At 53.0% G+C, this 55780-nt stretch overlaps 2 protein-coding genes across 2 annotated transcripts; both read left to right on the top strand.

The window, feature by feature from the left end:
* The first annotated feature begins 12954 nt into the window (after window positions 1-12954).
* DOC2B (double C2 domain beta) lies at window positions 12955-48463 on the top strand. The gene is made up of 9 exons (XM_054394504.1): window positions 12955-13285; window positions 25169-25248; window positions 31693-31767; window positions 34838-34947; window positions 44529-44655; window positions 44835-44992; window positions 47046-47127; window positions 47322-47418; window positions 48327-48463. The coding sequence occupies exons 1-9, from the start codon at window positions 12955-12957 to the stop codon at window positions 48461-48463; spliced, it is 1197 nt and encodes a 398-aa protein (XP_054250479.1).
* Window positions 48464-52284: 3821 nt separating this feature from the next.
* Window positions 52285-55061, top strand: LOC128977062 (pinopsin). The gene is made up of 5 exons (XM_054394531.1): window positions 52285-52639; window positions 53213-53395; window positions 53671-53816; window positions 54027-54266; window positions 54921-55061. The coding sequence occupies exons 1-5, from the start codon at window positions 52285-52287 to the stop codon at window positions 55059-55061; spliced, it is 1065 nt and encodes a 354-aa protein (XP_054250506.1).
* Window positions 55062-55780: the final 719 nt, after the last annotated feature.

Raw genomic sequence — 55780 nt, 5'->3', positions numbered from 1 at the left:
AGGAGACTTGCCAGATTTTCCTGTTTTAAGAGCAGGTGACTTAATGTTCTGCTTAAATTTCCACCTTGTGATTGTTTTCTCTGTACTTGCTGGAGTTGCTTTGTTGTCAGCAGCATGAGGAATTAGCTGTTGTCACTGGGCTAATCAGATGCCACTGCACCGAGGAGGAGCTGCCCACACCACCCTGCCTCAGCCCTCCGCGGTCATGGACGTCTTTGCATCTCAGGGCAGAGGGATTGCAGAGCTATTTCAGCAGAGCATTGTGTGGTGGAGTTAATGTGTTTAATCATGTTTTTCAGTTCCTCTCCTCCTGGAGCGCAGAGGTCACTCATCACATGGACGTTCTAAAAAAGAAGGGCTCTTCTCCATGCTCTGCTGGGAGATGGCTGGGGAGGGAGGACAAGCTCCGTTCCCTGCAGAGGATTTTGGCCGAGATGCAAACCCAGCTCCTCTCCAAGGGGTTGATCCATGAGGGCTGCCCCATGTCGGGTGGCAGTGAGCTACTCACCTTTCTCTGCACTGCTTCCAGTGCTGCTTCAAGCCAGGACCCCTGGTGTGAGGTGCTGAGGCTCATGGAGCCACATGTTTTTGTCTTATGTAAGGGCCGATCCCCAGGGCTGATCTGTCCTGTGTGCCCCATCTTGCACAGCTCTGCTGTGGGCTTGGGGGATTTGTGTGATGAATAGAACATCTCTGTGAGGATTTGGGTTAGGGAGTTACTGAGCCTTTGTTTCTCTGTCACCCCTGTGTATTGCAGCATGCTTTTTAACTTTTTAACACCTATCCTATGTGCGAGTTATTGAATGCTTGGCCTGGACATGCCTGGGAATTGCAGGTGAGATGTCCAGAGGTGCTGCTGTCTTCCAGGCATTGCTTTGCTGGCTTTGCATCCTGTCCATGCTCATTCTGGCAGCCTCTATCTCGTGCTGTTTAGCAGCTCACTGTTAGTGACCTGTCACTGTGGGAGATGGTGGGATTAGGATGATGGAGTGCTTGGAGAGGATAAGCAATAACGCTGCTACAGCAGCGCAGCCCAAACAATGCCTTCCCCTTTCATGTTTTCTTTTTCTGTCGGTTTGCCATTCAAGTCTAATAAGATCAGTGCAGATAATTTGTGTATTCATACAAAACATCATTTTCCCTCCTGAGCTTTACCAGCTGCACTGCAGTCGGGAAGGCAAATACGCACTTATTTTTTTGCGTGGTTATGAATGGGTGCATCTGTTCCTCGAAGATAGGGAAAGGAGGGTGAAAGGACTGGAAAGGAGGAAATCAGATGCAGTCCATTTCCTTGCCTCTGTGGAGAGGGGAAGCATACAGGAGTCAGAGTTTTGCAGCACAGGCTCAGTCCCACACTGATGTGTTTAGGATGTGGGTGAAACACCAGTGTGTGGGAGAGGCAGAGAAAGGGATTTTGTTCCACGGGGCAGCAGCCTGTGGCTGCACAGCCAAACCTACAGCAGGGCAGGGATGCCCAGGGGAGCCCAGGAGCTGCAAGCCACTGTACAATGATAGCCAGAGGTGGGCATAGGGCAGCTCCTCTGTGGCTGTGAGAGCAGAGCTGCCTGCTCCAGATGCTGGCTCTGCTCTCATGGTGCTGCCTTGCCTTGGTTCTGCATGGGGCTTGTCTGGGAGTATCTGGAGTTGAGCTGGGCTGGGATTGCTTCTCTGTAGCTGGAAATCACCAACTTCTTGCTCCCTGGGCTCTTTCCCTTCCTGTGCTAGGGGATGCATCTCTCAACCTTTATCTCTGCATCCTCCAGGCTCTTCCTTGACAGCTCTTTTTGGAGGTCTAACATTCCCAGTTAAGGCAGGAGGAGGCACAGGTTAGAGGTTGCACATCAGTGCCTAATTTATTGGTTTGTCTTTCTTCTGTCCATTCTCTTTTCTGACAGAGACCCACTAGAGAGGAGAGGGGAGGAAGGAGAAAGGGTTTAATTTTCTCCTGTTATCTGGTGTCTCCAGCTGGGAGTCATACTGACAGCGCTGAGCTGATCAAACACTTGAGCAGCCTTGATTCAGTGTCCCATCTACATGGTCATAAATAATGTAAGTGCTCTGCCCCTGCCTGAGCCCATATCCTGGTAGCAATGCACCAGCACATTCCCTCCTCCTGTTGCCGTCGTGTTGGGCTGCTGCTTTCATTGCTTGTGACACGGAGTCATTAGGCATTAGCAGCTGGCATTGGCACATAATGACACAATCATGTGCAAATGTGTTCTTCCTCCAAGCAGGACTTTTTTCAGCTAGAGATTCTGATTCTTTCCTTTCCATTGAGGTGGAGGCCCTCTGATGCCTTTGCCAGGTTTGTTTTTATTTCTCATACACTTTGTTAGTCCGAAAGGTTCCAGATATGGGAACTGAGCACCGCTTTGGAGTCAAATACAATACACTGAAAAAAAGGATAAACGTTTGCCAAAGCCACTGGGATCCTCTCAACTGCCTTCCAGCCAAGGGTCTTGACGTGGATTTTACAAGTCAAAGTCAAAGTGTCCCCATTTAATAACCTGAGTGGTGAAAGCAGAGATATGCTAAATGCCAGGCTTTGAAGCTGTCAGGGCACGGCGTGACTGAGAGCAAGGCTCTCCTAGGGTTGGATCCCTGCAGGTGAGCAGCTTCTTAATGCTTCTTCTTTTCTTTCTAGTTTCTTTAGCTGCAGGAATTGGCAAGAAACCAAACAGATGTGGGTTGGTTTGGGTGAACAGACCCTGAAAACACCAGAGGAGATCATCTGAGAAATGCTTTGATTTCCGTGGCCGCAGCATTACCTGCACCAGCTCAGGGAGAGGTGTCTGCTCTGGCTCACTGCATCCCAGCAGACTTCCCACCCAGCTCCCCATGGGAGTTGCTGCTCTCATTGCAGTTGATTGGTTCAGGCATGTTTAATCCCAAGGGCACTTCAGGGTTTAGCTCAGCATCTTGCAGGCCAGCACTCGGAAATAAGTCAGTGTAATTTGCAAAGCTTTCCATGGTGGCTAGGCTTGTGGTAACTCCAACTCTTGATGGAAATGGTTTGGACACTGGTGAGCTAGTCCTTTGGTCTGTTTTCATATCAGCATTGGGAAGGAGGACAGTAGCAATTTCTGGGGCTGGAGATGCTTGGGCAGTGAGCACCTCTTGGTCCCTCCTGACTCATAATTGCAGGGCCTGCAAAGGGCTGTGCTGACTCCCCGAGCAGCTCTGCATCAGTCAGATGCAGCTGCCTGACTGAATGCCTCTCACCCCATAATTTTGTGGGTGGGCTGCAGGACTCTGCTGAGATATTCCTGTGCTACTTCAGTGCTGGAGCATCTTCTGCTAAGGAGATCAGGAGGGGAAACATCTCCTTTCTTACAGCTCTATAAATCTGATGTTGCTACCATATTGTTGAAATGTGGTTTTGAAGGGTTTTATGCCTTTCACTGGTCTATGGTTGTAGAGTCCATATTTCTGTGTTGAGAAATCAGGAATCAAGTAATTGAATCTCTCTCCCCCTTCCTGTAAAATTGAGTAATTGAATCAAAGATCATATGGCTGAAAAAAATAACCAACAACAACAAAACAAACAAAAATCAAATATTTTGTTCTGGGTTTCTCTTTATTGGCCTCTTAAATCCTGAAGCCTTCTTTGCAGCCTTCTGGGAGTGTTTTATGGAGCTCTTTTCACAGCTGTGAGTAGGGTGGACTTAACTAAGCTGGTGAAATGAGGAACAGCTCAGGGAACTGGGGTTGTTCAGCCTTCAGAAGAGGAGACTGAGGGGAGAACTCTACAACTACCACCAAGAAGGTTGGAGCGAGGTGGGGGTCCATCTCTTTCTGATATGTAAGTGATAAAGACAAGAGCAAACAGCCTCAAGTTTTGCCAGGGAAGGTTCAGGTTGGATAGTAGGAAAAATTTCATCACAGAAAAGGTTCTCAGGCTGCCCAAGAGGTGGTGGAGTCACCATCTCTGGAGGTGTTCGAAAGACATGGGTGTGGTGCTTAGAGACATGGTTTAGTTGTAGTAGCTTAGCAGCACTGGTGGGACTGGGAGCTCTGGGTGAGCGGTTGGACTTGATCTCAAAGGTCTCTTCCAATCTCAAGTTTTGTGATTCTATGATTCTGACTGCCCCTTACCCTCAGAGCTGGGCTCTGGGGAGGTAACAAGAATCCATGGGACTGGAAAGGGGACAGTTTTAGCCTAGGTGACCCTGATGCTGAAGCTGAGAGTATGCTGCATTATGACAAGGAGCATACCTGTCCCAGCTGAGGTGTAACCTGTGCGAGTAAGACCTTGAGGAGCAAAAAGGTTGCTGTTGTGTTGGCATCTGAGTGGCCTGGGAATGTGCCTGACAGCAAGAGATGGTCCTTGGGGTTGAACTGCCAATGGCCAGGACTGGTAACCCAGAAGGCTGCTGAGGATGCAGTTGGATGAGCTTCACTGGGATGCAAGTGGATGTAAGTTCATGTAATCATATGTCTGGGTGCAGGTAGTGGCTTGTGCCCAAATTATGCCAATGTTCTAATCCAATAATGCTAATGTCATGATTATCCAGCAGCACACTGTTCATTAATATGGTTCCCTGGCTCTTACAGCCATCACTGCCAACATGAATATGCTGAGGCAAAGCCTTGCAGTGTCTCTGGCAAGTGGAGCTGATGCCAGGGAGGGAAGAGAACGCATGGGTGGTGGTGGGACCAGGAAGGACTATTCGTGTGCCTGATGAGGCCCAGGGGTGCTACATGTCCTGAAGACTGCCCTCCATGTGCCTGGCCAAGCAGGCTGGGAGCAGATTTCACAGTCCTCAGAATGTAGAGCATTTCTTAATATCCTTTGCTGTGATCAGATGAACAGGACTCGCAGGGCCATCTAGTGACTCCTCTGGCTGTTAATGACCTGGGAGGTGCCTCCTCCTTAGATGGGGATATTTTTGTTGCTTGTATTTTGAACCACACTCTTCAACCTGTCCACCTCTCCCTCCATCTCCCCTTTTTTTTGGCTGTGGGTTGTCCCTTGCTCTGCAGTTTTCTTTTCCCTGGTTCACTGCAGAGTTGGAAAATGCTTGGGCTTCCCCCAAGGTGGAATGGAAATTTGTTCTGCGCTGCTTTGGGGTGGGTGACATACGGTCAGCTGGCTAAATAGCCTGTGGATTGAGAGGAGAGGGATCTTCTGGGCTGGCTATGCCTTCCTCCATGCTGCCAGTAAAGCTGCTCTCTGGGCAGGAATCTGCTTGTCTCAGCTGTGGCCTCAATTTCTTTGCTGCTAACCCGCAGGTGCTGGTCTAGCCTCTTGCCGGGGCACTGCAGGGTTTCCTTGTTGCCGGCTGCTCCTGCAGCTCCGTGCCGCCTGGCAGCCACGAGGAGCTGAGGGCTGCCTGCCCCAGGGAAGGGATCAGCACATCACCCTGCTGCCTTCCCAGCCGGCAGGATTGCTCCCCCAGGTACCTCCTGTGGCTATATCCATAGGGTTTTTTTTGCAGACTAAAACAAAAGCAGGTTTGTCTCTCTGGTGCAAACATGAGCAGCCCTGCCCAGTTTGGGGAAGCTGGGGCTGTTTGCCCCCTCAGCAGTCTGACCCCATAGTAGAGATGGATTTGCCCCTTCTCCTTGCACTACTCCAGGTCCTTTCTTTTTTCTTTTTTTTTTTTTTAATTTGCCTTGCTTTTTGCAGTGTTGACATGACATTGGGATTTGTGGAAGTGACCAAGAAAATGCACTGGCAGCCCCAGTGACTGATTCCCTCCCAACTCACTGAGACTGGCTGAGCCTCATGATCCGGGGATGGACAGGACAACTCCCAGCCGTGCCAGCAGCATTTGGGAGGAGCAGGAGCCAGGGCAGAGCTCCACCAGCCACTGCAGGGCTCTGACAGGTACGTTTGCTGCACTATCAGCATGGAACAGGGGCTTTGGTTGGATTGCTTTTGACAGGATGTCGTTAGCCTGATGCCTGTGTGGGAGAGGAGCAGCTATAATGTTCTCTTAATGCAGCCAAATTGCTCTTTAATTTTGCAAAACCAAGATGTTATTTCATGAATCCCTGGAGCTGGCTGTGCAGCATCTTGGTGTTGCCATTTATCAGTGGCCTTTTCCCTGTGTTTGCAGCAGCAAGAGCGTGGGGTGAAACCAGTCCTCCCTTTGCCTCCGTGGAGCTCGGCTGCTCTCTGCCCTCTCTTGGCTTCATGTGTGTTAACTCCAGAAGCTGGTGGTGACTCCTGAAATGCCTCCTCCCAGCAAAATGTGAGCAGAAAGTCTTATCAATTTCCATGGCAACAGGGCCAGGCCCTGTGTTAACTCTGTTTCTGGACATCTCTGGAGTCTGAAGAGCTGGGTGTGTGCCAGAGGCAGCGGTGCCCAGCCTGGGTGCAGCTCCCCAGGCCAACACTTGCTGCTTGTCCCAGCTGCTGCAGAGTAAGGTGCTGCTGCAGAACAGACATCAAGCTTCACTCCTGGCTGCCTGGAAAGTCTTGAGAAGTGATGTTGCCATCCTCCTGCAGCTGGGAGACTGTTGGGAAGGGGAGAGGTAAAAACAGGGTAAAACTGCTCAGATAAGTCAGCTGGATAATCTCAGAGGACACTGACTCCAGTTTGGAAAGGCACTGAGAGCAGATAAAATTAGCCTAATGAAAGTTGAAGCTGCACAGAACTCTCCCCTCCCTTGAATGCAAGGGGTTGGATCTGCATCTAACTTACAGGCACATAATGCAAAGAGCCAGCACGATGCAAGAGGGTGGCTTTGCCTGGTCTTGTGATGGCAAACCCCTGGTCAGGCTCTGGAGATAGGCAAAACCAAGGACCATGAGGAAACAGTCAAAAAAAGGATCACTCCTAAGCTGGCATCCCTGGGCCCTGGACAGCACTGTGTCAAGGAGATGTCAGCAAAGATGGAGCAGGACTAAGGCAGCTAGAGGTAGGGCTGATGCAGAGGGTTGGTTGTTTTGGGGCAGCTGGGGTTCAAGGTCCTGCTTTGTCCAGGGCTGCCTTGGCTCCTCTTTCCTGCAAGTTTTGTTTCCTCTGGTAGGTGCTGGCTGCAAGGCAGCATGGTGCAGTGCTGACACCCGTGGGGAACATGGCTCACCTTTCTGTTGAGGGCTGAACCCAACTCATCCCATGTTTCTAACCCAGCAGAGTGAGCTGGATGCTGCTGCCTGCCAGCACAGGCAACGCACAGTGGCTCCCCTCTGCTGCTGGGAGACTCCTGAAAGCAGCTAGAGCAGCCCTGGGGATGCAGGTTAGATGGGTGCATGGGGTGGGAGTGCCTCTCCTCTCACTCTAGGTTTGGGGAGCAGTGGGTTCAGGGTCCATGCTTGCAGAGCTGCCCAGAGCCTGGCTGGCTTCAGCCTCTGTGTTGAGACACACACGGGTGAGGGAGGCTCAGGGGGAGCACACCCTCCCCTTGTGCACTGTTGGCTTGGATTCTCCTGTATCTTCCCCTTTTCACTGCTCACAGATCCATCCTTAGGGAATTTCTGTGTTTGGAACATGGGCTCCACATAGCTAATGTTTACAGCAACTGGTGATCTGCTCTGGCTGATTTGCAGGTGAATAGTGTGTTGGAAATGATGTGTCAGGGTGGCCATGCACAGCAGGTTCCCTCCCTCAGCAGCAGGGGAGACATTTCATAGGACTCCAAAACTAGTGCATTGAAATTACCAAACAAAACACCAACTATTTTGGGATTCACATCGAAATGGCAACATATGCTACACATTGAACATCAGCCCCTACTGAAAGCTTAGCTATTCTGGGTCCATCCTGCATGGCACTGAAGATGCACAGAGAGCAGATGCCTCCCTATCTCCTCCTGTCCTCCTCGAAGCTCCCTTGCTGGTCCATCTGTGGGTAGCAAAGTGCTGGCAGGGAAGGCAGCGTCCACTCTTGCCTCTAGTTGGGTGTTTGGTGATGTCTCTGGGAACCCTAAGTGAGATTTTGAGGGAAGAGGGCTCTTTCTTGCTGGCATTTGCCCTTTGCCTGGCTTTCTGAAAGGGGTTGTTTGTGTCTGCTTTGTAATAGAGTGTGGGCTGTATTTTACCACAGTGATTTTGTTCACAGCTAGTAATTGCTGGTTAAATCTGGTCAAATGATGGTTGTTAGCAGGGCCTGTTTGAGCACAGATAACCTCAGATATTATTTGTGCCCAGGAGCAGTGGGGGCCAGGGTGCACTGGGATATGGGCACCACTGGGGAGCCTTAATCGGCACAGCCTGGAGTAAGCCTCTTAGGATTATTTAACCAAGTTTCCTAGTTATCATTATTGTTATTGCTTTATTTAGCAAATGCAAAGGGTCTTTAACCAGGTGGGGTCTGCAGTGCACTTGATGGGCTCAGCCAAGCCTCCCCAGCAAACAAGGGCAGGGATCTTTCAGGGCAAACAGCCTCGTTGCTGGTAGCTGTGCATCAGCCAGAAGACAGTGCCTTGAGTGAGCCAAGGAGCAAGGCACATGTTGCTTTTCAATTAACCCCCTTCCCATGTGCACAGCCATGCTGGAGCTAAGCCCATCTGAAGAAGAAAGAAGTATGTTTCATACCTACCAGTGGGGTGCACTGAAGACAATGTAGGTCCTGAGTCACCCCAAATGGATGGAGGAGGGGTCTCATCCAGCAGTGGTGGTGGAGCTGGGCTGGCAACCTGGGTTTTCCCTGTTCTGGCCCCTGCAGCTGGGTTGAACTAGAGTTATCTTCTGGCACTATCTCATGCATGAGGCTGTGGGTACTTGCTGTGGCTTATCATGGGCTTAAAAATGGCTGGGGGAAAGGCAGAAAGCAAGCTAGGGCTGTGCAGGCTGGTGCTGCCTTGTGTCACCTCCCTGAGTGACTGTCAAAACTCCCTGCTCCCAGCCTGCAATGGATCCCCCTAAATTCAAGGGTGTGTGAGGTACTTCCTCCAAAGGGAGGCTTTAATTTGGCATCAACTCTTCATGCACTCTCCAGGCTCATGTCTTCCACTGCAGCACCAGCAGAGCAGAGGGTTTCTGTGTGGCTGTTGGCTTTGAGCTGGCAAGGTATTAACTAAAGAACCAGTGGGTCAGGCACTGAATCTCTGGTAAGCCATGGACAGGTGCAGTGCTGCTGCTGTACTTTTCATTTGGAAATGAATTGATTTAAACTGGAATCAGCCTTCGTGCTTGTAGATTTAAACCTGGGGTAACTGACAGCAGGATTGATGCTTAGTGTTTGAAACAAATTTGGTTGCAGGGTGTCCTGAGGACAGCCTACACTTTGGGGTATGTGTTTAATCTGTGTGCTGCTGTTTTGTTTGCTGTAGGAAAGCTCCTTCTGCTTGCCTGTTTGTGTAGCACCAACAGGATGGCTCCTTGGTCACGTAGGAAGCTGGGCTGCAGCGTGGTTCTCCTCAGGGCAAGGGGTGGGTTACTGGCACCAGGCTTTGTCTGGGATGTGCTTAAGTCTCTGCTTGTGCCCCTTGCTCAGAACAATATTTAAAGTCTAAGCTGTCCCAGGACAGGATCCTTTTCTGAGCCTGGGCTGGATCCCAAGTGATGGCTCCTGCATCTCTCAGCACAGCTGTCATTATGGGATGCTTTTGGCATACCAGTCCATGCCCTCATCTGATGTGAGCAGCCAGACCTTTGTTGCACCTCAGAACAAGCTGCTGAAGTGCAATGTCCCACATGCTGAGCTCAGAACCTTGTCACAACCTGCATGCACCACTGGGAGGAAACATGGCTGCTGACAGGGACAATGTGCTCTTCTCCATCACCCCCTTCCTGCTTTGATGATGATGGCCATCTTCACCTTCTCTAAAGGATGCCCTCCCTTCCAGCGGAGTGGCTCTGCTCTCTCCCAGGCAGAGCTGTTGGTCCCACTGCTGAAATCCCCAACGTGATGTTTGAACTGTCCCCTTTTGCAGGGCTGGGGAGGCAGCCAGCATCTCCCCTTTCCTAGAGATGAAGGCTGTGTGCGTGGGCACTGCAGTGGCTCTGAATCACCCTGGCAGAGTGAGGGATCAAATCAAGTCACATTCCAGGGCATTAGACAGACGGTGGGAATTAAAAGCTTTACCTGGAAACTGGCTTTGTATCTCCAAGCCCTGCTTTTGTCTCCCAGCCCAACTCTCTATTTTTGTCCCTTCTACCTTTTGTGTTGTCTTGCATCATGGCTACCAGTGCTTTGTGCCTGGTTGTGCAGCCAGCCCCAGGCACGTTTGGGGAGCCCTCAGTAAATATTGGTCTGTGTGGTCTAGGTGGAAACATTCAGGCAGTGTGAGACGGTAGGAAAAGTGTGGTTTAACAAAGACAAGCTGCTTTGGGACTCATTAAAAGCTAAGGAAAGTCTCCAGCTGCTTTCAGTAGGCTTGGGATCAGTTAGAGACTAGAAAGTCCCATCTGGGCTATTAGCAGTTAAGACTTGTTTTTGTTTCTTTCTGTCTATAAGGTCTGGGAGCAGGGTCTCCCTTGGGGGCCAGTCCTGCCCTGACAGCAGGGAGATTTACCTGCTTCAGCTCTTTGCTTTTCCCTTATTCTGATCCCCACATTCACTCTGCCCCTTGCATCATCGGTTGCTCTCTGCATCCCTGGGTTTGCTGAGCATCTCCCACCAGTGCTGCTGGACCTTGATCCCAGCTGTGGGCTGTCACTGTTGCAAGGCAGCTTTTGGGGTGCTGCATGACACAGGAGGAGGCAGAGCTCAGGAGGCTCTCCTTAGTTACCAGAGCCTCAATTTTCTGACCTATGAAGCAATCCTTGTCTCTTTGGATCTTGTGCTCTTTGAGGAAACATTTGAAATAATGATGCTTTTGAAATGGTAGCAATGACATTAGGCTCTCATACATAACTTAATTTACTTTATTTATTTATTTGCTCTTTCTTAGAGGGAATTGCTGCTATTTTCTGGGCATCAGGCCCAATTTATGCTTCGTTCTGTCTGAATCCACACTGCATCCTGGATGCTACACCCAAGATGGAGCCTGTGTGGATCAGGCCATCCAGGGTTTTCCAAACGCAGAGCCAGCTCTCTATGTCTCCTGTGACATTCCCACCTGTTGTCTTGCTACCTGCAGGATTTTCAGCCTCAGCCACAGAAATGCATAGCAGGTGGAACATGTCCATCTGAATTAAGACAGGAGGAGCCCTTGGATGTATGTGGGAAATGGGTAAACTGTCCCAGGCTGGATCCACTGCTGGACCTCACTGCTCCTGTCAGAATACAAGAGGTGGGAACCATCTCAAAACAAAAATACAACAGAGAGAGGAAGGAGCAGCTGAGTGATCTCCTGCTCTCCTGGGTCGTTAGAGGATCCGTGTGCATTGTGTCTAGGTACAGAGTGATGACAAGTTTGGATGCTTCAGGAGAGAAATGTTTGCTTCCCAGCAGGAAGTAAATGAGGTTAGTTTGCCTAGTGTCATGTTATGAGTCAGGGATGTTCATTAACATTTACCAAAATCCAGATGAAAACTGAGTTCTTCATTAGACAGAAAGCTTGGGTGTCATTTTACTGAGTTTAGGGGGAAATTTCCAAAGAATGGAGCTTTATTTTGAGTAGACATCTGCATGCCAGCCTGCAGGAGACTGCAGTTCTGTGTGCATTGGTGAGGGATCTGTGTGTTGTCAGGTTACCTGGCAGTGCTGCCTGTGATCACCCTGGTGTGGTGGTGGGTGATCAGTGCACCACATATGTCCCAGCTTCATGCCAGACCCACCATGCCTGAGCCAGCAGGAAGGCTCTGCTGAGTTGAGTTGCCCCTCTGAAATATTTCAGAAACATTTTCCTGGGCAGGGAGAGTTCCTATGCAGCATTTTCACCATGTTCTCACAGCATTTTTTCTTTTGGCACTCCTTGCTCAAAATTCCACTTCCAGTAGCTTGTGGAACCACAGATTTATTGATTTGAACACGGGAGGAGATTAGGTAAACCCACAGGTTTGAGACCAACTCCCTCCTCAAACCACAGCTCAGCATTTACCAGGGAGCCTGTGGCAGGCTGCAGGGAGCCTGTCCCCTTCCCAGCTGATGACAGGGCTCTGTCCCTGCCTGTCAGAGGATTTCTGAGCTTGGTTGTGGGTCCCGGCCCAGCCCCTCGCTTGCTTCACCTGCTGCACTGCTGTGTGCCGGCAGCCGCAGGCTGGCTGAAGAGGCTGTGCTGCCCGGGCTGCCAGCAAGTGCCATGTGTTGCTCCAGTCCCTGGCGTGTTCCCAACCCCAGAAGCTTGTGGGCTGGGTGCTGAGCTCTGGAAGGGACATTGCTGCAAGCTGGGGTCAGCTACAGCAACAGGACACCAAATCTGGGCTACCCCTGTGAGAGTGGTGCTGCTGGAGCTGGGAGCGGGCAGCGTACCCCCCGCACCCCTGCTCAGTATGCAGCAGAGCACCTCCTGGCACGGCTTAGCAGAGAGCCGTGAGGGCACGGGAGCTGTCACAGACCCTGGGGGCTGGGGCAGCCCTGCTTCCCTCTCCGCAGCGTGCCAGGGATGCGACGCAACAGGACATCGGCTCCTGACCCCATGTGGTGACCTTCCCCCCTCCAGAGAGGTCTGCCGGGGACCGAGCCCTACTTTGGCAGGGGGTGAGGTGAATGGGTGTGAGGAGGGTGGGCTTCAGGGCTTCGACGCAACTTCTGCTTTGCTTCCGCTGGGCACAGCCGGGGCTTTGCTGGGGAAGGAGCCAAGGGACTGGCTGCCCACACTGGTGGCCGTGTGGCCAGAGCGGCGGGCTGGCCACAGCCCTCATTCCTCCGCTGCTGGGTACTGCTTTGTTGCTAGCTGGTGACATCACCCGAGAGCCCACCCCCTGCCTCTTATCCGTCTCTCCGTCTCGCTCATTTATTCACAGGCAGCACTGGCAGGAGCAGGGGCTGTGCCAGAGCCAGGGCTGGCGGCAGCAGCATGCGTGCGGCGTCTGAGGCTCAGGGCACGACAACCACGTAAGGTGCCCTCCGGAGCTTCTTCCCTCACCTGCCTCCGCTTCCCCCAGCAGAAACTTCACAGCTCCCCCACGCACGGTCCGGGCTTCTCCGGGGGGGCTTGGCAGCGACAGCCGCATGCATGACACTCCGAAAAGGAGAGAAAATGACCATAAGTATCCAGGAGCACATGGCCATTGACGTCTGCCCCGGCCCCATCAAACCCATCAAGCAGATCTCTGACTACTTCCCCCGCTTCCCTCGCGGGCTCCCCGCCGCCGTTGGCCGCAGCAGCACCCTGCGCTCTGCCGTCAGCCAGCCCTCCGTCAGCCCCGCTGAGGCTCCCCGAGAGGAGGACGAGGACGTGGACCATCTCTTTGGAGCCTATGGCACGACGCCTGCCGAGCAGCCAGCTAAGCACCAGGCACCCGAGGAGGTGGTGGATCCCGAGGGCTACGAGTCCGACGACTGCAGTGAGTTCCTAAGTTTCTGCGGGAGTTTGCCGGGTGCTGAGGGCAAGGGTGGGTCTTAGGGCTGGTTCCCCATCTTGCTGCCCGAGCCGTGCGCCCTTCCCGGCTGCCGGCTGCGCTGTCCATCTCCGGGATCACATTGCAGCAGTGACAAGCCCTGTACTCTAGGCAGGGAGGCTGTCACAGCACAGCTCCAGAGCTGCTCCTGAGTGGAGAGTGGCCCTGGGAGTGTCCCTGCTGCAGCCAGGCTGACCACTAGACCTAAACTAGGGAAGTCTCCCAAGAGCCACCAGTTGCTGTGCTTTGCCATTGTGGTTGATGCACTTCTCTGCCTCATCCCTGCCCAGCTCGTTGCCTTCAAAGGCTGCCAGCTGGGCTCAGACCCTTCGGTTAATCCGTCTCAGTGGTGCAGCCTGCTCCAGCCACCCTGCTGATTAGCTGGCGATAGGCTTCAGCACCGCCTGCTCCAGATCACGGAGATCTGTTCAGAATGACATCTGCCTGGGAAATTTCTGTCCTCTCCCCTGGCAAACTCCGGTGTGTCATTCCTGACCCTCCAGCTGCAGACAGAGCCCAGTCTCACTGCATGAGACCATGGGGGGGCTTTGGAACAGAAGGCTTTGGTGTTCTGGTAGATGCAGGTGTTTGCAGTGAGGTTTAACCCCTACCCGCCCAGAACGTCCTTCCCACCCAGCTCAGTGGAGCTTGCAGGCTGCAAAGCAGCTGCTGCCTGGCTCTGCCAGCCACAGCAGCCGGGTCAGCATCGCTTTCCTTGGCGTTGGTTAAACCCCAAAGTCTCCATTCAGCACAGCCTTTAGAGGACAGATCCTGCGAGGGGCTGAGCACAAAGTTTGATGCTGAGGAAGGTAGTCAGTGCTGCTGAGTGGTGCTGTGTGCTCTTGCTGGGGGAAGGGGAAGGCTGAGCTCCCACGATGCTGAGCTGTTTACGGCCCAGTGCCGGGCAGGCAGTGGCTTTCCCTGCGGGGAATGTCACAGCCCTGTCTCAGCATCGCTCCCTCGCTGCTGGGCTGGCCTGGGCTGCTCTCATCTATGCCAGACCCCGGGTGTGACCCCAGGGAGAGCTCCCCAGAGTTCTGCTTGCTGCAAGGTGGCACTCGGCCACCCTCATGCCCCTCTCTGCCTGCTGACCACCAGCTACAACTGGGGGAGCTGCTGGGGCTCTGGGTGCAAGCCCCAAACTGCTTGTTCCTTGTCTCCCCATCCCAGTGCTGGGGTCACACTCTCTGGAGGAGGTGAGAGCTGCCATGCTCCTGGGGAGAATATCTCTGCTAAGCAGTGCGTGTCCCAGCCAGGCACTTAAAGTGACTTTAACCGGATTTGGGTTATTTGCTGCTCTAATTATTAGATTGTCTTTGCTCCTCCTGGCAATAGAAATGGGAGCAGCTGGGCTCAGGGGCAGAGGTGTGTGGGAGCCGAAGCGCTCGGGGCCCTGGGGCCCAGCCCTTGGGCTGGGTGACTCGAGGGGGAAATTGCCCAGGTGCTGTGTTCTGCATTCAGCCCTGCTGGCGATGCCAGGAGCGGCTCTGCTTGGTGCCAGGGCTGGTGGGTGTTTGTCTCACTCTGGATGGTGTTAGGAAGAGTGTTTCTTGCAGCGTAACAGGTGTCAGGAAAACTGCTGAGGCTGGCTTGCCAGATGTGGTGGGTTTTCAGCTGGCAAAAGCAGAGCAGGGAAGTGGGACTGGATTGCTGGTGTCACATCTCTGGGGACAGCATGGGATGGCCCCAGCCACTCTCAGCGCACTGGTTGGCATAAATTTGCAGGATGAGATTGTGATTCCTCTGTGCTTCACAGCCAAGTCAAAAGGCCAGATCAGGGCTCGCTGGCCCCATTTTCCAGGCAAGGAGCTGGGAAGGGATTTGTGCAGCCTGACTTGAGCCATCAGCTATGCTAGGGAGTGTCTCTCAGCTCCCCCACATCCCTGGCAGCTGCTGCATTTATCACCTGCACTAAATTTCCCCTGGGGACCCTGTCTCTGCCTGTACAACAGGGCAGTGTTGGGGTTTACATGGTGTCAGTTCCCATGGGTGGCACATGGGGTTCAGGGAGCCGGCTGAGTGCTCTGGGATGATGATGTCAGAGCCTGGGTGCAGCACCTACAAGCCAGGGTCTTGCTGTGCAGGGTCACTTCTTGCCTCACTCTCCAGAGGTGCTCCCAGCACAGTGCTGGAGAAGTGCAAGGAGAAGGATTTTTATCATGGCTGGATCCATCAGGAGGAGGAGGAGAGGGTGGCCCCTTCCCATTTGTCCCACCTGCCTCCAGGTTTCCCTCCCTCACACCAAAGCACTGGTGCTGACTGGGTGGGTGAGAGGCATAGAGCTGCCTCTGCCTGGAGAAATGCAGCATTTGTCTGGGGTTCCCCTACACTTGCTCCTGCCCAGGGTTATTTCTCCAGCCTGGTTTCCTGGGTTTCCAGCAGCACCAGCCTGATGGGTGACAGGACCACATCGCTCAGTCACCGCAGTGCTGTGGGGTGGCATTGGGCAGGGGCTGGACTGGAGCTGCCAGCCTCCCTGCCTGACCTCCAGTACTCCTGGCAGGGCCATGGGAAGCAGAGCAGGGTAGGTCCTGTCTGTGCCCAGAAGCAGCTCACCTGGGCTGTCTCCCTGCACCATGCTCCTTAATCCTTTGCTGAGTTGTGTTCCTGACCCCACCAGCAATCCTGGGAGGTGCCTGCAGAGCTGGCAGCAGCTCCCCTCCTGCAGACAGCCTCTCACTGGGACATAGGCAGCCCCAGAGCAGGGCAAGCCTGGGAGAAGCTTCAGTGTCTGTTCCTACCCAAGCAGGGCAGCCTGACCCAGTGGTTTGGCAGCCACAGGGAGCGGGGATGTGTGTGTTGGTGATTTGGAAAATCAAAGCTCCCCAGGCTGCAGGAGGCAGGTGGGATTCCTCCAGAGATGGGTAAGGACCTGACTGAGGTGCAGTAGGGTGGGAGGGGACCCACTGACCTGGGCATTCACTGGGAGGCTGATGCAGAAGTGTGAGCTGTGATGGCTTTGGGTCATGTAGGGCTGATGCTGGTGGTTTGGGGCATTGTGGTGTGGTCCCGTGGAGCCGGTGAGTGCAGTGCTAAGGGGAGCTGTGCAGGTGCCAAGGAAAGCAGAGATGGTCCATGTGGAGCAGCCATAAGCAGCCTGTTGAATGCAGTGAGTGGCAGGGAGCAAGCAGGGCTGGGGAGCTGTCAGAGCAGATACAGCAGAGACATCAGGTCTGGCTCTGGCAGCACTGGGAATCATATGGAGCCAGCCCTTCCCATCACAGTTGCTGTGAGGATTTGCAGGGTCGTGTTTGGCACCCTCTGCTATCCCAGGGCCCTTGAGAGAGGGACTCATCAGTGCTCTGTGCCTCCTCTATCCTCTGTCTGCAGGGATGCCCTGGGAATCGAGCCCGAGCTGTACAGAGCAGGACTTTTCCTGCAGTGGATTTGTCCCCAGTGGAGCTACTGAGGGTGGGGACTGAGGCAGTAGAGGTGAGGAAATGCTTTTAGTGCAGATCTTGCAGAAGAGTGCTTTGGTGCCTTCAGACCAGCACTAGCATCTACTGTGACCTGGAAGAACCAGCCAGGATTTAGGGCTGGGAAGAGGGGGATTCCCTTCTCCTGCCTCAGGTCACCCAGCTGTCACCTCATCTTTGGTTCCCCCGGCCTGTGACTGGTAACAGCAGCAGTGCCCTGGCCTCTGGGGTCCCCAACCCTCAGGGATGCTTCCCACCCAGTCGGGGAACTTGCTTCACATGAAAAAGAAGCAAATGCCAGCTAGGTGGCAATGTGCCACCTGCCAGGAGCTGGCTCTCACCTCCCATCTCCCCAATTCCACACAAAGCGCTGCCCCCCAGGCAGCTGCACTTTCCCTGCCACAGCACCAGCCTGAGCCTGCACCTGACTGATTTAGAAAGGTCTCTGAAATCTCTGTGCAAGCAGCACTGAGGTAGAAACGTGGTCCCACTGAGAGAGTGCTGCCAGGGGACAGCGCTGGAGGGAGCAGCCATCCTTCTGCAACATGCAAGTTTCCAGCCCTTGAAGAAAAGCTCCGTTCCCATTAGCTGCTGTTTGGCTTTGGAGCAAGGCTGTGGCCAGTGCTGGAATATTTCTTCTCTCCTCTGTGTACGTTTGGCTCTAGATTTTTGGATGAGGAGGCAGCCCAAGAGCAGGAGGTTGCAGTGGGAGCTGGCATTTCTGGAAGAGCTGTCCCATACTTTTCCTGTCAGCACTCCAGGGCTGTTTCCATCTGTACAAACCCATCGCATTTTGTAGTGTGCCCAGCTTTGCTCCCGAGGGGAGCAGGCTCCTCAGCTCCTGAGCTGCAGCAGCACAAAAACAGCTTCTCCAAACTACAGCTGAGAGGCCTGTCCTGGTGCGTGGCTGCTCGTGACGCCTGCTGCAAGCAACGCCACAGAAGTTATTTAGGAGCAAAGAAGGTAATTAGGCAAAGCCATTGTACAGATATTAATTGCTGGCTGCTTAAAGACATAAAGAAGAATGAAGGTCTTAAGGAATGAAGGGCTTGCAGGTCACCTGGTGATGCTTTTGGCCAGGCAGGAGGGAGAGACAAGGAGGGGAAATGTGCATTGGAATGCTAAGGATAGTTACTTCTGAAATGCAGCTCCTTGGCATATGCTGTCACTGCTATTTATAACCTTTGAGTCGTCTTTTCAATCCAGATAAGGCCCAAAGAAGTGTTTTTTAACTCAGAACTAAACAAACCACCACAGCTTTAGGCAGAGCTTGGAGCATGGTTTTGCCAACCTTAACCACAAGCTGAGCTGCCTATGCCACAGAAATGTCCTTAGGTGCTGGACAGTGTCAGACTCAAGGTTTAAGGGCACTGAGAAACTTGCAACCTTCCTAAGGGAGACCTGGGGTGTCAACCGAGGTGACTTGGGGTTAGCTCCTGTCTGGTTTTCCACAGGATACCCTGGCGTGGGATGAGCTCTCACCCTTTCCTGCTGGCTGCCCCACCAGTGGTCCAAGTGGAGGCTATACATCAGGTGCTGCTGCTCCTCCAAGGAGCCTTCAGCCCCCAGAGATGCTCATTCCTAGGGGTTGGTCATAGCCAGGGACACCCTGAAGTGCTAAAGATAAATGTGGGGCACCTGGCGAGGCAAGGGTGAGCAGGGTGGGCATTCCTCCTCCAGTAGCAGTGCAGGGACCATATGGGCAGTGGCCTCCAGGGTCTCTGCTAATGAAGGAGCTGCATGGCTGCTTGTTAATGAGGGGCCTCTTTCTGCCTGGCTCCCTCCCAGCAGCTTGCCCAGCCCTTCACCTTCTCCTGGTCCTGGCATGCTGGAGGAGGGAAGTTCCCTGTCTGTGCTCAAGCTCAAGGGGTTCCCAGATCTTTCATGTTTGTGTTTAATACTGAGGGCAGTTTTGGGGGGCTGTTAATTGCAATCCTGTATTTCATTAAAGGAAGAGAGAGGGAAAGATTTGAAGGCCATCTCTAAATTGAAATTGCTGAAAGTCTAATTGCTGGTGACATCAGGGACCATTTAGTGCTGTAAAACATAATTGCATCTCTGAACTGTTCTGAGCAGATAAGTGTTCCTCTGAACACTCTTCCTGGAGAAGACAGAAGAGCTGATGAGCATCCATCAACCAGCCTCATGAAGAAGCAGCTCCCTGCTCGGGAGCTTGCCAGGGGCTGGCGCTGTCTCACCAAAACAAAGAAATTTAATTGCCATAGAATTTAAGTAAAAAAAAAAAAAAACAAAAAAACCATGACAAAACAGGCAGCAGTGGCAAGAAAGAGAAGTTGTGCTACTCCTCACTGCTGGTCCTGTGGAATTCAACCACATTGCTGGGGCTCCTGTGTGCTGGATCAGGTCCCTGCCAGGATTTTGTGTAGGATTGGGAATGTCCTGCCCTGCCTGCAGCAATGAACCACAGTTCCAGGAAGCTGCCAACTAGCACCACGTGGTCCAGGTGCCAACAAGAATGTCTGTGTCCCAGCATGGTCTGCTGCCCCAGGACATGTTCCAAAACCTTCCACAGGATACCTTTGTCATGGAGTAGCTCACGGTGGTGCTGACTTTCGGAAGTGTCCTCTTTCCACTTGCCTTCACCACCTTCCCTTTCAGCTGATGCTGAAATCTACAGAGAAGGCTGTGACTGTAGGTTCATGCCAGAGGTCAATGCTACCGTCAGACCTGGGGGTTTGGAGCTGTCAGGTCTGCAGCATCTCAACTCAACACCTTGCAGGATCCATCCCTGGCAAGCTGCACACCTTCTCCTCACACAGGCACACAAGTTGCAAGCAGCAGTCTAAGCAGGTCTGCGCACGAACCGGGAGTGCTGTGGGTGCTGAGCAAGCTCAGCCCTGGTGCTGATTTCCAGGGATAACCCTGGGGGGGGTTTCCCAGGCTCACTCCCATGTGACCTCAGGAGCTGGTCCTCCAGCTGCCCTGTTGTGTGCTGCTGGACCTGAAGAAGGCACTGCTGTACCCAGGGGAGGCAGGAGGGCATGCAGCCACCCTCCAAAGTGATCTGCAGCAGCCCTGCTTGGAAATGGCAAGGAATAATTTCTGTTCCTCCTGAGGAGTCATTTACCAACGTTTTAGATGGGGCTGTAAGTGCACAGAATTACTTGCTGCCTTTCAGGACCTTTAAAATTATCTCCATTGCAGAAGAAAATTAAAGCAATGGAAGAATAGGACCCTATCTTTTATAGTGCATTAAAAAATACCCAGTCTGAAGGTTACTGAACCTGTTCTTTCTGTAAGGGAGAGCTAATCCAGACAATCCTCAGCAGTCCTTTTACTGCTCCACTCTGATCTCCCTGGCACAAAATCCTTGAGCAGATTATCTTGGGAGCAGCAATGCTGATAAGCAGAGGGACTTAAGGCTTTTAGACTTCTTTTTAATTAGTTTTATAGTGGGTTTTTTTGTGCACACCTCAATTTCTCCCAGTGTAGAGCCTGGCTGGGCTTTCTAGTAGTAGTTGGGACGTGAAAGCTTTCCTGACTTTGGAAAGCAAGGAGCCCACTCAAGCCTCAGTTCGCTCCTCTGTGAGCTGTGCCGAAGCTCCTGGGTCCATGCTCCAAGTGCTGCTGCCTCTTCCATGTCTTGAGCCTCTCTTGGGCTGAGGAACTTTTCTTCTTGGGGTGTCCCAGGCCACCGGGAGGGTGGATCTGCCAACCCTGGCTGGGCCAGATGAGGGCACGTAGCCTGCAAGGACAGGGGCTGGATAAGGCAGCAGAGCACAGATTTATCACTGTGTTTTGCCTTTCATCCTGCAGGTATAAATAGAAGCCACTCCAGCCTCCCTGTCACCCTGGGCGCTGATGGGAAATGTCAGTAATAAACAATTTCTGCCGACTCCACCAACAAGGGCGGCAGCAGAGCTGTGCCAGGACACCACCGGCTCCGGGTGCGCTCCCCGTAGCCCAGGGCTCAGCTCGGAGACACAGCTGCTGGTTCTGCTGGCCTCTAATCATTCGGTGGCCCACTGAATTAATCAAAGTGCCCAAAGGTCAGTGGGGGAAGAGGCTGCGTTCCTGTGCAAGTCAGATTTAGTTCCCTTTTTAGAGCCTGTGTTAAATGCCAGACCCTGGCCAGCACCTTGCCATCAATCTCTCCCAATTCATGGAGGGGAAAGAGGGTCAGAACCTGCTAATGAGTTCAACTCTCTTAATGGCTATTTTATCATTGGAGCAGAATAATCATAATAATAATAATGATACATCCTGCCTGCTCCAGAGAGCGCAATGCTGCCTTTGTAATGCCTGACAAAGGCACTTTTTTTTTAACTTTTTTTTTTTTTTATTTGCAGCCTGTGTGATTAGAGGGCATCGTTCAGAATAGCCCAGTCAAGTTAAATACGTCTAGTAACAACGCTTCGAGTCTAATTGCTGCCCTTTTCTTTTTTAGGCACTCGCTCCCCTAATTAAGAGCACAATCGAGTTGCATCTCGGCTGGGAGGATGGGTGGGAGGGGAAAGCAGTCAAAGGAGGGCGATTTGGCCGCTTTGCAGAGGGCTCTGCTGCAGCCTCGGGGGCTTTGGGCCCAATCCCGCCGACTGCAGATGGTAGATATGCTACAGCCAGGGCTGGGTGTGCTGCCAGTGGTTTGCAGGAGGGGTGAGAGTGGTGAGAGCTATGCCAGTGGTTTGGTCTTGGCTTGCCTGTCCACCTGCTCGGCATGCTCCCTGCTCGGCATGCTCCCTGCTCCAGCAGCACCGAGCTGGCTCTCCACTGGGCTGCGGTCCTATGGGGGTTTGCGTGGAGCTGTTGTGGGCTTGTAAGGTGGTTCCCACCCCTGAATTTAGCTGGAGGTCTCCTGTCAGGCTCCTGAGCATCCCTGAGGCCAGACTGGCTGGGAGCAGCTGGTCAGGGACAGAGGGGGCTTGTCTCTGGCCTCCAGTGGTGTGTTGAATCCATCACCCAGCAGTGCATCCCCAGGAGGTAACAGGCTGTGGGGCTGTGACCAAGCTCTATTCCTATGTCCTCAGCATCCCAGCCCTGCTGGGTCCTGGCTCTTGCAGCAGAGCTTGCTTCTCAGCTCCATAGCAGCACCTTAGCCGACAAACCCCAAGTTAGCCTGATGCCTTTTGGCATCTCCATATGGCCACATTTTTAACCAATTAGCACTACATGTCCTGCTGATGTTTCAACATCCCTGTGCCCAAGGCAGACCCTTCCTTGGGCACTGAGACTCTCACCACCACCAACAACCAAAAAAAAAACATCCCTGCAGAGAGGAAAACCCTTTCAGAGCTGGAGGACAGCCAGGGCTGGAGCTCAGCAGGGCTGGGGGAAGCCATGCACCCCTGCCCATGCCCTTCCATCTGCTGGCAGCTCTGAGGTTAATGGGAACTGCTCAGGGCTTGCTCATGGACCAGCACTGGGGAGCAGGACCTTAGTCCTCAACTGCCAAACAAGTGTCTGCTGCCACATTATGGTCCTTTTAGGTTGTGCCCATCCTGCTCCCCTGGGGCAGGTTGTGATGCTGAGGGTTCAGGAGGCTTTCTCAGTATTTCCTGGCTGGAGCCTGTTTTCATGCCAAGCTTTTAATTTGTTTTCTAAATTGCCAAATCCAGCAGGCTAAACCACGGGCCCCCTTCTGTGATAAAAATAAAATAACAGCTTGATCCTGGGAGGGCCAAGTGGCAGGGCTGGCAGGAAGCAGCTGATTAAAGGGCAGGTGGAGATGATGAAGCTCCCAAACTGGAGGCTTCGTTTTCCGCCTTCCAGCAAAAATCAAGATTGGCTGAGTTTTGCTGAGTTCGTTTTTGCTCATGTGCTGTGGAGCCTCCTGCCACACCTGCCCCCCTGGTCTGGTGCAGCCCTGAGCTCCCCATTAGGAGGAGCAGCTGAGGGAACTGGGGTGGTTCAGCCTGGAGAAAAGAAGACTCTACAATTAGCTGAAAGGAGGTTGGAGCTAGGTGAGGGTCGTAGAATCATGAAGGTTGGAAAAGACCTTTAAGATCATTGAGTCTGACTGTAACCCAACCACCATGGGTTAGACCACTAAACTATATCCCAAAGCACATGTTTCTTGTTATATCCCATAGCTACATGTTTCTTGAATGCCCTTGGGGATGGTGCATCCACTACCTCCCTGGGCAGCCTGTTCCAACTCTCCACTCTCTCAGTAAAGAGGTTTTTCCTAATGTCCAATCTAAACCTCCCCTGGCACCACCTAAACCCATTTCCTCTCATCCTATCCCTAGTTACTTAGGAGCCTCACTCCAACCTCCTTTCAAGTAGCTGTAGAGAGCAATAAGATCTCCCTTTAGCTTTCTCTTCTCCAGACTAAACAACCCCAGCTCCCTCAGCTGCTCCTCATATGATGCCCCCTCACAAGCAGGAGCTGCCTTTCATGACCAAATCAGACTGGCCCTGATCCCCCTGTTACCCTGCACTTGCCCTGTGAGCACACCCAAGATGAACCACTCCATAATCTTCCCCAGTACTGCAGTAAGACTGACAGGTAACAAGTGGTGGGATGAAAGGAAATGGCCTCAGGCTGTGCCAGGAGAGGTTTAGGCTGGATATTAGGAAAAATTTCTGTAGTGAAAGCGGTCAGGCATTGGAACAGGCTGCCCAGGGAGATGGTGGAGTCACCAACCCTGGGGGTGTTCTGGAAACATATAGCCATGGTACTTCAGGATGTGGTGTAATGAGCATGGTGGTGTTGGGTTGACAGCTGGACCCAATGATCTTAGAGGTCTTTTTCCAACCTTAATGATTCTATGATTTTATGATTGCAGAGCACAGGCAAGGACAGCCAGGTACCAGCACACTGGGGCACTGCTGTACTTTTCTCCTCCTTGCCTGGCATGGAGTGAGTTTGGCTGGTCTTGAAATGCTTGTTTGGGTCAAACCCAGGGCTGAGGCACAAGGTGTTGCAGGTTTGGCTTCATCCTTTATCACTTCCATCTCCCTTGAACCCTGGCAGGTAAACCCTCCTGATTTATGACTTACCCAAGCCGACACTAATACACCATGAAATTAACTCCAGAGCAAGGAGGGGTACAGTGTTCTGGCAGAAGTCTCTCTGAGTATTTGCTCTGCTTTGAAGGCAAGATATTTGCTCTGGAGCAATGATTTTTATTTGCTAGCAGGCAAACCTGTAGCCTGTGTTGGGGCTGAAAGACACTGTGAAATTGCAGCAGGAAGGTTTCAGTCCTCTGAATCTCTGCTGCCTTTCAGGGCACCCTGCTGCAGAGGCTACCGATGGTGGAAAAAAAAAACCCAAACACCTTATTTCCTGCTGTAAACTTTGTCCAACTTACCTCCCAGGCAGCAAATGTGGCTTTGATATTAAGCAAAATTGTTCTGGTTTTTATTTTGGATTATTATTTTCCCCTGCTCTGAACCTGCATGCGTGATGGGAAGGTGCAGTTACCTTGGAAACAGCGGTGGGATGCTGCGTGGTGGCATGGCAGTGTTTGGGCAGACCCCTTTTGTGAAGCTGGACGTGGAAAAGTGTGGGTTGTGGGGTCCAGAGGCACCCTGGAAGTTCAAGTCTGTCAGCAGGTGAAGCTGTGCTAGGAGAGATGCTGCTCCACACGCAGGTTTGGTGTGCAAATCAGGGCCAGGAGCCCTGCAGAAGGTTTTGGAAACGTTTTTGGAAAGCATGTCTTGTCTTAAAGCTTTTCCTTTGCTTTGGATTAGCACAGCTCACTCAGATCATCCAAAGGGAAAGAATTTCTCAACTGAAACATCCTTTTACTGCTGAAACTCTTCTGGTTTGGTTTGATCTCCTGCCCCTTCCCTGTGGTTCTGTCCCAGGAGCTGCCCTGTTGCTGATGCTATAAGGGACCACTGCTCTGATTAAAAGCTGCTGGGGGTTTGCATTTAACCATAGAAGCATTTTCTGCTCACTGGGCTTAATTTGCTGTTTGCAGCCAAGTCAGAGCTGGGAAGGGATCCCACTGGTGGCTCATTTGTTTGAAGGTGTCCCTGTGCAAATACACATTCTGGGAATGCCAGCAGCACTGGACAGGGCAGATGTGCTGACAGTGGGTGTTGGTTGTGCTCCACCCATGCCAAGATCTTCCTGGAGAAGAGCCTTCAGCTCCTAAGGGATAGAATACTGCTGGCTGTGGTGGAGCTGCTGATAGGTGGGGGTGACCCACTGCCTATACAGTCAAAACCTCTGTGCTGGCTGTAGTGCCTGGGCAATTCACAGTCATTCATCCCTCTTGCCCCTCTCTCAGGGCTGTGCCAGCCCCACCGGCCAAATGTGGGATGGCCACCAGCCTCCCAGCATGAGGCCATGTTTCATAACAGCCTCACAGGAGAATGCTTTCTGCTTTATGATGTCTGCAGCCATTTCTCTAGCATCTTCATCCACATCTTTGTGTTTAGAGGGAGAAAAGCCAGTGTTTGCTGGGGCCCAGGGGTTAATAACATCTTTTCTGCTTTGCAGCCACGCTGGGCACATTGGATTTCAGCTTGCTCTATGACCAGGAGAACAACGCTCTCCACTGCACGATCAATAAAGCCAAGGTAGGTCTCAGTGCCAGGCATGTGAGCAGCAAGGACCAAATGCCCTGCAGCTGGCCACCTTGGTTCTGCACTGTGGGGCAACAGGGCCCTGCCAAATCCATGAGGCCCCCCAGGTTCCATGGCTGTGCCAAGCAAATGCAGCAGTGATGGCAGTGTGCAAGAACACCCAGGTGTGCACCCAGGGGCTCTGGTATCCCTGAGTGCAGCCATGCCTCTGGCAGGTCCTTTTTCATCCTGACACCCAGTGTCTCTGCCCTCTCCTTTCCCTCCATCCCTGCCTTTCAGGGCATTTCCAGCAGGATGGAGAGGCTGTTCATCCCCATGATGAGATGGCTGCAGCTCCTGATGCTTTTCAGAAGAGCACCCAAGCCGCTGTTCTTTGCTTGACGCTGTGACCGGCTGTCAGTTTATAAATGGCTCTTTTAAATGCTGCTAATCATTGCCACAAAGTGCTCTGCCTCAGCGCCTTTGCTGTCTGCCTGATGGAAGCAATTAGGGGGTTTTGCACATATTGGAGCAGAAATAGATAACTGAGGTCCAGATTGTGCCTCCATGCCTGTGGAAGGCGCTTCTGGGTGCTGCTTGGTCCCTCTCTGTTTCACCCAGGACCAGAGCAGAGAGGGCTCCAGGTCAGCACAACTGGACCCTGACAGTTCTGGGTTGGTGGAAGAAGATCTGAGTCCCTGTAGATCGTCTAAGTCCCTGTAGATGTTGTGAAGGGTTGGAGGGTTTTCACAGAAGAAATTGAAGGAGAAAGGGCTGTGAGCTGAGCCCCCAGAGGATCAGCCCACATTGTTTGCCTTCACAGGATGCTCCTCTGTCCTCTAGCTGCAACTGGATTCTTTGCAGCCCCCTTTGGCTGGGTGCTGACTGGCATCTGAGAATGCACATCCCCACCCCAGGGCTCTCCCCATCTGGAATAAAATCTCAAGCCTGATGGCTTGGCTTTGTGGGGGAATGTAGAGACATCTTCCCCAGCAGACCTGGAGCTGCTGCTGGCCAGGGAGCAAGCAAAGCACCCCCAGGTGCCTGGCAGGGCTGAGGTAGCCAGTGGAGTTTGCTTCCCTGCCTGCCACCCCCCTGTCTGTCCCCTGTGAATTCACCATGAGCCTCTGGGTCAGGCTTCCCTTGGTGTGCTCCGGAGTGGTGCCAAGGAGGAGATTTCTAGTTGGGTTTGCAGTGGGTGGAAGAGAGAGAGGAAGGAGACCTGCAAGTGATAGATCTAACAGCAGCAAGAGCAAAGGCAGGGCTGGATAGGATCAGTGGTTGCTGATCCTCATCCCACAGGCTTGGGGACACCACACAGCACTGGCATCACCCCTGCTTGTGGCGTGGGCATCCCCTCCCCTCACTGCTCTGACATTAAAGTCCTGTTCATTTCCATTCTGCTTTCATTTTCCCCTTTTTCTCTTTTATTTACCTTGCCATCTGCTCGCTCTCATTTCATCTCTCGCCTGGGGAAAGCTGCCAAAACTTGACTACAGAAAGGTAAGGGCCAGGACTCTGCTGCCGGTGCTGGAGCCAGCACTGGCTGTGTAGCCACTAGAAGTACTGCTGTAGAGGAGGTGATCTGGTGACTGGTGAGCACTGGGGCCGCACACATGGACCACAGCATAGTGCTGGGGTGTGCCTCAGGCTGGGGCTGGCCTGGCTGGCCTGATGCCCTCAGTGAAAGTCCCCTCAGGACATGTCCCACCTGCAGCATCTCCTGGAGCCTCAGCTGCTGGCAGCAGCTGTTAAAGCCTGGACTGCTTCAACCATGTGAGAAGTGATTTTCTTTCTCCCTTCAATACCCCCCCACAAACAACCCTCTCTCTCTCCATTTAGATCTTTTGCTTCTCTATATTTATTTAATCTCCAGCATTTTTAGATCTACTGATGTCCTTCTCAAGTCCCATTTTGAGCTCTTGGGGTGTGGGAAGGGGGTTAGCAGGCATCTGAAGGCACTGAGAGTGAGTAAAATCCAATCCATCTGCTCTGTAGCCATCAGCTGTTGTATTGTGCAGAAGGTTAGTATAGCTTCTCCTCTTGTTGGGGTTTGCCCTGGGGACACCTGAGGTATTTCTTGGTGTGCATTCACAGCAGGATCTCAGAAGAGATGCTGGCTGTTTCCAGAGCTTCAGTGCAGGCTACATCCCAAGTCTGGATGGGGCTGGAATAGGGAATGAAAGGAGGTTTGGTTTGTTGCAGTATGGAAGCCAGAAGCTGCAAGGCTATCCCCAGACTGTGTGGTCACACCGGAAAGGAGGCACTTGGTACCTCAGTTTCCCTAATAGCACATAGAGGTGACCTGCCATCAGGCACTCTGTCCCAACAGATGGATATCTGAGGCTGGTTTAGGAAGGCTGCCAATGCCTAGCATCTCTGCAGGCCCTAGCTGGGGAAGTGAGGGTCCTGGTTCCTCTTAGAGATGATCAGATTAAGTGCAGGGCTGATGTTAGTCCACATCTGGATTGTGAGGCAAGTCCTCTGAAGGGCAAGGGAAGGGACACTCAAGGTGCATTTCCCTCCAGCCTTAACTTCTTAAGACAGTCCTATGCTTTGGTGTTGCCTTCAGCAGATGCCATCAGGGTATGGTCTCAGCAGGTGGGGCAGCCACTTCTCTCCCCACACTGCCTCTGCTAGCACCAGGTTGTTTCCCCTGCTGTGCTGGTGTGAGCCCTGGGAAACTGCAGAAGTGTCAGGGCTCGTTGGCATTGCACTGCAGGGCCAAAGCAGATGTTGGCTTGGGGCATTGCAGTGCCAGGTAGGAAAGAAACCCCATTCCTGCCCAGCGGGAGCTGTGGTGGCATGGCCAGTGGTGCTGCCACCTCTCCCTGGCCAGCAGAAGCTCGACCCTGTGCAGGCAGGAGCAGGCAGGCTGCCAGCAGCTGCCTCACGCTGCTGACTTTGTGTCTTGGCAGCAGCCCTGGCCCTTCCCTGCCTTTCACGCTTCAGGCACGGCCGCGTTCCGGCACGGTGCAGCTCAGCTCCGATCGATCGATGGGCGAATAAATCAAGGTGGGCTGGGAGCCTCCTTCTGGACTGCAGGAGCAGATGCATGGCAGGAAGGCTCTTCCCTCACTGCCTGCTGCTGTGCACGCATGTGTCCATGTGTCCTCCTGGGGTTAATCCCACCATAGTGTGTGGGAAACAACTGGGCTGCCCCTGGGCTGTGCTAGGCATTGCCCCCTTCTAGGAAATGAGGTAGAATATGATACATTTAAAGTGCAGGCACCAGGGTCTGTGCCTTGGCATGCTGTGCCCTGGCTTGGGTGAGGGATTCATTTTCCACTCAGTCCTGCAAAGCCCAGCCTGTTGCACGGAGCAAGATAATAACCTGCTGTAGGGGCATCTCTAGGGGGGTGAGGCAGTGCAGGCACCGTGGGGCTATGCTGTCCTGTACCTCCGTTGCCCTCCTACTTCCAGGAGGAAGATCCTGTGCGTGAGTCTCAGCTGGCTGCTCAGGCAGCAGGGCAGGCAACTCCCTGGCCCCAAGCAGGCCACGTAGAGCAGACACTGCCTGTTTGAGTATACTTGGGGGCTACTCTCCCTGCCTTGCTGGCTGCAGCCACAGCTAGAAAACGCCCAGGAGTTTCCACCCTGCCAGGCATTTGGATGCTCCCCCACGTCCAGCCAAAGCCGAGCGCTGAAGGGCTGTGCTGTGCATTACTTATGGATTTACTCATAAATATTTATCACTGCAGGGAAATTCCTGTCTCCAAGCTCTATGTCCTCCGGGCTCTTGGGGTGAAGAGTTTGCCCCATTTTAGAATTTGATGCCCCGGGCTTGGAAAAGGTGTCCGGGCTGGTTTTTGGGCAGTGGGAAGCCTGCTCAGCAGGCAGGCAGCTTGCCCTGGGGTAGACGACAGAACGAATCCTCCTGCTGTGATTTCGGTATGCCTCTAGCGAGGCGTTAATCGGCAGCCCGATTAGCCTGACTCGTAATTAAATCCTATTGATTAGCTAAATGTCACTGGCACGGAGAGCAGCTGGCAGGGGCTGGGATGCAGCGGGGCTGTGGGTCTCTGAGGGATTGCAGCAGGAATGTTGGGGTTGGGTAGAAGAAGGCTCCATTGCTATGTTGCACAGCAGCAGAAATCGGTCCTGGCAGGAGGACTGTTTGGAGCTGGGTCTATGCTGGCTGAAGCCAATGGGAGACTCTGCCATCATGTAGAAGCCTCCTCTGCTTCTCAGCTTTCTTGGAGCTTTAGACTGGAGGTCCCTCTCCATCCACAGAAGACGTGTGCTGGTCACCCTGCAGGTCCCTGGGGTGAGGTGCAAGCTCCTATGGGAGCAGCTTTGCAGGGTAGAGCCACCAGGGCTGTTCTCACAGTGAACACATCCCTGCTCCAAACTTGTATCAAGTGACATGGGAGGGAGGTAGATGCAGCATTAGGAGCCATTTTCTAGGCTCCTGTCACTCCATCTTCCATAGCACATCTATTAAAAAAGCCTTTAATAGCCTCCTCAGAAGGTAATTTAATTGAGGTGAATTGATGGGTGAATTACAGAGCTGTCTTTCTCCATCCATTTTCATGGAATTTGCTTGGTTGCATCTGATGTCATTTGCTGAGCAGCATCGGCCAGGTGGGGCACCCTGGTGAGGGGGGTTGAGGGGAGCCTTTGCTTTCCTCAGCCATGAGCAGTTTGTATACCCAGCCAGATCCCTTCCAGAGCCTGGGGACCAGCCCAGCCCCTTGCTGCTGTGTCTGCCTGTGGAGTTGTAGCTCCTGTCCTCCATATCTGCTGCCCTCCCGGGGCAGGGACATCACCCGAGAGGCACTGCAGCGAGAGCAGAGCCGTTTAGCTGATATTTTTATCCTTTTGGCCCTGCTTTAGAAGCAAAATCCTCTTTGCTGGGCACCATTTGGTCTCCCCTGCCCCAGGGCAGCATGCTGGTCTCTGAAGCAGAGCCCTCTCCAAGGTCAGGAGCAGCTCAGACCCTGAGTTGAGTTGGGCAAATCAGGGAGGGGTGGGACAGGGATGTCCCGAGGGGCTGCCTTCAGGCTGTGGGTTATGCTGGGTGTGTTACTTTGTACTTGCAAAGCATGGAAGCAATTTCCCAGCATTTCCCTCTCTGATTTACCCAAAGCCAGGCCCTGATGATTACATTTTCCTCACGTGCAGCCTTTCCCCCAGCAGCCCACAGGATTGCTTCCCTGCCAGGTGGATCCCTGGCAGCTGCACACACTCATTAATCCTGGGCACTAAATGCTCTGCTCATCATGCCAAGGGTGTGATGAGTCCTTAACAGCACCCAGGCTGGTTCTCATGCCTGGGATGGAGCTGGGCTTGGATGGGTACTTCTGCAGAGAAACCCTCCTCTGATCCAGGCAGAGGATTGTCTTCAGCCAACCTAGAAATAACTCCTGCAGGGATCCTGCAGCTAGCCTGGAAATGATCCAATGGCTTCCATGATGGAGCTTTTATCATTTCCACTTAGGACTGCTGAATATTAGGCTCCATTTTTCATGCTCCTGTGTTGCTTCCCTACTCCATGAAGTTGGTTTCCACTGGAGTTGGTCTGTGCAGTTATGGCTTTGGGTTGGGTTTGTGCATCCCCCTTGGATAATTTTCAGCCCACTGGTTGTTTAGAAGAGGAGCAGGTTTGTCTCCTCCCTCTGCCCAAAACAGAATCAGCTCCATCACTCTAACAACAAGATCCTCATCATCCTTTAAGAGCTGTGAGGGTCTTGTGGATAATCCATCAGGATGGCCACAGAGACCATACCCTTGTGTTTGTGCTCCAGTACCCCCAGATCTCCCTGCAAATGCCACAGCCGTCGGCTGGCAGCAGCCTCCCACTGCCCTGCAAGCTGCTCTTCCTTCAGCTGTGCCTTAATAAGGAGCAGTAGGTAGGTGCTATCACACCCTGGGGGAGCACTTAGAAGCCCCACCACAACAGCAGAGGTGTGTGTTTGCTCATAAGCAATTATTAAATGACAAACCCCTGTAATTTCAAACCTTGAAAACTACTGAGCTGATTTACTTAACCCCCAATTAATCGTGATCAAGGTGTCAGAGGCAGCTGCTGGAAGAGCAGAGAGGAGCTTTGTGGCCGATGCCAAATGCAGGTGAGAAGCTTCCCACAGCCCCTCTTTGGCTCAGGCTGCAGATGATGGAAGGCTGAGCATGCTCAGCTTTTGCTGTGCAGCCCAAATCCTGCTCCAGCTGTGTTCTCCACCTTCCCTGAGCCAGCAGATCACAGGATCACACAGAATCCCAGTACATTAGGGGTTGGAAGGGACCTCAAGAGATCATCAAGTCCAACCCCCCTGCCAAAGCAGGATCACCTAGGGTAGTCTGCAGAGGAATGCATCCAAGTGCATTTTGAAAGTCTCTGGAGAGGAAGACTCCACAACCCCTCTGGGTACAGAGCCCATAGATGGGCTCAGCAAAGCCACCCCACCTGCCCAAGAGGTGCTCTTGTCCTAACTGCTGCTTTTGCTCTTGCCTCTGCAGGGGCTGAAGCCGATGGACCACAATGGTTTGGCAGATCCATATGTCAAATTGCACTTGCTTCCTGGAGCCAGTAAGGTAAGAAACCTTTGTCCTTCTTCCCTTCACCTTTCCCTTTGAAATCACAGCTGGAAGATTCCCCAGGGAGAAGCTCTTCACCCAGGGGCTACCGATTGCTGCAGCCAGACCTTGAGTCTTCTGCCCAGCTCTCACTCAGGTGAGAAGGTGGCAGTGGGAATGAATTTGGGCTAAATCCATCCTTGCAGGGGTGGTAAATAACTCTGCAACATACCAGTGCCTGGGATCTGGGTGCCAACCCTGAGTCCTCACCCTTGGGAGCAGGGGCCGCAAACGCCGCACTCCAGAATCCCCCCGGGGAAGAACCTAGTGAAACAATCTGAAACTATAAACAAACCAGCTCCTATTATTTTTTAAATTTTTATTCCCTTTTTCTTTTGCATTTAAAACCCCTCAGATCATAATAAAGCAGAGTATAAATCGTAGGGGAAATAATTCCATCTACTTAGGTTCAGCGCTTGCTGGAGAGAAGAGTAATTAAAGATATTGATGTGTAGTGAGAGCTTGGTGTAACTGATGGGGATGTTGAATTTAAATGCTAAATGTATGTGTTATGAATATTAATTGCAGTCTTATTTTACACTGAAGGGAAGACCTTTTTGGGGGCAGAAGGGGGAGGTGTATTTACTTGTTACGCTTCGGTTGAATTAATTCATAATGTTCAGGGCGGTAGAGGGAGTTTTTAACCACATTTCAAGTTCTGCTGGAAATAGGAGAGCCAGGAGCAGTTTCATCAGAGATATTATCTGTCATTTCCATGTTTTGCAAATGCATCGATTAGCATTTCTGCTGGAGGTGATGGAGACCAGAGAAGCAGGAGGGAAGCTCTGAGCTGAGGGTAGTGTAGGAGCTGCGGATTCAACAAGCCCGGAGCAGCTTGTAGAAGGGGGACCCTCTCCTTGCCCCCATGTCCCTCTGCCTCTGTGCTGTGTTCCCAAACAGCACTGCCCAAAATCTGCTCTGGGAGAGGTGAGCAGATCTGGGGGGATTGTGGATGTTTCATAGAACCATAGAATTGTTCTGACTGGAAGAGACCTTTAAGATTGAGTCCAGCCTTCAACCCAACACCACCAGGTGATCCTTGAGGTGCCTTCCAACCTGGTGTTGCATGATTTGTTTGCCTCATGCAGAGTAGTCAGCAGGCTGCTGGCTACTGAGTCATTCCAGATGGGAGAAAAAGGCACTCCAGAGCTCAGGTTAATGCATGTCCTTTGCCCAGGGCAGTGTTGGCTGCTGGGTGGTGCCCATCACTGTTATCCCATTGTCTAAACCCACTTTCTTCCCTGGCTCCAGGGGCTCCAACCTCAGGATCAGGCCCTGATCTGAGCTGGCAGTGGGTGCCATCAGGGTGCTTTCCCTGCTGTCCTTGTAACTCCACAACAGGCTTTTACACTCCCTCTCTGAGACACATCTTGCTGCTTGGGTGTGACCCTGGCATGGTGGCCACAATGTTGCCAAGGAAGGAAATAAAATAGGTGTGGGGTGAAACCTGGTACCACAAAGTACCTCGTTTGAAGCAACTTCACAAGGATTTAAAGCAAACAAGCTGTTAATGAGGACAGCAGGCCATAACTAAGAGCACCCATCTGCAGTCTCCTCCCATCTGCTCTGCTCTTGCCCCTGGACATGCCTCTGGGTGAGCAGTATTTGACACAACCATGTTGGTGGCTGGGAGCAACAGCTCCTCCTCCCACACTGCAAACAAACTCCTGCCTGAGCCATGGGGAAAGTGTTTGGCATCGCAGGGCTTTACATGTTGCTGCTAACTGAATCCCTGCCCCTGCATCCTGGTCAGCTGCTGGAGCATCTTGCCTTGCTCCTGGGATCTCCTCCTCCTAGCCTGGTGCTCAGCATTTTGTAGCTCCTCATCCAGCCTCTGCAGTGCTGCTTGAATTTCCTTCAGAGGCAGAAATGGCTTTGGAAACCTAAATGAAAGCACCACACAAAATGCAGAGACTTCTTCTGTCTCAGAGAGATCAAACCCAGAGCAAGCAGCTGCTTTGCACAAAGTGTTTGGGGGCAAAAGATGCTGTGCTGTGGTCCCTCTGCTGCACCAGCAGCTCCTCCAGCTGGTGTTCATGTCTAGCTGATGTGGAAGTGGCTGTGTGCTTGAGGTGCTTTTGGTGAGCAAAGGACTTGCTAGTGAGGTGACCTCCTCTTAGCTGCAAGCATAAGCTCTCTTCTTCACTCCATGCTTCACATCTTACTCACTTTTAGCTCAGGGCTGGTGAACAAAGGTGGAGAAGGTAGCAGCTTCCCATAAAAGACACACAAGACAACTTTGAAGTGTTGATTTCCTCAGAGTTCCTTAGCTTAACGACGACTGAGGCAGGGATTGAGCTTTCTGACTTCATACCTAATTAGAGGGGAAATTACTGCTCTGGCTGTCCCAGGCTGGGGAATTTTTTGGAGAAGCCCCATCCAAAGCCTGCAGCCCTTTGCTTCTGCTCTCCCTCTGCCCTGGACAGAAGCAGGTGGCTCAGTGGGTAGGGAGATCAGTGTCCCCTGAGCTAAGGGACTGATGTGTGCCTGGATTGCCCATCCATGCTGGTGACATGAGCTGCTACAACAGCCCCACTGTCCCCAGCTCCCACTCTGCAGAGCTGTGGTGCTGGAAAAGAGTTGCCAGTGTTAACAAAACACTTATCAAGGAAGTTATTTTGAGTCAGGCAGGAACGGGAGCTGTGCCGGGAGCAGGAATGCGAATAAACAGCCAGAACAGCAAATTGGTATTTTTTAATGAACCTGAAAAGACGTTTTTTTCCTCCTCTCTCTTCTGCTGCATAAATGAAATCCCCATCCTCTCGCTGTGCTCTGCCAGGGTTCCCATTTTGCTGGCTTCTTCCAGCATGCAGGGTGTGGGGTTGGATTGCTTTGCAAGTGAGCCAGTGAGTTGCTGTGTCTCTGTCCCTCTGCTTATCACTGTGGCTGGGGGGATCTGAGCCACCCCTGTGAGGACTGGGGCAGAAGGGCAACAGCAGCATCGTTTTCTCCCCTTCCCTGCCCATCAGTGCCCAAGTGATTGCCTGGGGCTGGGTGCCACTGACTGCTGTCTCCTTTGCTCTTCCAGGCGAATAAGCTGAGAACCAAAACGCTGCACAACACCCTGAACCCCACCTGGAACGAGACCCTCACCTACTATGGCATCACCGACGAGGACATGATCCGCAAGACCCTGAGGTAGGGCCCCAGGGGGCTGAGCAGGGTGCTGAGCCTGGCACCAGCGAGGGGGGCGTGATCCTTGCCGTCCCCACAGGCCACCCCAAGCATCCCTGCCCATCCCACTGATGATTTCCTGGGAGACCTCTCAGGGGTCCCCACAGCCCAGCCCCACAGGGTGGTCCTGCTGCAGAGCAGGGCAGAGTTATTCCCCACCAAAGCCTGCAGCTCCTGCTTGTGTCCTGCACACAGCCACCACCCCTGCCCTGACCCACCAGTGATTTACAGGAGCTGCTGAGGAGCCTGGTCCTGCTTTGTCATTAACTTCACGATTCACTGGCTGGGCTCCTGCCTGCAGGGGTGATGCTGTTTGGTCTTAACCTCTTCACACCCAGCTCTTTACCCCGTGTGTGTGTCTGTGTTAAGTCTTTGTGGTCATATCTTGCTGAGAAAATCCCCTGGGAAAGCTCCAGGTCCTTATGCTGAGCTTTTTGTAAGAAAGCTGGAGGCATCCATGAATTATTGTCAAGCTAAATGACAATATTGACATTAGGACAAAGTTATTGTCAAGCTAAATGACATAAGTTTGTACCTGTCTGTTTTAGTCTTTCCCTTTGGTTCAATTTCTGCACAATCAGCATCTCCAGGGGCTGGGGGACCTTGTGTGGAGCTGGAGGTGGGCAGGGGAGTGTGGTGTGGGCCATGTGAGCCTGGAAGTGCTGCTTTGCCAGGAGCAGACCTCTATGAGCACAAAGGGGTTTGTGTCTTGGCCACTGTCCCACCTGGGTGAGGGCAGGGAGTGACCCAGAGCCTGCAAACAGATCCTGCCTAGGGAGGGTGCAGGGTGGCCTTGGCCACTCCATCACCACCCTGACCTGGGACCACTCTGCAGGAAGGTTTGCTGTGAGATCTGCTGTCAAACAAAGGAGGATTTCACATCCTGCTCTGAGGACTCAGGGCTTTGTCAGCTCCGTGGCTGGAATCTGACCTTCCTTATTTTGCAGGCACCCTGGGGGATTATTATTTTCCCTACTCTGAGAGCACGAAGCTGTCTTAGAAAAGGTCCTGCTCAGGGGTGGATTTGGGCAGAGCCTACCTGTTGTCTGCAGCGTGCATAGAGATGAGAAATTTAGCACCGCAGATTATTATTTCACATGGAAAATGTTAGTCATGCTGCAAGTGCTGCAGGCGAGTTGGGCTGGAAAGCCTCTGCTTTATTATTGTTATTGGTGGGGATTTTTTTATTTTTCACTCCAGGCTTTGAAGTTTTCAGCCTCTTCAAGCATGGAAATTGCTTTGTAGGGAGATGCTCGGCTGAGTTGTTTGCTGAAAGGCAGCAGGGAGCAGCAGGGCTTGACCCGTCCCCCTCCGTCTTTTTGAGGTCCTGGTAGCTGGTTGGCCCTGGGGAAGGGCTGTGCTCACCCAGTCCCAGGAGGCAGCGGGAAGGAGTGGGATGCTCAGTGGCAGGGAGACGTGCAGGGATGTGTGCAAGCCAGGCAGGATTTACCCTTTAGAGAACAGGGCTGGTGAGGAACGGCTGGGGGAAATGGGCTTGTTCACTCTGGAGAAAAGGAGGCTGAGGGGAGACCTCATTGCTCTCTGCAGCTCCCTGAAAGGAGGCTGGAGTGAGGCCGGGGTTGGGCTTCTCTCCCTAGGATCAGGTGACAGAAGGAGAGGAAAAGTTTCCTTACCGAAAGAGTGGTCAGGGATTGGAACAGGCTGCCCAGGGAGGTGGTGGAGTAACCATTCCTGGAAGTGTTCAAGAAACTTGTGGACATGGCACTTTGAGACATGCTTTAGTGGCCATGGTGGTGATGGGTTGATGGTTGGACTTGATGATCTTGGAGGTCTTTCCCAACCAAAATGATTGCATTATCCTATGTGATTCTGTGATGCTCTTATGAGCATGATCCTATAATCTCGCGTTAGCCCATCCCAGCTCCTGCCCATCAGCCTGGGGGATGGGGAGCCAAGCATGGCCATGGGCTCCTGCAGGGCTCAGCACATGGAGGCTCCTTGTGCCTCCTCTAAAACTAAGTGCCATGCACAGACCCTTGACCCCACTTCCAGAACTCCATGGTGATGCAGTCGCTGTGTGGGTGGGTGTGGCTGAACAAAGGTGCATTTCTGTCTTGGGAGCTCAGGAACTTGCTTGCAAGGTCTGTTAATGGCCAGTTACCCAAATAGCTTCAAAGGGATCCTTTCAGGGAGGTGAGGGAAGCCTCGGGCTTGCCCCTGGTGCAGGTGCCCTGTGCAAGCTCCCGGATGGGCAACTGCAGGGAGCAAAACTCCCTGCAAAGCTTCATCTGCTTATGCAGGGATAAGGTCCCCATGCCACCAGAGACATCCATCCATCCATCTGAGCTGCCTCTTGGCAGGGAGGTTCCCAGGCTCTCCAGCACTCTGCACCAAGACTGCACGTTGCAGCTGAGGCTTCCTTGCCAGCAGCTGACCCCAGTGAATTAGGTGATAATTAAGGATCAAAATTCTCTCTACCTGGAGAGAAGCATCCAAGTGCAGTTCTGACTCACTGGCATTTGCAGCTAACTGATGACCTTTGTTGGAGCCTGTCCCCAGGTCTGGAAATGAAGAATTAAAGAAACAAATTGGAGACAAATTAAAGAAACAAACTTTTTGTTGGAGAAGATTTCCCACCTGGCACCTCTGCCCTGGGGCTGTTGCCTGCCATGTGAGCCGTGTCCTCCCCTGGCTGTGGTGGGCTTTCCTAAGTGGTTTCAACCTCTTCTCTTGTGTGGACCTCCACATTTTTGTAGTCAGGACTTTGAACCCTTTCAAGAATGTCCCTCCTGTAGAGTGGTGTGTAAAGGTTCAATGCAGTACAGTGCTTGCAGCCTTGGTGGCCCTGTGTCCTTCCCTGTGCTCAGTGCTTCTGGCCTTGGTGGCAGGGCCCAGCCTGCCCTCAGGCACTGGGCAGGTACCATCTGCTCTGCCCAATGGGTCTGGTGGAATTTCAGGTGGGAACTCAAACTCTTGCCTATGGCCCAGGGAATTCTTCTGCTAAAACAAGCTTCTGAGCACTGTGGCTCCATTTATTATCTTGCACAGAGGAGCCAGAGCCTAAAATTCAAGTGCTTTTCATTTTCTTTAAGAGCAATTCCCCAGCCCCATTTTTTTTCTTTTCTCTCTTTTCACGGTTGAAGATATTGGCAGAGAAGATTTTATTTATTTATCCTGAGGCAGGTTTAGATGAGATAAGATTTCTTTCAAATCAGCCACAAGGTAGAAAAAGACACTTTTTATTTTAATTCTTTACTTGAATTTTCTTCTTTTCAAACACTGGATACTTAATGGAGTAGAAGGATGCAGGACTGGGAAATGTTGCAGCCTCTCATAGATATATCCACTGAATCATAGTCATAGAATCATTTTGGTTGGAAAAGGCCTTTAAGATCAAGTACAACCATCAGCCTAACACCTCCATGGTCGTTAAGCCACGTCCCCAAATGCTATGCCTGCATGTTTTTGAACACCTCCCTGAGCAGCCTGTTCCAATGCCTGACCACTCTTGCAGCAAAGAAATTGTTCCTAATATCCAACCTAAATATTCCTGGCACAACTTGAGGACAGTTCTATCACTTGATACTGGGAGAAGGGCTGCCCAGCTGGGCTGGAATCTTTGCTTTACATGAGGAGGGATGGGTGACCTGAGGTCCTTGTTGTCTGGAGCTCTCTCAGGACTTTTTATTTTGGTGTGGGTTAAGCTGTTTCTCCTCTGTGAGGCTCTCCATAACACCAATGGCAGTGGGTCTTCACCCTCCCATGCCATTACCTTCAGTCCTTCACTTCCCTCATCCATCATCTTAGCAAAATATCTCCTCCTCCTCTAGGAAAAGCCAGCTTCAAAGCTGTGGGGATGCTGCCTTCCCTGGTGCTAATCAGGTGAAGCTCCTGCAAGGCATCTGTCTGGAGTTGAAAGAGCATGAGTGATGCTTCCCTCGATCTGGGAGGTGATCATTGCTCAGGTGCCTCCTTGGTGCTGAGATGTGCAGAGGGGCAGGGAACATGACTGCAAAATCTCTTTAATGTAGAAGTAACGAAGGAGATCAAAGCTGCTGCCAGCCTTTGCCACCCAGCCACCTGGAGAGCCTGTGATGTAGTGGAAAAGCTGGAGGAGCACCCAAAAAAAATCTTCCCTGCCCACCTGGGCTCTTGGTAGAATGTGTCCAGCATGGGTTGTGGTGGGTTGGTGTTGGCACAGAGCACTCTACCACTGCCTGAAGACCTCCTGGGGAACAAGTGGCATTCACCTTGTCACAGAGACCAGAGCAGGAGCATCCTTTCCCTCCTGGAGAGCAGGGTAATGAGCCCCCTTTTCCCTGAGCCCCCCAGCCCCACACCGTGCCCCAACAAGCTGCCTCTTGTCCCTGTGCAGCCTTGTCTGAGCTGGTCAGGTGACAGACACAAGCCCCAGGAGCTGTTGTGCTTCACCTCCCCAAGCAGGGCCACCCCCAAGGGAGAAGGAGAGGTGAAGGCAGCTCAGCTGATTGTGTGGCAAGCAGGGGTTTGTTAATGAATCAACCCCCTCAAAGCCCAGCAGCTCCCTCAGATTTCATGAAGCGCAGCAGGTGGGAGGATCTTGAAAGGTCTTATCCATTCATTGAATTAAATATCCTTGAGTCTAGCCCAAGGCTTAGTAGGGATTAAACCACCCACCAGCCTGAGAGAAGGCACATTCAGAGCTTCTCCAAAGATGCTGGGCTCATTGGCCTGGGCTTGCTGGGCTTGGGAACAGGTTCCTTGCCAGCACAGAAGTAAATCCCACCCTGCATTCCCCTCTCCCAGCCCCTCTCTGACCATGCCCCAGCAGCTCAGCTGTGGTCTCTGGTAGTGGGAAGCTGGGTTGCATGACCAGGGGCTGCAGAGGAATTCTGGAGGAGAAACTGACATAGGCAGAATAAAATCTCCTGCATTGAAACAAGGCAATACGCAATAAATAGATTGGATTCATAATAAATACCAGAGCTGGGCAGATATTGGATACAATTATTCATACCCAGATATGTTGGCGAGGCCATGCATTATTCATGTGGTACTCAGCTAGCCCACGAATGCCAGGAATTCTTTGTTTAATCATGTGTTGACAAACATTATGACTCATTAAATACATTATTCAGAAAACAGTACTTGATCAGGTCTAGTAGACGTGCTGCAGGCACCCAGAGCTTCAGGGTCCCTATTTGCTTTACTCCAGAAGCACTGAATGAGGTTTCCTCCAGAACTGAAGGCACACTCATCGTTTCATCTCACTTTTCCTGGGGTCTCTGTGCTCACTGCTCGAGGGATTTTGTGGTGGAGCCTGGCACTGAATCCTCCCTTGGCTTTTGGGAGAGCTGGGCAGTCACAGCTTCCTTTCTTCCCTTAGTACAAGCAGGCATCACCTGCACATCTGCTCCTCCTTCGAGAGCCTCCCAAGTTGCTATAGGGACCATAAGGGATCTTAGAGGAGATGCATCTTCAGGCACTGCTGCTTGTTATGTGGATGTGTGCTGTGGGAGAAGGTCCCCAGTGACCCCCTGTTCTCCCCCTTCTATGATGGGAAAGCGGCCAGAGGAGTGTGTGTGTGAGCAGAAGTTGTGAGTCAGCTTGAGTGGCAGTGAGTCAGGACTGTGACCCAGGAGCCTGGGCTGAGTAGGAGGGAGAAGTTTAATGAGCTGCGATTGTTCACTTGCTGCTTAGTTTTCTTTCAAGGTGGCTTTCACAGCCCTTAACTCAGAGATCAAGACCCCTCAGTGGAAGCTGTCAAACCAAAAGCCGAGCTCGGGGGCCTGGGTTGAATGAAGACAGACAAGGGAGGGATGATGTCTGAGTGAAGGGCTGGGGCTGCCAGGGGACTGGGGCTGCCAGGGGTGTCTCTTGCTTTTTGACTCGGAGCTCATTTTTTCCAACCCAAGGCATGAAAATTCCACCACGCTGATCGCCTGTGATAGAATCCAAGCTGGTGTAATGATGCCTGTTTCCAAAGGGAGGGCTGGGGCTGGGGCTGGGGCTGGGGCTGCCTCTGATTCAGGCTCGCTGCCTTTGCTCACAGACCAGGGCACCACCAGCCTGCCGGAGTTACAAACTGTCCTGGTGATGATGAAGCACAGCCAGCCAGAGGGACTGGGGTTCAGCAGCTCAGTCCAAGGGCTGCCTCAGAACTCTGTGTTTGGACTACCTCTGGGCACCACACACAGATGGGCACAAAATATGGGGCTCCATCTGAGAGGTGGCCAGAGTTGCCAGAGGGGAAAATGGGGCTTGCAGAAACTTGGTGGCATCTCGAGCTCTGTTGTGCAGCTCAGAGGCAGCAGTGGTTCCCAGGTCTTGCAGGTGTGCCCAAAACTGCCTCCCAAGGGACCCAGTTCTGTGCAAATGCCACAACTAGCTTGTGACATCAGCAGGGACAAGGAGGATGGCCATCACCCCAGTGCTGTGCCAGGCTGAGCTGCTGCCATCATGCAGCACCTCTGCCTCTGCCCAGGGTGCTGTTGGTCCTGTGGGACAAAGGGGACATGCATCCCATGGCACTGCAGCAGGCTGGGCCTTGGGGACACCAACAGTACCCCCATTTGTCACCTTTGTCCTTTGAGGAAGGGTTTGCCCTTGGGTGGGCTGCAGCACAGGCAGCTGTGGTTGTTTTGCTACCTGGGGATGTTCCTGTGCCCTGGGTGCTGCTAAAGGAGGGCTTGGGGTAGGAGCTGTGCCAGGGGTCAGTGCAGAGAGAAGCTGGCATCTGCCTGGGGCTGAGCTGAAGGTCTCTGAGCTGCACAGGGACTGGTGTCCTCAGAGTTACCTGGTAAGGGGGGAGCAAGGGACTTCCTGTGTCCCCATGGGGGGAAATAGGGCTCAGTGGGATTCTCCAGCCCCTCCCAGTGTGATACTGGAGGTGCTCTCCCTGCCACCACCACTCAAATTTTCCAACCATTTCCTTCCTGGCTGTCTGCCCATCCTGGGTGGTTCTGGAGCTTCACAGTATGTAGGACATTGCATTTGGTATCTTCTTCTCGTGCTTCTGGGGTGCATCTAGACATTGTCAGGGGAAGATCTTGTTACTCGTGTTCCTAAGAGGTAAAATCAGCACCACAGCCTCCCTCCCCTGGGTGTGCAAGAGATGGCACCACTCTGCAGGTGCTGGGTGTAAAAATACAGCCTTGGCTGTCAGCTCCCTGTGGGGCCATGCTCCTCTCCCTCCAGCCCAGCTCTCCTCCAGAGCTCTTGTTTTCCCTCCAGCCCAGCTCTCCTCCAGAGCTCTTGCTTTCCCTCCAGAACAGCTCTCCTCCAGAGCTCTTGTTTTCCCTCCCCAGAGCCTTGGCCAGATGGGTGTGGGGTTGTGCATGCCTGGCAAGTGCCACTTCTTGTCTGGAGCAGCTGCTGCTGCTCCTTTTTCCGTTTCGTTCTGCAGAAGGGAGGTGAGAGGAGGAGGGGAAATAGGAAATGTTGTGCCTGCATTTGAGATTCTCTTTGAGGATTTACTGTTGCAGTGGGGTGGGTTCTTAGTGGGTATCTATAGTAACGCTGCAGCCAGCTATGGTTTTCTGGAGAGCAGCATTCCCTAACTTCCAGTTGTGCAATTTGTTTCTAGACCCTCTTCTTCTGTTGCTCCCTGGCACTGAGAGTCTTTGTGCTGTGTGACTGAGCCATCCCCATGGCTCCCTCATCATCTTGTTACTCATTTGTGGGCATGAGGATGTTCAAACCCTTCCTGGAGAAAACATCCACATATAAACCACCCATTGATAAACCACCCAGGGATAAACCATCCATGGACAAACTGTCCAGGCACTGCACAGGCCAGAGGCATGGTGTGCAGTTAATTATTCTGAGGCAGGATCCCAGGGCACTGTTCATTTTTAATTACTCTTACCCCTTTCTGAAGAGGTCTCATTTGTTGAAACCTGGCAAAACAGGGTATGGTCCCTGGAGGCAGAGGTGCTGCCCTTGGGAAATGGGCACCAGTGGGAGCAGATGAAGGAGAGAAGAAGTCAGGCGGCTTTAAAATGGACAAGAAGACAATGTAGGGAAACTAAAAACAAACAAGGGAAGGGAAGGGAAGGGAAGGGAAGGGAAGGGAAGGGAAGGGAAGGGAAGGGAAGGGAAGGGAAGGGAAGGGAAGGGAAGGGAAGGGAAGGGAAGGGAAGGGAAGGGAAATGCCTTTCCTTTACAGATGAGAAGCCCCACTGTGTGGTTCCCATGGGGGTGCAGGATGGAGGATGCTCCCTTTGGAGTGGGATGAGATGGCTTTCCTTGTGCCCAGTTCCAGGCAGCACTGCTGGGGGTCAGCTGGTCCCTCCCAAGGCAGCCAGCACCCTCCAGGTCCTCTCTGGGATTTCAGGAGCTGTGAGCAGAGGCTGTGTGCGAGCACTAACTTTGCTCTTCTGTCATCTCTCCTGATGCCTGGAAATGGGCTGGGAAGCAGCAGAGAAATGACTCATTAGCTGCCAGCTCAGGGAAGGCATTTATAGCTCTGCCATGGAAAGCAGCCTGTGCTCAGCAGCCTGTGCTCAGCAGCTCCGTCACTGCCCGCAGGCTGTGTCACCGCCTGTGCCCTGGGACCCAGCCCTGCCAGGGCCCCACTGGGGTTGGGAGAGCTTCTTGTGGCTGAGGTGTGGTGTGTTTTGCAGGCTGGGTCTGCAAATGCCTCCTGCTTTTGTCTGCATGTTGGGAGAGGAGGCAGAGGACCTCCTACATGTTCCTCCATGGGACAGGGAGGTCCCCAGCACCAAGGGACACCCTGGGAGCTGACACACTCAGAAGAGTGCCCAAGCTCCTTGGTGCAGAGGGGGGTTTTTCCTGGCCATGCAGTCTGAGAATGGATTTAGGCAGAGCAGCTGGACAGGATGGGCAGGATGCAGCTGGGCTGGCAGCAGCTCAGAATAGTTTTGCTTTAGTCAGTGATGACTTTGATGTTTTTATGGAAGAACCATTTGGATGTTTGGGGCCCTGGGTTGCTTTCCTGACAGTGCCTGGGCTGGGGTATGGCAGTGCAGGGTCATGATCTAGTGTGGGGTGTCCCTGCCCATGGCAGCGGGGTTGGAACTAGATGATCCTTGTGGTCCCTTCCAACCCTGACTGATTGATTCTATGATGTTCAGGGGTTTTGAGCATCTCCTGGGAGGGACCCTAACCCCGGCAGGTGACAGCCATCCCAAGGAGCACAGGAGCCAGGATGGGGTTGGAGCAGGAGAGATGGCCATGGCGGCTGTGGGGTTCAGCTGGGTGTGCAGGTAGCTCCGTGTGGGGGCTGTGTGATGGAGCTGGGAGACACGGTGTAGCACAGCCTCTGCCTCCTGCATCATCCCTCTGCTTCCCCAGAACTGGTCCCACTATCCCAGTAGCCTTGGGTCTCAGCTGCAGAGGTACAGCAGAACAAGATATTGGATGTCACACTGAAACATTATGAGCGGCCGTGGCTGGACTGTAGCAGTGGATTGATGTCCTCCAGCTGCCTGTAAGGAAGGTGCCTTGTCACTGACCTGGGCAATGGTGGCCTCAAAGTTGTCCCCTCACTGCGGGGGGACCTGCTGTGTAGTGGGGTAGCCCCTTCCCTCCTGCCATCACCTCCCCTCTCCTCGGCAGCCCTGCTAAACCTGTGCTTGTTGCAGGATCTCAGTCTGTGACGAGGACAAGTTCCGCCACAACGAGTTCATCGGGGAGACGCGGATCCCACTCAAGAAACTGAAGCCCAACCAGACCAAAAACTTCAACATCTGCCTGGAGAAGCAGCTGCCGGTGAGTGGGGTGTTCAGAGCAGTGTCCCCCACTGTGAGCTTGCAGGTAGAGCAGCTTCTTCCTGGGGCAAGGAGTGTTTGATCCCTCAGACGTGCTCAGGGGTGGGGTGAGCATCCCTGGCACAATGAGTGCTGGGCTGTCCTGGAGCAGCCCCTGGACTCGCTGTGTTCCCTCCCCAGATAGATAAAACAGAGGACAAGTCGCTGGAGGAGCGTGGCCGGATCCTCATCTCGCTCAAGTACAGCTCACAGAAGCAGGGGCTGCTGGTGGGCATCATCCGCTGCGCCCACCTGGCCGCCATGGACGCCAATGGCTACTCCGACCCCTACGTCAAAACGTGAGTGAGGCTCTGTGCCCGGGCACCGCCGCCGCTGCTGCCAGCCCTTGGCCGAGCCAAGCCGGCCCCTCCTGCCTGTCCCTGCAGAGGAAATGAATTGATCTCCTTAGGAGATGCAAATGAGGGCGTCGCGGCAGCAGCTTCCAGTCCCCTGCCGCCTTATTGCCCGGCAAGTGTTTTACAGCCCTTCAAAGCACGGCGGGTAGGGGGAGGTGCCCGGTGGCCATGCCCCGGGCACTGCATTGTCCCTGCTGGTTGGGCAGTGCCCCCCTGCCGGGCTCAGCACTGCCCACTGGCACTGCCCTTGCATGAGAGAGGGTCTGTAGCAGGGACCCAGGCCTGGGGACAGAACTGACAGCCCAAAGCAGGCAGATATGGTTGGGTTTTGCTGATGGCACAGCCCTAGCCTGGCAGGTGGTGGGTCTCAGCATGGAGAAGAGTATTGCCCAAGTAAGATGAAGCCTGTGCCTGATGGTCCTGGACCTTGCTCAGCACCTGTGCTTTGCTTTCCAATGAACCCCAGCCTTTGCTTTTCCTGCTGGTGAGCCCTCAGCCTTTTCACTCTTGGAAGCCCACACTATCCCTCTTGGGATGGGGATGGCTCCTGGGTGAGGTCTGGTCCTCCTGGCTGGTGGCACAGGGGCACCAGTGTCCTGGGGACAGGCAATTAATTGCCCCCTTCCACAGGTGCCAAGGGAGAGGAGGCTCTAGCCCAGCTCCCAGCCCGACATCGGCAAGGCTCTAATTACATGTGTCTAATTAGGTCAGATAGCACTTTAATCGCAGCCCAGGGCTGGGGTGACTCCAGGGCCTGGTTAACAGAGCCCAGGGCACGTGTACAGGTCCCACTGACACTTTGCAATGTAAATGACTTGGAATAGCCTTCCTGCTGGAAAATGCCAGCAATATTAAAAACAAAAGAGGCATTCAAATGGCTCTGCTGGGCTGCTGGTACTCAGCCTCGCCCAGGTGGCTTGTACAGGGGTTAAGAGAAGCTGAGGAAGAACATAGTTTGCTATTGCAGAGCTGGGCTGGCATGGGGCCCTGCACCACCACAGCTCCTGGGTTTGGGTGGATGACATTTTTCAAACTTACACTCTGCAAAGCACAGGGGAGCCAGGGCTGAGCCCTCCCTGTGCCCATTCTATAATCCCTGTCCCCAGGGTGCTGACCCACAAGGATGCTGTTTGGTAAGGCAGAGTTACTGGGAGGCCAGTAACAGAGTTTACTGGCAGCACCTTTCACCTTCCTGTGTAATTGTTAGGAGCGAAGGTGTTTGCATAAAAATCCACTCATGCTCTTTTAAATGCTCCTGGGAGGCTCAGTCCTTGGAGTTAAGATCATTCCTGCTGTACACAGTTGTTTTTAGGTGCCCCTGGTGCTATCTGCAGTAGGCTGTATCAGCAGACAGACAAGTGATGCTTCTTGGAGCAAGCCCTCATTTTTTAATTATGAGCAAGATCAGGAAAGTGTAATGAGGAAGAAGCACTGATGTTTAAAGGAGCAGCACCAAGACAAAACAATGAAGGATTTGCTTTGGCCTGGCCCAGATATGAGGTGTCCTCTCTGCTTGAGGACACTTAATTCCATTTGCTTTCTGGCCCTGCAGGGAAAGCAGTGCCAGAAGCTGTGACTGCTGCACTTGCTCCTGCATGTGGGTTCTGCCTCCTGGCAAGGCTCTGGATGAACAACCCAGTCTCAGAGTTCCAGGTCTGGACTGGGAGCATTTGATTTAGGATGCTGGGAGCATGTGTGTGGTGCCAGTGTCCCCTAGGGACTGGAGATGGGATAATTGGTGCTCTTGATGGCAGCCAGCAACTTACCTAACCCGGGGACATGCTGCTTCCTTACAGACATTCCCAGCATTTTGGCAGGGGAGTAGGCAGCTGCAGCTCCAGGGGCCTCAGCCACCCATTTCACCCTGCTTATGCAGCTGCAGGTGCCCCAACCTGTGCCCAGGTTGCAGGGGAGGGCCTGGGCAGTTCTGCCTGGCTTCCTCTCTGGGAGGGGTATGGGACCTGAGTGTGACTCTGCCGTGTTGATTTCCTTGCAGTTACTTGAAACCAGATGAGGACAAGAAATCAAAGCATAAGACAGCAGTGAAGAAGAAGACACTGAACCCCGAGTTCAACGAGGTAGGTTTTCACCAGCTGTGGTTCTCACCTAAGGGCTTTTTTCAGTCCTTAGACCTAAAAGGAGGAAAAAAACCCCTGAACACCTCAGTCGTTAGGTGAGGGGTGGAGGTTGAGTTCCCTGTGGGTGGCAAAAGACAACAGGCCAGGGAAGAGCCCAGCACGGTTCATGCTGACTCTGTCTTCATCCCCCACAGGAGTTTTGCTATGAGATAAAGCATGGAGACCTGGCCAAAAAGACCTTGGAAGTCACAGTGTGGGACTACGATATTGGGAAATCAAATGATTTCATAGGTGAGTGAGCGGAGCACTCCAGATCCTCCTCAGCCTCTTTTGTTTTATCTTCACCTTCTGTGCCTCCTCTTTTTTCATCCACTGCTCTTCTGCAGTTCTCCAGCCTTCTGGTTTGTGCTCCATCTCCATGTTCCGCTCTGTTCTGCTTTTATCTTTCCTACACATCCTCTTTCCTGAGCCTCCTCTCCTGCAGCCAGCCCCCACTGATCCTTACTTCTGTGAGGAGCACCCAAGCAGGGAGCAGACACAGCTTCCTCCCCTCTTCTCTTTTCAGATACTTTCTTTATGAATAAAGCCCAGGCTTAACAGGGAGGTTCCATTTATCTCTGTTGGACACCTAGGTTTGCTGTGATTCTGTTACTGATCACTGTGATTTATTGCCAACAAGCACCCAGCACCTCTGACAGCCACTGCAATGCAATGAGCAACCAGCCCTTGGCACAAGAACAAGCAGCTTGGGGCAGGTCCCAGACTACAGCCATGAGGGGCTAGGGAAGCTGGGCTGTGACTGCCCATGTGTCCCCTCAGGTTGTGACATCAGGTGCCAGGAGGGCACAATCTGGCTTCATCCTTCAGCATCTCCCAGCACTACACTCTGGCATCCCCTGGTGTCCCTGCATCCCCTGGCATCCCTTGGCACCCCTCAGCACTCCCTGGTGTCCCTGCATCCCCTGGCACCCCTCGGCACCCCTCAGCACTCCCTGGTGTCCCTGCATCCCCTGGCACCCCTCGGCACCCCTCAGCACTCCCTGGTGTCCCTGCATCCCCTGGCACCCCTTGGAACCCCTCAGCACTCCCTGATGTCCCTCCATCTCCTGGCATCCCCTTGCACCTCTCGGCACTCCCTGGCATGCCTCTCAGGGCTGATGCTCACCCCCTCCTCTGGCTCTCCCTGCCTGTCTCTGCAGGTGGTGTGGTGCTGGGCATCAACGCCAAGGGCGAGCGGCTGAAGCATTGGTTCGACTGCCTGAAGAACAAGGACAAGAAGATCGAGCGCTGGCACACGCTCACCAACGAGCTGCCAGGGGCCGTCCTCAGCGACTGAGCGCCACGGAGCCGCTCCCGGGGTGGGCACAGCTCTGCCAGCCACAGCCTTTGGACTGCTCTGGTTTATGGCTCTGGACACAGGGGATGGTGGCACCGGGGCAGCCGGGAGAGCAGAACAGCCCTCACCACAGCCCGGCTGCAAGGAAGCCCTTCCCAGGGCCCAGGGCAGCAGCGGTTTGCTCTGCCCAGCAGGTCCCAAGCCCTGAGGCTTGTCCCAGAGGCCTCTCTGCACCCTGCCACGCTCCTGCCCCGCGCAGGCACGGCCAGGTGCCTCCACACACCTGCATGCACTGCAGCTCTGCCTCCTCTCCTGACTCTGCTCTACGGAATCAGCTCCTCGCTGCCTTGCAACCCAGTGGCAAAATGAATGCATCTGTCTCGTTTGTGTGTCTCAGCTGAGCAAAAGGCCTCACTACACACCTGGAGCTGTTTGCTCAAGGCCGTCCTGCCGCGTCGCTGGTGGTTTGTCAGTCTCTGTGGTTTGGGCCTCAACAGCCTTTTATGCATTTAAAGCTCCTCCGTCGGAATGGTTGTGTCCCCTGATAACCTCGGAAGACTCTTTGCTTTCCTTCCAGGAACGTTGTGCTCGTCCTCTCCAGTCACCCATGTGAAGTGAACCAGGCAGGCTGACAGCACTGTGCAAGACCACAGCTTCCCTCTCATGCTCCCCAGGACTGGGTGGCTGCACAGGTTCAGAAGTTGGGGGGGAGGGGAAAAAAAAAAAAAAAGCTCTCACGCTGCCTTCCCAGCAGCTGCTCTCCCAGGGAAACTATTTCTTCCCACCTGGAGCCACACTGCCAGGCTTCAGCATGGCTATTTTGCCAGCAAAGCCACCTTTCAGGAGACTTTTTTTTTTTTTTCCTATCGATTTTTCCCCTTGTCAACCTTTTTGCACCTCAAAACCCAACCAAGAGGCTTTAAGCTGTGAGCTGAGCCCCCGGTGTGTTTGCAGAGACGCTCAGGGTTGGTTCATTTTCTGTCTCAAACAGCATCCAAACCAAATTTCTGTGTTCAGCACAGTAATAATTCGATCATTTAGTAGTAACAATCCCAGTTCTCAGCCTCTTTGCATCCTGTGGGGTGAATCCTTGGGGGAAGATGGAGCTCCATATCTCATCCCACCGGGCGCTGGCTCTTGTGCAAACACGACGGCTGTCATGTTTGCACAAGAGCCAGCACCCAGTGGGATGAGCTGAAATTTTCCACTGAATGCTTCACCACCACCCCCCAGGAATTTTGGCAGCCTCTAACCCATAATTTCATTGCTGGTTCCCCATCAGCTTCCCTGTAGCTCTGTGTGTGTGTGTGTGTGCATTTCCAATTTCTTTCTTTTTTCCCTTTGGAAAACAATTGGGATCTCAAAACGCTGATTGTGTTACACTTTGTTTGATTTTGGGGGGAGGAGAGGGGGAAATCACCAAACCAATGTTCCTAGGGGATTTTTTTTTATTATTATTATTAGACAACTTCATATTTGTAATCTGGAATAGGCTGCCCAGGGAGGTTGTGGATGCCTCCTCCCTGGGGGTGTTCAAGGCCAGGTTGGATGAGGCCTTGAACAGCTGAGTCTAGTTGAGAGGTGTTGCTGCCCATGGTGGGGAGGTTGGAGATGATCTCTATGATCCCTTCCAACCTAAAGCCATCCTAGGCTTCTACAGATCTGCACGGATCTTCTTTGAATGCTGGCAGCACCTCAAGTAGGCTGTTCCCAACTAATCCTCTCTGTCACTGGTCCAGCACCTTAAAACCTGGTTTAGGATTTGAGCTTCCATGAGCACCAGGGTTGGCTGTGCCTCCCTTTTCCTGCAAAGTCACTTTCAATCCATTGGTTTTTCAGCAGATCCTGCCATGGAGTTGGTTTATGCCTGGAGGTGGAGTAGGCCATGCTGTGTGTGTGGGTCCCTTCACTTTGTACCCCAGTCTTTTCTAAGGGATGGTCCAGCTGTCCATCCCAGCTGCATGCAGAGTGGTGGTCGTCATGCCCGGCCTTGTGAGATGTTTGATACAGATGTTTTGCTACCATGTGAAGGCTGCAGAAACTCTCTGTACCTGCATCCTGAACGATTTTTCTATTTCAGTATTATCTCTCTGTGTACTTTTTGTCAGATTTGTTAATATTTATAATGAGAAACTAAAATAAAAAGGGGGAAAAAAACCCCAGCAAAGTCGCTGCCAGCAGTTTAAGTTTGTGATCTCCCCACGTGGGTACTGCGGTGCATGAACTCTGTGTGGCACAGCACTCCTTGGAGCACCAGGTGAGGCCACAGCTGGAGTACTGGGTCCAGTTCTGGGCTCCCCAGTTCAAGAGAGACAGGGAACTACTGGGGAGAGTCCAGCTGAGGGGACTGGAGCATCTGACAAGGAAAGGCTGAGACCTGGGGCTGTTTAGCCTGGAGAAGAGCAGCCTGAGAGGGGATCTGACAATGCTGATCAAAAGCTAAAGGGTGGGGGGCAAGAGGATGGGGCCAGACTCTTCAGTGGTGCCCAGTGATGGGAATAGAGGCAATGGGCACAACCTAGAACCCAGGAGGTTCCACCTAACCATAAGGAAAAGCTTCTTTGCTGTGAGGTTGGTGGAGCCCTGGAGCAGGCTGTCCAGAGAGGTGGTGGAGTCTCTTTCTCTGGAGAGACTCCCAACCCACCTGGACAGTGTGATCCTGGGCAACCTGATGTAGGTGAACCTGCATTAGCAAGGGACTGATCTCCAGAGGTCCCTTCCAACCCCCTCCATGTTGGGATTCTGTGAGCGACCCACAGACATGAGATGAAGTTCTGAGGCCAAATGAAGACTCAAGGAGTGGGAGATGACTTTTAAACCAGCACACGGGGTGCTGCTTGACTTTGTTCTCCACTTTGCAGTCTCTTGCTTCTGAAAAAAACTCCCACAAACCAAAAAACAAACAACCCTATAATGTTTCTGACTCCACATCCCCACTTTCACTGGGGACCCTGCTGTGTCAGCAGGGTGCTGTGAGGTTGTACAGGTTCTGGAGGGTGGAAGGGAGATTAGGAGGATTAAACCCCACTAAATCTCTGGCCATTCTGCAGTTTCCATTAACTTCTCATCACTTAAGGTGCTCTTCAGTAGCATTAGCAGAGGGGGGGATAGAGGCACCTTGGGCAATGCCTGTCTCTGAGCCAAGCCTGTGCATGGATTTTGCCATCTCCGATGCTGTGATCATCCTGGGATGAAGATGCTGAGACCTCTCCCTGTGCTGGGAGGGAGGCAAGTGCTGGCCCCACTCCTCATGTAATGTATATTTTCCACCCCTTGCCTCCCCATACTTTGTATTTTCAGAAGTTAATATTCAGGCCATGTGTGGCCAGGCTGGTCATGAGTACTAAAGGCAATAACAGAATCACAGAACCATAGAGTGGTTTGGGTTGGAAGGGACCTCCAAAGGTCATCTAGTCCAATCCCCCCTGCAGTGAGCAGGGACATCCTCCACTAGAGCACGTTGCTCAGAACCTTGTTGAGCCTGACCTTTGGGCCTGTGTTCCTGGGCACCCTGTTTGGGGAACAACAGCCAGTCCCAGGTGCTGGGTAGGGTTCAGGCTCATGGAGGAAGGCAGCTGGGATGCACTGTTCAGCCATCAGCTGTGGTTTGAGTCACTCTTCATCCCCTCCAGAATGAAGAGCTGATTATCAAAGGGGAGGAGGACAAACCCTTCAGATTGAAAAACAGCTTAAGGTATTTGACTGCAAAGCTCCCTGGGCACGTCAGACCCTCCTGTGGTATAAAGGGAGGTTCACTCCTTGCTTTTGGGGAGGGTCACCTACAGCAGCTGGCCTGGTGCTGCTGCTCCAGAAGGAGACCAATGGACTCGGACTCCTCCAACAGCTCTCAGGAGCCCCCAAATAACAGCACCCCAGGGCCCTACGATGGTCCCCAGTGGCCCCACCAGGCTCCACGAAGCATGTACCTGTCAGTGGCTGTGCTGATGGGCTTCGTTGTGGTCACTGCATCGGTTGTGAACGGCTTGGTCATTGTGGTGTCCATCAGGTACAAGAAGCTGCGGTCCCCCCTCAACTACATCCTGGTGAACCTGGCCGTGGCCGACCTGCTGGTGACGCTCTGCGGCAGCTCCGTCAGCTTCTCCAACAACATCAACGGATTCTTTGTCTTTGGCAAGCGGATGTGCGAGCTGGAGGGCTTCATGGTCTCCCTGACAGGTAAGGAGAGGAACCCTGAGAGCTGTCTTGGTCTTTGGTTGGTGCTTTTGTGTTTAACAGATAAGCCCTGGGGGTGGTTTCATCAGCTGCTTGAACCTCCTGCAGTCAATGCTTTCATGCAGGATGTCAGACTGGTGTCCATCAGCTGTTCTTTAGCACAGGGGAGGGTCAGGTAGATGGTTGGCTGTGCCAGGGCACCACAGCTTCTGGCTTGGTCTTCATAGTGCAGGAAATGTCTCTGGGGCACATTGGGAGTCCTTGCTCAGGATGTGCTTCAGGGGGGTGCTGGCTGCTGTGTCAGCACACTGGTGCTTTGTGTGCCCTGGAAACATGAAACTGCACAAACCCTTTGGTCCAGGACACTCCAGTGGGCTTCACCATGCTGCATCACAGATGCCCAACTGCCAGCATCATTTTTAAGGGTCAGATCTCCTCATAGCTCTCCCTGGCATAAAAACCTTCTCTTATACCACTTCCTTCCACAGCTCTTCATCATTATCTGCCACATCCTGGGGTGGGCACCAGGGCAGTAGGAGGCCTGTTCCTAAGAGACAAACCCTCCTCCTCCCCCAGGTATCGTGGGGCTGTGGTCCCTGGCCATCCTGGCCTTCGAGCGCTACATTGTCATCTGCAGACCTCTGGGAGACTTCCGATTCCAGCACCGGCATGCGGTCAGCGGCTGTGCCTTCACCTGGAGCTGGTCACTGCTCTGGACAACTCCACCACTCATGGGCTGGAGCAGCTATGTGCCTGAAGGTAGGGCAGATGTGCTTCAGACTCCACAGTGCTATCTTCTTGCACGTCATGTTTCAGGTAGGGCTAGTTGGAGAGTATTTAAAATGTGAGCACCTCCTGCTTGCTCAGTCAGTAAGCCTCTCTTGGAGGTTGCTCCCCATTGCACAACACACTGCAGCCCTTCCTACACATCTGATGGACCCTGCTAGTCCTGATGCTGTTTTGGGAGCCTGTTACTGAGCCCCATCCAAGCCTTTGGTCTGTTCAGGGTTGGTTTGAAATTTTTTTTGTTCCAGGTCTGAGAACATCTTGTGGCCCCAACTGGTACACTGGTGGCAGCCACAACAACAGCTACATCTTGGCCTTGTTTGTCACCTGCTTTGTGATGCCCCTCAGCCTGATTCTCTTCTCCTACACCAACTTGGTGATGACCCTGCGCTGGGTAAGTGCAGCAGGTGCAGCTGAGTTACTGCCTTTCCCCTCCCAACCCTGCAGGTGAGGCACATGGGGATGAAGAGCCTCGTGGCAGCTTTTTGTGACAGTCAGTGGAGCTGGCATCTCCTGCTGCTGCTGCCAGAGCAGCTGAGGGAAGGAGACACTGCTGGGAGCTGTTAACAGGAGTCTCTCTCTCTCTCTTCCAAACTCCTCACAGGCTGCGGCGCAGCAGAAGGAGTCGGACACCACGCAGCAGGCCGAGCGGGAGGTGACGCGCATGGTGGTCGCGATGGTGATTGCCTTCCTCATCTGCTGGCTGCCCTACACCACCTTTGCCCTGGTGGTGGCCACCAACAAAGACATCGTCATCCAGCCAGCTCTTGCCTCCCTGCCCTCCTACTTCTCCAAGACCGCCACCATTTACAACCCAATCATCTATGTCTTCATGAACAAACAGGTGAGAGCGAGAGCTGGTAGCTAACGAAAGCACAGCTTCTCTGGGGCTCCTGGAGAACAGCTTCATGGCCTCATAAAGCCTGGAGGACCCCACCCTGTCTGCAGGCACAGACACAGGCCTGATCCAGGCATTACGATGTAAGCAGCAAGGATTTGGGAAATAAAATGGCAAGGGAGGGAGCAGCCTCTGAGCCTGAGCAAGAGCTCATTTTCTGCTTCCATGATTTGATGGGGTCAGGGAACTTAATTTTAGATCACAAACTGCTCATTGAGCAGACAAAGCAAACAGAATGAAACTTTTATTGTCAATAAACCACTGGAGTCTGCAAACAGTTGGGCTGGGAACTGAGATCTCACTCGGAACAGAACAAGTTCTTCACAGAGAGAGTGGTTGGCCATTGGAATGGGCTGCCCAGGGAGGTGGTGGAGTCACCATCCCTGGAGGTGTTCAAGAGGGGATTGGACGTGGCACTTGGTGCCATGGTTTAGATAGTCATGAGGTTTAGGGTGACAGGTTGGACTCGATGATCTTTGAGGTCTCTTCCAACCTTCTTGATTCTATGATTCTAAGTGTCCACCCCCAGCCTCTGCCAGCGAGCCTCAAGCTGGACAACAGCTTTCTCTCACAACCACAACCTGTGTTTTCCCTGCTCAGTTTCAGGGCTGTCTGCTGAAAATGGTCTGCTGTGGTCACCATCCCTGGGGGACAGGGAAAACTGCTCCCGCTGCTCCCAGACCCCAGGTGGGTGCCACTGCAGACCAGCTGCAGAAGATGTCACCATCCCCCCCTGTTTAACTGCTGCCAGATCCTGCCTGCACCAGCATCAGCTTTGGGCTCAGCCTGTCCCACCCAGCCTCATCTGACACAGACACAGAGAAGGGCCTGGTGCTGTAGCTGCTCCCCATGGCCAGGGGATGAGTGGCACTTGGAGGTTGGAGAGGTCCCCAGCAACCCTCACAGTGCTCCCCAGAAAGACATGACCTTATCTTCTTGCAGGAGGAGCCATCCCTTCATGGGATAAACTGCAAAGGTTTCTTTCCATCTCCTAAGGAAGGACCCCCCTGCCCCCAATCCCTTCCAGCCCCTCACCTCAGGGAGCTGGGAGTTGTTTAAGAACACAGACCCCATCAGTCATTCTCCTCAATGCAAAACATCCCAAGCTCTTGTTTGGTCCTGGAGTCAGGCTGAACATGGCCCAGCTGTGCTGCCACCTCCAAAGTGGTGCATAGGACAGAGCTGCACCTTCCCCACCCCTAGACAGACTGAGTCCTGTTTGTATTGCCTGATCTCTCTGTGAAGGTCATGCTGTGAAACTGGCAACAATCCAGCAGGAATGTTGGAGTGCAGACTGTTAATAAACATTAATAAACACTGACATGTTGACATGCATCTCTTTTACCAACTGATGGAAGGTTCCACAGAAAACCCTTCACCTCCTGCTACTACAGCTGCCACTTCTCTCATGGCAAGTGCCACATATGCCACCATAACGGAGAGCAAGAAAAACACCATGG

The sequence above is a fragment of the Indicator indicator genome, chromosome 30 (assembly GCF_027791375.1).
Source record: "Indicator indicator isolate 239-I01 chromosome 30, UM_Iind_1.1, whole genome shotgun sequence".
NCBI lineage: Eukaryota > Metazoa > Chordata > Aves > Piciformes > Indicatoridae > Indicator > Indicator indicator.
Note: the sequence above shows the minus strand (reverse complement) of the source record. Positions and strands in the feature narration are given on the sequence as shown.

Excerpts from the sequence above, each read along its gene's own strand:
- DOC2B (XM_054394504.1), top strand. The coding sequence starts at position 12,955 with ATGACACTCCGAAAAGGAGAGAAAATGACCATAAGTATCCAGGAGCAC. Across the intron at positions 34,948-44,528 it reads ATGATCCGCAAGACCCTGAG|GATCTCAGTCTGTGACGAGG; the intron begins GTAGGGCCCCAG and ends TGCTTGTTGCAG. Across the intron at positions 47,419-48,326 it reads GAAATCAAATGATTTCATAG|GTGGTGTGGTGCTGGGCATC; the intron begins GTGAGTGAGCGG and ends CTGTCTCTGCAG.
- LOC128977062 (XM_054394531.1), top strand. The coding sequence starts at position 52,285 with ATGGACTCGGACTCCTCCAACAGCTCTCAGGAGCCCCCAAATAACAGC. Across the intron at positions 53,396-53,670 it reads GAGCAGCTATGTGCCTGAAG|GTCTGAGAACATCTTGTGGC; the intron begins GTAGGGCAGATG and ends TTTTTGTTCCAG. Across the intron at positions 53,817-54,026 it reads TGGTGATGACCCTGCGCTGG|GCTGCGGCGCAGCAGAAGGA; the intron begins GTAAGTGCAGCA and ends AACTCCTCACAG.